The 70,951-nt window shown below is 37.0% G+C and overlaps 7 protein-coding genes across 14 annotated transcripts; 3 read left to right on the top strand and 4 right to left on the bottom strand.

Moving 5' to 3' along the window:
* Nucleotides 1-11,961: 11,961 nt before the first annotated feature.
* On the bottom strand, nucleotides 11,962-15,987 carry LOC126784929 (uncharacterized). Of its 7 annotated transcripts, none has more exons than XM_050510487.1 (5): nucleotides 15,847-15,987; nucleotides 13,871-14,132; nucleotides 12,996-13,483; nucleotides 12,666-12,897; nucleotides 11,962-12,576 (listed from the first exon to the last, which is right to left on the bottom strand). In XM_050510487.1, exons 2-5 carry the CDS (start codon nucleotides 14,070-14,072, stop codon nucleotides 12,110-12,112), a joined length of 1,389 nt encoding a protein of 462 aa, XP_050366444.1. In that variant the 5' UTR covers nucleotides 14,073-14,132; nucleotides 15,847-15,987; the 3' UTR covers nucleotides 11,962-12,109. The 7 variants fall into 7 exon arrangements, with proteins under 7 accessions (XP_050366444.1, XP_050366438.1, XP_050366468.1 ...); XM_050510481.1 differs by having other exon boundaries at nucleotides 13,871-15,484; nucleotides 15,847-15,973; XM_050510511.1 differs by having other exon boundaries at nucleotides 12,666-12,867; nucleotides 13,871-15,484; nucleotides 15,847-15,973.
* A 1,488-nt stretch (nucleotides 15,988-17,475) lies between these two features.
* On the top strand, nucleotides 17,476-24,892 carry LOC126782518 (glyoxylate/succinic semialdehyde reductase 1). Its single transcript, XM_050507777.1, has 9 exons — nucleotides 17,476-17,594; nucleotides 17,676-17,793; nucleotides 18,133-18,243; nucleotides 18,317-18,418; nucleotides 21,048-21,149; nucleotides 22,275-22,390; nucleotides 23,317-23,395; nucleotides 23,508-23,678; nucleotides 24,640-24,892. Exons 2-9 carry the CDS (start codon nucleotides 17,689-17,691, stop codon nucleotides 24,736-24,738), a joined length of 885 nt encoding a protein of 294 aa, XP_050363734.1. The 5' UTR covers nucleotides 17,476-17,594; nucleotides 17,676-17,688; the 3' UTR covers nucleotides 24,739-24,892.
* A 1,643-nt stretch (nucleotides 24,893-26,535) lies between these two features.
* LOC126804804 (uncharacterized) lies at nucleotides 26,536-27,753 on the bottom strand. Its single transcript, XM_050532010.1, has 4 exons — nucleotides 27,618-27,753; nucleotides 27,031-27,395; nucleotides 26,878-26,884; nucleotides 26,536-26,777 (listed from the first exon to the last, which is right to left on the bottom strand). Exons 1-4 carry the CDS (start codon nucleotides 27,751-27,753, stop codon nucleotides 26,536-26,538), a joined length of 750 nt encoding a protein of 249 aa, XP_050387967.1.
* Nucleotides 27,754-34,787: 7,034 nt separating this feature from the next.
* LOC126804791 (uncharacterized) lies at nucleotides 34,788-35,494 on the bottom strand. Its single transcript, XM_050532008.1, has 2 exons — nucleotides 35,418-35,494; nucleotides 34,788-35,322 (listed from the first exon to the last, which is right to left on the bottom strand). The coding sequence occupies exons 1-2, from the start codon at nucleotides 35,492-35,494 to the stop codon at nucleotides 34,854-34,856; spliced, it is 546 nt and encodes a 181-aa protein (XP_050387965.1). The 3' UTR covers nucleotides 34,788-34,853.
* A 5,053-nt stretch (nucleotides 35,495-40,547) lies between these two features.
* LOC126793645 (aquaporin SIP1-2) lies at nucleotides 40,548-46,773 on the top strand. The gene is made up of 3 exons (XM_050520239.1): nucleotides 40,548-40,853; nucleotides 40,925-41,197; nucleotides 46,693-46,773. Exons 1-3 carry the CDS (start codon nucleotides 40,548-40,550, stop codon nucleotides 46,771-46,773), a joined length of 660 nt encoding a protein of 219 aa, XP_050376196.1.
* A 6,552-nt stretch (nucleotides 46,774-53,325) lies between these two features.
* Nucleotides 53,326-57,764, top strand: LOC126798982 (TATA-box-binding protein 2). Of its 2 annotated transcripts, none has more exons than XM_050527176.1 (9): nucleotides 53,326-53,615; nucleotides 53,909-53,996; nucleotides 54,328-54,399; nucleotides 55,161-55,211; nucleotides 55,480-55,524; nucleotides 55,637-55,729; nucleotides 57,181-57,282; nucleotides 57,369-57,442; nucleotides 57,528-57,764. In XM_050527176.1, coding segments are annotated over exons 1-9 (606 nt in total). In that variant the 5' UTR covers nucleotides 53,326-53,535; the 3' UTR covers nucleotides 57,529-57,764. The 2 variants fall into 2 exon arrangements, with proteins under 2 accessions (XP_050383133.1, XP_050382414.1); XM_050526457.1 differs by having other exon boundaries at nucleotides 53,327-53,615; nucleotides 57,559-57,764.
* Nucleotides 57,765-58,845: 1,081 nt separating this feature from the next.
* LOC126783194 (glucan endo-1,3-beta-glucosidase 8-like) lies at nucleotides 58,846-61,267 on the bottom strand. The gene is made up of 3 exons (XM_050508619.1): nucleotides 60,997-61,267; nucleotides 60,505-60,861; nucleotides 58,846-60,087 (listed from the first exon to the last, which is right to left on the bottom strand). Exons 2-3 carry the CDS (start codon nucleotides 60,840-60,842, stop codon nucleotides 58,974-58,976), a joined length of 1,452 nt encoding a protein of 483 aa, XP_050364576.1. The 5' UTR covers nucleotides 60,843-60,861; nucleotides 60,997-61,267; the 3' UTR covers nucleotides 58,846-58,973.
* Nucleotides 61,268-70,951: the final 9,684 nt, after the last annotated feature.

Here is a 70,951-nt window from a genome sequence, read left to right as displayed (position 1 = left end):
GGATGATTTATGAAGTAGAGGATGGAGGTCTTGACAAATTTGTTGGGCTATATGCAGAACAAGTAGGAACAATGATTGTTGCTGCTACCGACAAGGCTGGGACTCACGGTAGTCTATTCGTTGAGTCATTATCCTCATTTGAGATTTCTATAGCAGTAGTGGAAAGTCTTTGTAAACACTTTGCTGAGGAATTCAAGTATGCTACTCTAGATATTTTGGTGAAGTGTTTTTGCTTGCACAAACATGATAAACTCTGTAAGCTTGGCAATGACATGTCAGAATATGATACTCTCCAATTGTTGGATAAAAGGTTGCAATTAGAGGGATTATTTGGTGATACCAGGGTAGTGATGCTAAGTTCGGGTGGCTACTTGAATCAATGATGGTACCCACTGCTGACAAGTATTCTATGGATTATATTCTTGAGGCATTGCATTCTGTACCTTAATAGTTATCAAGATTGGCGAGCTATACTCATTTGGTTCTGGGCAGCTGTGATCCAATGTAGCATAATCCCAATTTGTTTATTCACAGTATCTCACTGGGTGAGGTAGATGGACTAGTGAGTTTATATTTTGTTAGTAACATGAAGACAACATGAAATATTTTGGCAGCGGAATTCTCAAATCTCTTCGAGAGCTTCCGTAGGATGCAGTTGTGACCATTAGTTTAATGTGAATGTCCTGGGATGTTATATGGTGCTAGAAGACAAATGTTTAAGAGATGCAATTTTATATCTCCACTATTACATTTCATATGTGAACTTTAAAATCACTGCGAGTTTCAATTCATCCAAATAACATAGGCTTCACATATGACTTACATCTTGAAGGCATGGTTGAGAGCATAGCTAGAAATACATAGAAGTTATGTGGTGGGGAAAATTCTGAACCAATGGGCAACTTCTACATTTGGTATGTACTCTTGCAATGATTTTCACAAAAGGATATATACCAAATAACTTTAGCAGAGCTCCTATATTCTTGTGAGAACACTAAGCCAAAATATGGATTAGACAATACCGAAGAGACAATACTTACTAAAATAACCATTGTCTGAAAGTATCAGACAATTGTACCAAAATAACCATTGTCTGAACTTTCCGAAATAACAATGGTTTTATAGTGACCATTGTTTGGCAATAATATATACAATGGTTCAAATTGTAAATGAATACCATTGTTATAGATTCCACTTCCAACAATGGTGTTTTGTTTACTATTGTTTGTATGTTATGCATAGACAATGCTTTTCCATATACATGTAGCATTGTCTGAATGATTTTAAGACAATATATCATAGACGTTGGTCTTTATATTTACTTAGATTACATTGTCTTAGGTGGAAAGAGACAATATTTTTCAAAATGTTAAGCAATACTATCGAGAGAACTAAAATGAAACCCATAACTAAAAGAACAAAAACCTAGAGCTCGTACCCAATTTCTCTCGTTTTTTCAGAAACCCACCCAGACCGTGCTCCCCTTTTCTCTCGTTCGAATTCAATCCCGTATTCACTCTATCACGTTAAACCCAGAGCTAAACCCTTTTCTCTATGTCTCTGTCTCGTAATCCTCCTTTCTCTCATTCGAATTCAATCCCCTTTTCTCTGAGCTATGGCATGTCTCAACAGCTTCGAAGTTGTTGCAGAAATGTAAGAATTCTTCAAGTTGAGATTAGGGCTTTCTGTTTTCAATTGGGGATTAGGATTTTCGATTTCTAGGCATAATTTTGGTTTATGAGGTTGTAGGTACAGCTAAGAAGCATACGTTGTGGAGTACAAAGCTAAGGAGCATACATTTTGGAGCATGGGTACGAAATCTGACTCTTTATTGATGGAATTGTTGTGTTTAATGGAGTTTAGATGAAATTTCATGGAATTTGCTGTGTGGAAATTTTGTAGTGTTGACATTGATAGATGTTTGTGTAGTGATTGTTGATGAAATTTTGATGGAATTTGTTGTGTTTAATGGAATTTTGATGAAATTTGATGGAATTTGCTGTGTGGAAATTGATCGAAATTGTTGTGTTAAAATTGATAGGTGTCTGTGTAGTGATCGTTGAAATTGATAGATGTATGTGTAATTATTTATTAATATTTTGAATGGTAGATGGATAAGTCTTGGATGCATGCCGATAGAAGATCAAAAGAGTTTGGTTAGGAGTTGATGAATTGCTTATGTTTGCCTTAGAGAGTGGTTATGATGTTAATATTGTGTCGTGTCCGTGTTTGAGATGCGCACATGGTAAGAGTTGGAAAGCAAGTGTAGTGAAGGATCATCTAACTGAGTTTGGGATAGATAAGACTTATAAAGAATGGATATAGCATGGGGAAGGTAATTCAAAGGGGATGGGATGATTGTACCTGACCAATAGTCTGAAACAGTGGACCAAGATTCTACTGGTATAGGGCAGAATCCATATGATATAGGAGGGTCTGATGATGAAGAGTTTTCCGATGACTCGAACGAGTTTTTAAGGTTTGTTGAGGATGGTGAAAAACCTCTCTATCCTGGTTGTACACATTTTACTAAGTTGATTACTCTTGTAAAAATGTACAATCTAAAAGCAAAGCATGCTATGACTGATGCTTGTTATGAGGACATGTTGTTACTCATGCAATTATTGCTTCCCGAAGGTAATGAAGTCCCTAGTTCTGTCTATAGTGCCAAAAAGACATTAGGTGCCTTAGGAATGGAGTATGAAAAGATACATGCATGTCCTAATGATTGTATCTTATATAGGGGTGATGATATTGATGCCCTTAGTTGCCCTACTTGTGGTTAGTCTAGGTGGAAGTTGAATGATGATGGAGTAGAGAGGGTCAATGTTCCTGCGAAGGTTTTGTGGTATTTTCCACTTATACTGAGATTTAAGAAGATGTTTCAGTCGGCTAGTACATCAAAAAACTTGATGTGGCATGCTGATGAGCGAGTAAAAGATGACAAACTGAGGCATCCGGCTAATTCCCCTACTTGGAAATTGGCCGACACTCCATGGCCGTCTTTTGGTGCAGACCCTAGAAACCTAAGGCTAGTGCTGTCATCTGATGGTTTTAATCCCCATAGTACTCAATCAACTAGATATTCTTGTTGGCCTGTTATAATTGTGACCTATAATCTTCCTCCATGGATGTGTTTTAAGAGGAAGCATATGATGCTCAACTTGTTAAATTATGGGCCTAAACAACCTACAAATGACATTGACGTCTACCTCCAGCATTTGATAGATGATTTGAAGGCTTTGTGGAAGGGGGTTGAAGGGGTATATGACTGTTATAGAAAAGAGTACTTCACTCTTAAAGCAGTACTGTTGTGGACAATTAATGATTTCCCTACCTATGGGAATTTGTCTTGCAATGTTATACATGGATACAATGCATGCCCGATTTGTTTAGATAATACAAAACCAGAGAGGTTGTTCCATGGAAAGAAGATGTCTTATCAGCGACACCGAAGATTTTTGCCGTGTTACCATCCATATAGAAAAGAGGCAGCTGCTTTTGATACAACTGAAGAAATTGAAATTGCTCCTATTCCATTAAGTGGAGAGGAGATCTTGGAGAGAGTACAATCTTTGAAGGTGAAATTTGGGAAACCTCCTGCTAAAAGGCTGAAGAACTATGGCGAAGTAGGATGGAAGGTGAAGAAGGGTAAAACTCGGCGTAAAAAAGGTGGTGAAGGTCTGAAGGTGAAGAAGAAGAATACTCCACAGAAAAAGGGTAATAAAGATGCTCCTAGAATTATCTGGAAGAAGCTATCTGTTTTCTTTGAACTTGAATATTGGAAGTATCTCCCTATTAGTCATATTTTGGACCTCATACACATTGAGAAGAATATTCGTGAAGCTATAATTGGTACATTGTTGAATATTAAGGGGAAGAAAAAAGATGGTGTCTCAGTTCGATTGGATATGGCTCGCATGGGTATAAGATTGGGTTTGTAGCCTCCTACCACAAGTAGAAAAAATGTTAAGTTGCCTTTAGCTAGTTCGAATTTAAACTTGGCCGAAAAACAGATTGTTTGTAGTTCTCTTTTCGGTATGAAGCTAGCTGATCAATTTTGTTCTAATGTAAGAAGTTTAGTGTACATGGACACTTTTCAAGTTGTTGGGATGAAATCCCACGATTTCCATACAATTCTGCATCACTTACTTCCCATTGCAATTCCTTCGGTATTAGCGAAACCAGTAAGATACACAATCATTAGATCATGTCACTTCTTCAAAGCCATTTCCAGTAAAGTCATAGATGTCAGCAAACTAAAAAAAATGCAAGCTGACCTTGTTGTTATAGTCTGTGACCTTGAGAAATTCTTCCCTCCTTTCTTCGACATCATGATACATCTTTCTGTGCATCTTGTAAGAGAAGTAGAGCTATGTGGCCCCATTTTTTTAAGATGGATGTATCCCTTTGAAAGATACATGAAGACCTTAAACGAGTATGTAAAGAACCATAATTATCCGGAAGTATGCATTGCTGAGAAGTACATTGCTGAAGAAGCAGTAGAGTTGTTAGCCGAATTGCATCATGCTAATGATATTACTGTCGGAGTTCCATATGTTGAAAATGAATCTAGACCTTTATCTGGTGCATTTATGATTAATCCGGCATCGAAGCGGTTGCAATTGGCACATTTGTGTGTGTTACAAAATACAGAAGAAGCGAGACCCTACTTTGAGTAAGTATTTTTATGTTTCAATTTGAATAGTTTTGTTTTAGTAGTTTTGTTTTAATAGTTTTGTTTATCTAATAAGTTACTAAGGGATTGCATTTTAATGTGTCATTTGCAGGGAACACATGGTGCTTTTAAAGCGCCGCTTTCCAGACTTTGAAGATGATGAGAGAAGTGGTTGAAGGAGAAGCAGAATGCAACATTTGTTGAATGGATAAAACACGAGGTAATTAAGGGAAATGTAAATGGTTTATTTAATTATATTTGGGACATTTAACTTCATATGAAAACTTATTGTGTTTGTAATTGTTTGTATGCAGGTTGCAGCTGAACTTGTGGATGATGATCATAATGTGTCAGAACATATGAGGTGGCTTGCTGATGGTCCTAATCCTGAAGTACCTTCATTTGATGGATACAAAATTGATGGAGTTAACTTCAGCACAAAAGATTGGGACAGTAATCGCCAAGTTCAATGTAGTGGTATTTCGTTGTTGGCTAATACAATGTTGATCTCTAGTTCGAAGGATAAAAACCATGTTTGCAATGATACGACTTTTTATGGAGTAATTATAGAGATATGGGAGTTAGATTACCATAGCTTTATGATACCGGTATTTCTGTGTCATTGGGTAGATCTTGATAAGGGTATTAAGATAGATGACCTGGGCTATACACTTGTGAATTAAACAAGTTAGGTCACTTCAATGACCCTTCGTGTTAGGTACTGATGTGAAGCAAGTTTACTATATATATGATCCTTTAAATACACATTGGTCAGTGGTTATACGATGTCCAGAAAGGGATTACCATCTTGATATTCATGAGGAAGGAGAGATCGAGCTTGAGCAGGATATGGGTACATGAGTGTTGCCATCCATCAATGCTATGGATATTGGTGGCCAAAGCACAAGTTATATGCGAGATGATGATGAAGGCATACTCTTCGATTAATTGTGGTGTTCACAATGTTGAAATGAACCATGATGTTTTTTTATGTTGAAGCCATTTGAGCTAGGAGTTATGTAATATTTCAATATTGTTTTATGAGACTGTTGAATATTTGGTTTAAGTATAATTACATTTGGATTTTACCTTGTTTACTTGTGTGCTTTCTGATTGAGTCCCTTATTGCATTTGTGTGTAGTTTTTTTATTCAATTCTTAAATGCTAAGTTTTGCTGCAATATATATATTTCCTACTTGATTCATGATTAACTAACCGCCTTTTTTTGTTGATGCAGATTATGGTTGTCCAGCGTGCATTGGAAAAGAAGGTGACCAGAACAAGGGAGAGAATTGCTAGGGCAATTAGAGCGGTGCAAGATAGATCTGCACCAGATGTAGCACCAACTAACTCTGTTGGATCCGTCCACACAAGTCCAAAGAGAGCAATGTATGTACCTATGAGAAGGTCATTGCCCAAGAAAAGGAAGAGACCATATAGGGAATGCACTGAGGAATTGATGGGCTTGAAGCTACTAAAGCATGGCACTGTTACGATTCACATGATTGTACGAAGGAAAATCCTTGGAATCAAGCTGAAGGTCTTGTTTAACAAGAGTGGAACTCCTTATGGCAAGGCATCAAAGGAGATGCAATCATATATCGGAGTGCTAGCAAGGACAAAGGCACCCATTTGGAGACCTACTTGGAAGCAAGTGCCAAACGAACGAAAGAACAAGATTTGGCAATGTGTTAGGGTAAGCTTCTGACCCTATAACAATGGTATTCCTTTAGTGTAAGAACTTTGAAAATTTCATGAGCTCAGCTGAGGAATGATTTTCTTGTGTTAGATGGCATTTATAGTACCCCAAGCTGCAAGAAGAGTGGTACTAGCTTCAGCTTGCCAAATGTGGAGATAATTTAAGAGCAAACTGACTAGAAACTATTTCCTCCCATATATGGATGAACCAGAACTGATAATGAATCCCCCAGCAGATTACAGTTTCATCGAGAGGTCATATTGGCGCATGTTTGTGGCTGATCGCCTGTCAGATGAATTTTTGGTATATCACTTGCACATTTTGCTGTATTATTTCAATTATTGTTTCTGTTAAATTTGGTCAGGCTGGCCTTGTTTTGAGACTTATCATAATTTTATGTTTCACATGAGAAGCGCAAGGAGCTAATGAGTAAGCTGAAACTGAATCATTACCCTCATCACATGTCACAATTGGGGTATGCAAATATGTTTGCTGAGATGGTAAGGAGTGTTCTCATCAAATATTTTTAACCATTTTTGGAATATTTTTATCTCTTACTTAACCTTATGTTCTGTTCTAGGCTGAAAAGATGGATGAAGAGTTGTTGACACGTTGGTTTTTGTGGAAAAAAGCGCGACATGACCGACATGGTAATTATAAACGATCATGCAACAGAGAAGAAGGCATTAGAAATTGTAAGTTGACCATATTGTTATTTTTTAGATTAGAGGCACTTTTTTGCAATGTGTGCTTGTTAATATCTCCAAATACTGTAAACATAAATATAAAACTTATTTATATCTACCAATGTTTAATTGTTTTTCAGGATGAATTGGAAAACAAGGAGAATGAGACTGATCCTGCCTATTGTGGTCGTGATGATGCATTGACCAAGGCTCCGGGTAACCCTGAACATCGAGGGAGAGTACGTGGTGTTGGAGGCCATATTACTCCTTCGACTTATTTCCACCAACCTAAGCTGAAAAGGAAGTCTTTTGACCAAAAGATTGAAGCACGTTGCAGGGAATTAATTGCCGAGAAGACAAAAAAAAGCTGTGGCAAAAGAGAGAGAATATTGGATGGAGAAGTTAAGAGAGGAGTTTGGTGTAGGGGCTGTTGGGAAAACTATGGCTGAGTCCCCTGTGGCAGGCCCCAACCCTGAGGTTAGTTCTAATTGTGGAAGTCATGTCAATATGAGGAAGGAGGATGATGTTATTCCTGCAAAGAAGTGATTCCGATTGTCAAGCAATGTTGTAAAAGATATTGGAACCAAGACCGCTGTGGAAGAACCAGTTCAACTGTCTATCACGCCAACAAAGGTAAATGGTACTGAACCAGACTTAAAGGCACCAGAACTTAAGTGTAAAACTTCTAAGAAAGTAGATGATGTTCCAGTTGTTTCATTGGAAGGTATGCAACCAGTAAGGGTTTTCACTACTTTATATAGATTTATTGTTGTATTGTTACACTAATGCAGATTTATTTTACACTAAGTCTTGATATACATTTGCATTGCCTTGTTTTGTTGGCCCGTGTATCAGCTACTTCAATTATCATGGTGCAAATTGGCATTAGGATCAGTGGACAATCTTGTTGCAATTGGGAGTGTGCCTAGATTGCAAGACAACTACATTAATAAAGAAGTAATTGATGGTGCTGCAGTGCCGGAAGGGAACATGCGAGTGACTATTATTCGTGCACTTGTTCCTGAAGCCAAACTTCCATTCCCAATTGGAGATGAAATAACCATTGTGCATGAAGCAATCAGGACTTTCATTTGTTGACCAAAGGATATGATAGTTAAATCTCCACATGTGCAACAGATTAAGAAAGGTCAAAAGATTGACAAGAGGCTTGTAGCATCAAGAAAAAAGGTCAGAAGATTGACAATAGGCCTGTAGCAAATGTTGAAGATAAGAACCTCACACTTGATCTAGAGAAGATGCCACAAAGCTACCTTGGATCTTTAAAATGCTTGTGGATATGTGTGACAGAAGAACTAGATGGTAAAGCTGTGGAATTTAAGCTGACACCTCAGGTTTTTGGGGTTGACAGGAAGCAATATTTGTACAAGAGCGATATGCATGCTGTGTGCAGCATGGGATTGGTTTCAAGTGGCATACTGATCATGTATATGTGGTAAGTGTCCTAACTCAAATGTTTATTAATTCGAGTGTCATTGTTATCTTTTGTTTTGTTTCGATTGTAGCTTAAAACGCTGAATATTATTGTTGTTTGCTATTCAGCTACTTGTATGAAGTTTTGAAGAGAACAAAGATGTTGGACATGGTCACCTTTGTAGACCCTTATCAGATTGCTTCAGTTGGTTGTGGAGATACTGAAGAAAGGTCACACCATCTTTCAAAAAGGTTCAGCACAGCAAAGGGTCGACTTTTTATAGTGTCGTACAACACTTGGTGAGTGTCTTAAATTAGCTTTGTCTAATTATACTTGAGTTATGAGTTGATGCAAGTATTTTTTGAAAAAATTGCAGCAAACATTGGGTGTTGTGATCAACCCTGATGAAGAAGTTGTCTACTTCTTTAATCCACTAACACGTCGACTACCTATAATTGGAGATGAATGGTACACTGTTGTAGATAGGTAAGTGTATGAATTTAAAGACTGTATGTTTGTAGAAGTGACACGAGAATATGTCAAACTTATTGCTTCTTTGTTTGTTGTTCAAGTGGTATCAAGATTTACAAGTCTCAGACTGATAAGCCCGAAAGGAAAAAAATAACTTGGGTGCCATTGCTAGTACGTGATGTCGATCTATTCCATTTAAGTATACTGTGTTATACTTTGAACTGCACTATTGTAGATTGTTGATATGTTGGGTATTGTTCTTAGGGTATTCCCCAGCAATTTGGCACTAGAGACTGGCTTTTTCATCATGCGCTATATGAAGGACATTATTGAAGATAAGAATCTGGAATTTGCATCAAAGGTGTGTAAACTCTAATTTAGATAGAGTACAAGTGGTAGAGGTATATTGGCATGTTATGTACTGTTATAACATCATTATTTTTGTCATGAATCAGTGGAAGCTGCGAGAAACCCCTCCCCTTGAGTACACCTCTCAACACATTGATGAAGTTAGATCTGAGTGGGCTAGGTTTGTGATGAAGTTTCATATCAAGTAGCTTTGTTAATGGAGTTCAGGGCTTTTGTTGATAATTTGTTGCATTTTGGGTTTGCACATATGTCTGACCATAAATTGGAAGTACTAGCTAGTTATGTGGTCTTTTTGCAGTAATCTCTTAGGCATGTGCAGATTTAGCTAGGCTAATGTTATTGATGGCCAAGTACATTATATTATTGGTCTTTTTGATGTAGCTAGGCAAGGCATTTGATTATAATGTAGCAACAAATGATGGAGATCTTGTTCTCATTATATATATCATGAATTGGTAGTAGTTTGCAATTATTGGATTTATTTTATGGAACATGTCTGAATTGATTTTGATTGTGTCAAAATGGCAAACAAGAACTGTTGTCTGTCACTTCCATTTTGCTCAAGAAAACCATTGTTTGTGTCTAAGGAGAAACAATAGATTTCCCAAACTTGTAAACCAAAAAACATTGTATGATTAAAACTGAGACAATGTGAAAGAAACAAAAACTATTGTTTGATACAAATACAGACAATGGGAAATGAATGCAGAAACAATTGTCTAGACTTATAATGTGAACTTTTCCAGCAATGCACTATGGTATAAGGAAATTACGTACAATACTTACTGGAGAAATACGTTGTGCATACGATTCAATCAATGTTTGAAATGTAAAACCATTGTTATATCCATTGTCAGAAAATGCATTATACAATGGTTTCTTCAAAGTAGACATTGTCTGTCTTGGATATCAGACAATAGTTGTTTTATAGCCGGGCATTGTTTATAAACTTTATAGACAATGGTTTCCAACCATTGTCTGAGGCATGTATTAGACAATTGTTGAATAGACAATGGGCAAAGGCAATATCAGACAATGATCAAAAACCGTTGTTAACTTTGATTTTTGGCCTAGTGGAAGATGTTAATGCTCATTTCTGAGTATATGCTAACTTGCAAGTGGTTGTTTGAGCTCCAAGTGTCCAGAATTGCACTACTCATATACAAGTACGATTACTTCAAACTCATGATATACAATGGAACTATATCTGTAGCATCCTTGAGCTTTTACCTGGTTTGTGCTATACCAGAGATCGACGTGGCCACTCAAAATACAAGGTTGATTCATAATTGTATGTGTTTACTGATTGAGTCCAAGTTGCATGAAATGAGTGTGCTTCTTGATGTCATGATGAAGAGCCAGTCAAGAAATGCTAGGAATGTGTTCATGCTCATCTATCATCTACATGTGAGGCTTCACGTTAACGATGTTGAAGTGGTATACAAAGGAATTAAGCCATTTCTATTGAAATACTCTAATAGGAGGAGTTTGAATCTAATGACATCACATGTATCAATTTGCTTGCAACATCTACGAAGTCTGATGAAAAAATTCAATTGAAAGTTAAGAAATCATGCACTTGAGAAGGAGAGGGACAAAATAGGTAAAGCTTGTATTACTGCTCAAATTCTTGTTGTGTCAATTAAAGTTGGGATGCACCAGATTGGTGGAGGGAAAAATGTTGAAGCAGCTCTATGTGCTACTACTCTCAACATAATAGTTTACCCTTCAGGCTGTCTTCTTAAACGCATGGATGAGGCATCAAATTCTAGATGCTCACAGCCACAGGTTCTGTTTTAAGGAGCGTGAGCTTGACTTTAATATCCTAGTTGACTTAGGAATAGTTGTTAAGTCGTAGTTGGTATTTCCCTAAAACGTTTAGTTTTAGTTCAAAACACAGCATTTGGCTATCTGAGCAATGATCTGTTTGGACCAGTATCTGCCTGACATCCTTGTATTTAACCTCATTGGAGGTTGTAAGAACCCTATCGATGAACTGAAGCCATATTTTCCATTTCTAGTTCTTGCATTTACTTCTCTTTTCATTACTGTTCGTAATTTTGAGTTCTTTAAATTCAACTAAACCCAGTAGTTACGGCTCAAACCCTAACATAAATTGAGAGAGCGAGAAAGAGAAATTACCGTCGGTGGTGTTATAAATCTAAAGGAGGAAGTTATGGGTGGCCATCAGTCTTTACTGGAGAGAGTAGCACCATAACGGCATATCTGAGTGCGAGAGAGACTGAGAGAGTGTTGTGTGTGCGCGCATGTCTTGTACTCCGCGTATTCGTACACATTCTCAACCAAAATAAGAACTTATACGTATTAAGTTGCTAAAAAATGGGGACACTTAAGAGTTATATGTGTCTTTACTCTCTTAATAGGAACACATGTTAAGATATGTCCCTAAATCAATGAATTTAGAGACACTAGTACATATGTCCCCAAAACAAATGTCCCCTTAGGCCTCTTTTCTAGTAGTGCAGTAGTCTAATTGATGGGCTACACAGAAGTTTATCATTTCCCCTGAAGACAAGGAAAAAAAAAGAAGAGAGCCAGACAACATACTGGAATCTGACAGCAGCCTTAAGACTACATTTATGATCAAGATGTAAGATCTTCACAATATATGCAAACACCAATTGCCTGGTCGTGCTAATGTTAACATTAAAAATTGTAATAAGTATGATCAAAACAATTATGACTTGACCAAAGAAAATGATAAAATCTCAGATTTTATAATTGATATGATACAGTAGAGGTGTTACGAGCGGTCACCACTGATCCCATCCATGCATAAAGTGATACCACATTTCTGAAGAAATTGATTCTCTCATAGAAAACGCAACCTGCTCTTGTACCAAAGAAGCCAACCCGGTATCAGGATGTTCATCGACATCATCATCCACCGTTAAACATTCCATGCTGGAAAACAGCCAATCATTTTTCAACTCACGTCGAATGTAATTATGTAGAACACAAGCAGCTATAACTATATCCCTTTGGGTATGAAAAGCATACTGAGGAGCAACTTGGAGGATAGGAAACCTAGTTCTCAACAAATGGAAAGATCTCCGGATGACATTACTAAGAGACGAGTGTCTGTGGTTAAATAGCTCCCTTGCATCTCTAGGTAACTGATTAGCACCTCTATATTCATGGATATGATACCTGACCCCTTGAAATGGCGCAATAAATCCTTTCATATTTGCATATCCAGTGCCAACAAGGTAATATTTACCTGCAGATAAGTTTATGATATTACCTTAGTCACAAGTAAAATTTATAATTAAATAAAGTATATATCTACACATCATATCTGTGGCCAACCTTCAGGAATATGTGGAAAATTCTGATGTGGATCGTCAAGAACTGCTCTCAATACACGTGAACCTGCAGCAGAGCCTTCCCAACCAGGATAAATGAATATAAACTGAAGGTCAAATGTGCAAGCTGCCACCACATTTTGTGAACAAACACCTTTCTTATTACGAAAGCGGGATTGATCTTTGGCCGGTACCTGGGCAGGAATCTGCATTCCACCAATGACTCCGATACAGTCCTAATTAGATAGCAAGTTAAAGTGAATGGAAAAAAATCAATACATTTTAAAATATAAAAAACAAGTGTCTTGATCTGAGTACATAACAGAATACAAACCTTGAAATAAGGATGAAATCTGTGATTTCCAAGGATTTCTGGAGGAGTGCTGGGCTTTGGAGTCTGTAAAAATTCACGTGAAAGTGACTTGACTGCCTTCAACACATTGTTGAAATGACGGCTGATGGTTTCACCTGAGTGATGAAACCTCTCTTGGATTACTCTGTTCCGCTCATTATGGCCAACAATATTCAGAAATATTCCAAGTTGCTCCTCTATCATAACACCCGCGGTATCACGCAACAAGCTTCTTTGACGAAGAATGTCACACAATTTGTGAAATACATTTTTATCCATTCGAAACATTTCCTGGAACACAACATCATGACCATTTAGCACCTCTGTCATAAATCCACATCCTTTACTTGGTGACAAACTATGGCAAGGTTGCCTGGAAATACTGCTATAATAATGGTACCCAGCAGCTGCTGCAGTTAATTCCATCTCATCCAGTTCTAAGTCGAAATCATCCATTTCAGCAGATGTATCTGCAAAATAACAATTAAGATACTACAAAAGACAAATCACATGGGTAATGAATATTCAAACACAACCAAAAGTAAACCAACAAAAGGAACCTAGAGCTGCAAAATATCAAATTACTGTAATTATAAAATGAAATTACTCCAAATCAAAGTGATACTAGTTACAATATTCAAGGTTTCATAGCGAGCTTAATACAATCCTTTAATAATTTTCCACCTACACAGCAAGAGAGAGAAAAACTCGGCTCACACTATACAATTAGAGGAAGCATTAAACTTGCACTGCAACCACAGTAATTGCTTCTCACTTTTCAGAGAGATTAAAGTTTCCCTCACATTAGCATTCTCGAAATAGATCCAATGCAAGAAAGTAGATCTGCTCATCAATACCTATCATCTCATCCAAGATCTTTATGCACTTGCTTATAGAAAACCGATCCTCGTTCTTCATAATTGCAGTTGTCCTCATTTTGGAAGCAGCAGCTAAATCTAGCATAGCATCCACTATAGCATCACATGTAGCCTTGCGACTTCTCTTTCTACGCCCTAAATTTGATGGCATCCCAGACTGATGCTTGTTTCCATCTAGCATATTTGCATCACATCCCCAGAGCCCGAAGAAGCATCCTCATCCATGAAATTCATTTTTCCACTACCAAGACACATGCGTCAAACACTCAATAAGTCCAACTCAGAATTCTGACTCAAGCTTTATCTTCTCCAAAATGAAATACAACCCATACTCGTTCCATCTATCTCTAATGGTTATAGTCCTCAGCCATGAAAAAATTGGTGAGATTAACAGATATAGGGAACGTGAAGGAGGATACTCCACACATCATCATTGCAATTTCACTACATAAAGAACACAGTTTCACATAATGTGGATGAATGATATAACTGAATATGCATGACAAGTGAAAAGAAAAACAAACTATATTCGGACATGAAAGAAAGACTCTTTTAAAAAAATCAGCTTTTGGTCTGCCCTTTAAGAATTGGTCAACCTGGAGGCTTAAAATTATTACCTATCTTATTTCGTAGATTGGAATTGGAAAGTCTAACTGTCTTGATAAGCTCAGTTTAACTCAACTTTATGGTATTCCTCTTTGTTTTTAAGTTAACTTGTGAGATGAAGCACCTTGACACTGAAACAAATGCCTAACACCACTTTATACGGCACACCAATAGCCTTTCATCAATTAGAAACCGCAATATTATACATATATATAGACACAAAACAAAGACTCTCATCCATAAAACAATTGAAATAAGTAGCTGCATTATTCCTATTGGCACTAATCTGATCTTATCTTCCAAATTTATTACTAATCATTGACACTAGGCAGTGTTGCATCTAACACCTCCCGTGTGCTAAACTTCCACTTATGAAATCAAATCCTTCTATGACCAACTTGAGGACAATCATAAACAGGGGAAGAACAAGATGTTTGTGCATAAAAGATAAAATTGCATTGTACAAAATATTGACAATCATCATCTTCATTATAAGAGCTTCATGCGTGCAATATAAGAGGCATTGTCCCTTAAGCTTTCCTTCAATCACCAAATGCGACAGCTCCACTCACACATTTGGTAGAAAATGTGGTGAACCTGCTTTTGTCACTGTAACGTGCTTAAGCAACCACATTCAAAGTTACCAAGTTTCTGACTTGCATGGACAGCGAAGTACGACAAACCAAACACCGCCTGAAAAAAGATATGTTGGAACAGTTGGGTAAACAGTACATATGACTTCCCAGGCAAACTCGACGAGGAGGTTTCTTTTGTAGAGCTTTCGATGTCCTTAATTTGCAATGTTCTTTCTCACATCAGTTTCACATGCAAGTCATCTTTACACTACAAATGACAATAATCGCCTCTTTCATTCTTCCGTTTCTTCTTAGCCTTTGGCACATTTTGAAGCAATGTGACCAAATCCTTGACACTCAAAGCACCTAGCTTGCTCTATCGAGTACATCTTTTTCATATACTATGGATAACCTAGAGGATTTGTCAAACAAATAGGCGCAGTAAGAGGGGGAGGGGTAAGTCTGGACCATAGGCAGAGGAGGGAGTTGGCCTTGACAAGGCATTATACAGTGAACCAGAGGCTAACGTCTAAATTGAATATGATTAAAGTTATGCTAAAACGAAATTGGCAAAGAAAAAGCTTCACCTAATGAATATGGTTTCTTGTATCAGATACAGAAAACAATTTGAAATATTTAGTAAACAGGAAAGGGAAAATGCGTTGAGTACATGATTGGATCAACAGAGACGGAAGAAAGAAAAGCAACTAAACAATTACTCAAAACGCATCGAAAATTGAAAGAAAAACAAAGGACGGAATGATGGATTCATACCTAGCAACTGTTTGGGCGGGGCGGAGCAGAGAAGAAGTGAGTTCCAACTTGAGGTGGATCGACGGCACAGACCAAACAGCAGGACACCGACCTCACTCATACAGGGAAGAACAAAGCGGTCGCTGGGCTGGGCTGCACAAATCAGTCAGCCCACAGTGGTCTACTTTTACTTTTTATAATCTCCCAAAAAATAAATAACGAGAGCTTATGAGATTTTCATTTATTTTTGACAAAATTTTAAAAATAGTACATGAAATTTAGTCCACTAATAATTATAGTTACTTAATTTTCAAAACTATCACATTAGTACATAAATTATCGAATTTGATACACTTTTGATACATTCTGTTATCTAATCCATTAGTTTGTATATTTTTCATCATATTATTAAGGGTAATTTCGTCACTTCAGTGATAAAGAGAAGAAGAAAAAAAAAAGTTTTTAAGACCCATATCAATTTTACTCGTTGTAGATCGACGCCAAACTCACAAAAGAGATGGTTGGTGGAGATACCCACTAACTAGATATAATTATATTTAGTTGTCACAGTCCACCTCTTTCTCTCTCATTGGAGTACTTGTGAATCGGTGACAAGGGCCGCAAGAATTTGGGCCATTGATGTGAGAGAGCCGTTGTGAATCACACTCTCCTACTATCTTTTATCGAGTCGAACCCAGATCTAGTCGAAAATCGGGATCATTGCTACCACCGACCCTGTATTGATTGAGATGTTGACTTTTTCTCTTTTCTTCTTATCTTCTCTTTCAACTAATTTCTACTAGTTAAATTGTAGGTTGTCAACTATGGCAGATAGAGTGGAAGAGTTATGGATAAAAAAAAGAGGGAGAGAAGATCAAAAGAGCGCAGATTTGGAAAAGGTGATGAAAAATGAGACGGGATGAGTTTATACATTTGTACCTAGGAAGCACGGAAACGCGGGGGAATGTGTCTTTCCCGCTTCCGAAGCGGAACCATACGGAACCGCCCGAAAACGCGAGTTTTCCGAAAAAGGTGTTTTTGGAAACGCGAATTTCTAATAAAATAAGGTTTTTTATGTTTTTTTTTCTAAAAAATGAAAGGTTAGACCTACTTTCGTCGAGTGAAATGACTCATTTTAACATATTTTCGACTCCCGCTGAGTCGCCGACCCTCCCTCCCTCTTATTGATACTTAGATCTCTCATTATATTTGTGTTTTTTTGAATGTAGAACACTAAGTTATTTGAGACTCTAAGTTACTTAAATTAAAAATTTGTTATTATGTTTATTTTTTGTATAATATATATATATTTATATATAATTTTTATTTCGATGTTTTCAAAACGTACCCGTTTCTTAAAAAATGTGAAAAAAACGTTTTCGCATTTCCAAACATTTCACTTCCATGTATCCGTACCCGATTCTGTGCAACCTAGATTTGTACTCTTCATAAATTTGATAATGACATACTGTTATTAAGTGGTTGACGGCGTGTATTGAAGTTAGGTCAGATTCAATAATTCATGTAAAAAGTTAAATAATTATAATTATTAATGGACTAAAGTTCTTATACTGTTTTTAAAAGTTACCTTTATTTTTTTGTTTAGATTTGAAAACAAAAATCACGTGGAGGAATGCCAGTGGGCCGGGCTCCAAATGGGTAGGATGTGAGGAGGAGGACAAATGTCTGAGAATAATTGAAGTAGAAGGCATCAATCCTCTCAGAAAACGACAGCCCCAGAAGTGTCCCCGGCGTCAACCAACTAATCGGTAGCAAATTCTTTTCTGGTAACTAAATCTGGGGTTATCGTTGTATGGGCTAAAATTTCGTATATAAGTTTGTGGTTGTAGAATTTGGTGGAAGATGGAGGTAGGGTTCCTGGGGCTGGGAATAATGGGAAAAGCCATTGCCGTGAATCTTCTCCGCCATGGCTTCAAGGTTACTGTTTGGAACAGAACTCTCTCTAAGGTAATATCAACTACTGTTAGCCCTTCAATCTCAGTCCACTTCTACTTGTGCTGATTATGATATTTTCTAGTTTACTAGTTCTGCCACTTCTACTTGAGTTGGCAATGATATTCCTTGTTTCTGGGTTTCAAACACATTTGATCACAATCTTAAGCTCGTTTCATATATATTTGAAACTAATGTACCTACAATAGTTGAGTAGTACCTCGTTACAAAATCTGTAATCTAGTTGAGAGCTCGATGTAGATCTGTTTCTTAATCAAAATCCTCTATATGGTCAGTACAGTGAACTAAGACTAACGTCTGACACATGTTCCAACTTGAACACTTCAACTGCAGTGCGATGAACTCGTGGAGCATGGTGCTTCTGTTGCAGAAACTCCTGCAGCAGTAGTTAACAAGTGCAAGTACACCTTTGCAATGTTATCTGATCCTTCGGCTGCTCTTGCGGTTTGTATCTTTCACTTTGTTATTTTGAAACTTCATTTACTTAATTTTACTAATCATAGTGCAAAATCCTTAGGTTGTGTTTGGCAAGAATGGCATTATTGAGCATATGTCTGGTGGAAAATGTTACATCGACATGTCTACAGTCGATGCTGGTACTTCTTCACAGATTAGTGAGGTTTGAGTTGCATACTAATCCTATTTCTTCCTCTCTTTCTTTTCTGCTGCAGATATTGCATGTATCACACTTCAATTTAAGGGACTTTAGTATTGGTTAGCATATGCATTATTATCCTGCCTATATTTGGCTAGCGAACAGTGCCTACCTAACCATCTTCTATGTCTCTTTTCAGCCTACATTGCTTTTTCTGTCAAAGTGTAAATTTTCCGAAAATTATATAGATTACATTTTAGTCACAATTAGATACCATTATTGGGACTGAACATTAAAACAGAGACTAACTTTTGTTTTTTCTATGTTGTAAGAATTTTTTACGATGCTTATATGATCTTTAGAGAAAAGAATATATTAGATATAGGTACTACATTAGAATTACTGCCAAGATATGAAACAAAATAGATTTTCTATATTCTTGTAAAGAAAAGATAGACAAAATAGTATTCTACTTCACTCTGGTACCGCTCTTATCTATGTAATTTGTGAAGCCAATAAAAAAATAGAGCCAGAACTGTTAAAAACTGTAGTCCCATTAGTTTGGAAGAAAATGAATGTAGAATAAGAAAATTAAGAATAAGAGATAGAATTAGCATCTGACCAATAAGATTCGAGGACAAACCTGGTAACATCACACCAGTAGCTATTTGTTTGCATATCATACTGAGAGGATTTAGGTGTCAAACCTAGGGCTCATTTGCATCATACAAATTTGAAGTGAACCAAAAGCCTTCAGTTTTTATTAGCTCAAATCTGCCCATCAAAGACTACAAAGGCCTCTATATATAGAGGCTAAGACATTTTTTGAATAACTAGAACTAACTAGTCCTAATATCCCTATGCTTAAAAATTCTAATAATAAAAGCCTAGCTTTATTTGAACTTTCCAGTCCAGTTATCAATGAGTTCCATTTGTAATTTCATCATTGTTAGCCGTATCATTCATGTTGAAGTTTAAAGTTGTATGAAGTGATAATCCACCTTCAGAAAATTGTGTGTGGAATCATAAAATCCCTATAGAAAATTGCTCGTTTACAATGCTGAATCTTCGTAAGAAATGAATATCATATCACATGGATAAATGTTTTTTGTAATCTGTAGTTGTTGACTGATGCTGGATTAGTTTGAATTAGCAACTATATGATATTCTTGTATCTGATGATTTGTGTAGGACGCTAGTGTGTGTTTCTGAATAAGAGTTGTGCAAGGTCATGAAGTTGTTGGGGAATAAGAATATGCTACCAAGTTTTATAGGAAACTGTTTAAATCAAATTGAAATGGCTAAATGAAGTTAAAACTGACCAAGTAAATGTTCTACGATGACAAAAACCAAGGCTTACTAATTTGGTTTTGACAAAGAATTGAAGAACAAGAAAGATGTCTCTCAAATATTTTTGAAGTTCAAAAGAGAATGTGATGTGCTCTATAAGTTTTATAACAAGTTTTCATAACGAACTTGGGTAACTGAGTTCTGACATTAGAGTAATCATTAGGATTTGAGTGTCCGCATGCCAGAAAGAATGGTTAGATTTGTTAACTGCATATGTTTTCATCTCATTTAATAATTTTCCAGTTATGGATTGTTGTTTGCATGTACTGAAATCGAAAAAGAAAAAAACGATTAAAGTACTTAATGCTGTGGCACTTGAAAAGACAACACACTCTCTCAAGCTTTATCAATATAATGATACTGTAAATATGATTGTAGTGTTCCATTGAGTTTGATTGTATATACCATCTTGAATTATGCTGTGACTTGTTAACCGAATAACTTAATAGGAAGGTATGATCAGAGAAGTTTTACATATCAGTTGGGTTGTTACCTATAATGTTCAGGCGATTACAAAGGAAGCTAGTGTGTGTTTCTGAATAAGAGTTGTGCAAGGTCATGAAGTTGTTGGGGAATAAGAATATGCTACCAAGTTTTATAGGCAACTGTTTAAATCAAATTGAAATGGCTAAATGAAGTTAAAACTGACCAAGTAAATGTTCTACGATGACAAAAACCAAGACTTTCTAATTTGGTTTTGACAAAGAATTGAAGAACAAGAAAGATGTCTCTCAAATATTTTTGAAGTTCAAAAGAGAATGTGGTGTGCTCTATAAGTTTTATAACAAGTTTTCATAACATACTTGGGTAACTGAGTTCTGACATTAGAGTAATCATTAGGATTTGAGTGTCCGCATGCCAGAAAGAATGGTTAGATTTGTTAACTGCATATGTTTTCATCTCATTTAATAATTTTCCAGTTATGGATTGTTGTTTGCATGTACTGAAATCGAAAAAAAAAACGATTAAAGTACTTAATGCTGTGGCACTTGAAAAGACAACACAGTCTCTCAAGCTTTATCAATATAATGATACTGTAAATATGATTGTAGTGTTCCATTGAGTTTGATTGTATATACCATCTTGAATTATGCTGACTTGTTGAGTAGCACTTGAAAAGACAACACACTCTCTCAAGCTTTATCAATATAATGATACTGTAAATATGATTGTAGTGTTCCATTGAGTTTGATTGTATATACCATCTTGAATTATGCTGTGACTTGTTAACCGAATAACTTAATAGGAAGGTATGATCAGAGAAGTTTTACATATCAGTTGGGTTGTTACCTATAATGTTCAGGCGATTACAAAGAAAGGTGGTTACTTCCTTGAGGCGCCTGTTTCAGGAAGCAAAAAGCCTGCAGAAGATGGTCAGCTAGTTATACTTGCAGCTGGGGAGCAGGTAACTGTCATTCATATTGTCAACTTGTAGTTTGTATCATTACATTACAATGATTATATGGTTTCAGCTCCGTTGCATCATATAGGGAACCCCTTTATACTTCCAACTACATGTAACTGGACCATAAGTGTATGTTCCTTTTTTTTTTGGGTTCTGTTATCTTTTCATGGGAAATTATTTTTTTCGGGTACAAGTATGACAACATAGATTTGATGTTCTTGTATAAACATTTTTTGACACACACACACACATGCACAAAGATGTTACCATTTTTTGGGAGTTTTAAACTGTATGTGAAATGTGCTTAATCGGCACTTTGGTTCCAACATTGACAAATTACCATTAGTACTGAAATGACCACTGTCTGTTTGGGAAGCTGCTGGGAGCGACGTGTCTGAAGCTGGTGATATGTGCTGCATATTGTTTCCCTTCTTTCTTTTGCTTCGTGAATGTGTGTGTGCCCGTTCCCCCGTGTGCCTAATTTAATTTTATTATTATTGTATCAATGCAAGATATTCTTTGATTTCCTCAACAACAAAAAAAATAATTTCTGCTTGAATATATAGCTTTCCGAATTGTCCATAGGAAACTATGTTGAAGATCTACTTAAGAGTCCTGGAACGTATAAGTTACTACTTACTACTTGTATCAGTTCAGGACATGAGCTTTTTGTATGTGATTTAAGCCTCCCTCCCCCACCTTCAAAATACAAATAAGCTTGCAACCCTGGCAATATGATTAAATTGGCACGGAAGAAACAACTTGTGGTATTTTGGCTTTCTTCACCTATAAAATAGAGAGAAAATCAAGCATAAAAGATAATGACGGGAGCAGGAAGAAAAAAATGTAAAAGATCATTCCCTGAAGACTATCACAGTTCCGTTTCCTGTGGGAAGAGCTGCTAGATTTGATAATTTCTATGATTACTTGAACTTTATTCCTTTTCATAAAGTTAAAAGCTTTTTGAGACTGCAAATAATTATATCATCTGTTCTTTGCTGAACCTGTATGTTGATAACTATACTTTAGTTTGAGTATATGCCTACTTTGTATGCCACTTCTTGGTGTGAGTTATGAATTTGCTTCTGTATATAGCTTCATCATCTTACTCATCTATAAATGTAGGCATTGTACAATGAAGTGATTCCAGCTTTTGATGTCATTGGAAAGAAGTCTTTCTACTTGGGCCAGGTTGGAAATGGAGCAAAAATGAAACTCGTCGTGAATATGATAATGGGCAGGTAATTATTCCTTTCTGCAAAAAAAAAAATGATGCATAATAATATAATGGAAAATATTTGCAGCTCTCTTTTGTAGAAATTTGCAACTACATGAGAAGCATATTTTTAGTAGGGATAAGCTATATGCTTATGTATTAGCGAGTGAAGCTCAAAAGCAGTGTCCCCTGTTGCATTGAACTCTGTAGACTATGAGCGATGAAAGGAACAGGAACAAAGCAGGACAGAAACTAAGTTCTCTTCACCTGAACATTATATATGTGCATACCATTGAAGCATATTTTTAGTAGGGATAAGCTATATGCTTATGTATTAGCGAGTGAAGCTCAAAAGCAGTGTCCCCTGTTGCATTGAACTCTGTAGACTAGGAGTGACGAAAGGAACAGGAACAAAGCAGGACAGAAAATAAGTTCTCTTCACCTGAACATTATATATTTTTAAGAATATTAGGCCTGTTGGCCAACTTGTCATAGGTTGAAGGCCTTTGATTGTTGTTGTTATATTTATTTTGTAATAACCATGTGAGTTTGAAGTAATTCTGGAGGATTATGATTCAGTTTTACGTATTATGTTATCATATAGTTTGTAGTCTTAATGGTTTGCCAAATTGCATGTAATATTTCTTTGATGGATAAGCTCTCATTTGACAATGTCAGGACATTTATTTGTTTCCCATAAGAAAACCACCAATAAGTTACCAAAATAATTTTGTAATGACGTAGTGCATCAGTTTTTAATGTTTGAAGAACAAAACAAATATAACACAGGCCAAAGACCATAATCCCCTGCAAGTTGACATAACAACCCAACTTGACCCTTGTATTGTAATATGTACATTTGTATGAATTAATTTCTTTTGTGAATCTCAACATTATTAATCATAGCTGAAGCAATTTCTGTTATATATAATGCTATTCTCTCCACTGCAGTATGATGAATGCATTTTCTGAGGGACTTGTTCTTGCTGGTAGAAGTGGACTGGATCCTTCTGTTCTTCTTGACGTTTTGGTGAGTGAAAATTGAAACTTCCGTTTACCACTATCAGATCCTTCATTTTAGCAGAGTTATAATTTTGTTCCTCCAGGTCTGCCCCTTGTGTTGATAAGTTAATATCTGGCAGGATCTGGGTGCTATTGCAAATCCAATGTTTAGGTTGAAAGGACCTACTATGATTCAGAGCAGCCATTCACCTGCATTTCCTTTGAAACACCAGCAGAAGGACATGAGATTAGCTCTTTCCCTTGCCGATGAGACTGCTGTATCAATGCCAGTAGCTGCCGCAGCTAATGAGGTTATACATGCTCTCCATTCTTTTTAAGAGTAGCTTAACCAGTCACAATTTTACTATATCTGAACATCATCTATGCACGTTCCTTGTACATACTTGGTGAATACGTGTCTCCAGGTGCTCATAATTTAAATATGCGGAGAGGCTGAGAATGATCCTTAAATTTCGACCACAACTTTTAAAAAATTGAAAACCTACAACCGAGTTGTTACATGTCATCTCACATTATCCCGGATGTGATTATCTTCTGTGAGCCTAAAGGATAGTCCTTAGTGTGTCAGTGCTCACCGTTATATGTTTAAATTCAGTCATGTGTGTATTTTTCTCAGTCCAATTATTTCTTTGGTGAATCAAAAATTTAAGATCCAAACTTTTTGACGGAGAAATTGTGTAGTAATATTAGCATAGTAATTAGCAGCCTGCCCATTTTATTTGAAGCTATTGCTTTCTGTAGAATTGAGATGTTATGATGGTGACATTATTACAATGGAAGGGAGCTTCTCCGTTTTGGACTGTTGGAACTCATGCCGACACGCCCAAATTCCATATCAAAGGTTTCTAATTTAGCCTACGAATCCCTGTCCATTTCAGGATTTTCAGCTAAATTTACTTGACCTCCTTCAATTTCACACTTCAAAAGGTCTTGTGCCCCTGAATTTTTAATTTGAGTTCATGGCCCTTCTACTCTCTGATCTGATCAATCATAACCATATCTTTTCATGAATTGTTGTGTGCCAATTCCATTTGAACTAGTGTTTGGCCTTGTATCATCCAAGAAAACACACTATTTACCTCATCAAGGATAAAAATTAGCCCGATCGACTGGTCAAGCTAGCATTTTATGGACAGAAAAACTAATTTAGTGGCTACTTTTTGTTGGAATTTGGTCAATACTATTTCATTTTATTTGCTGCTTTTCGCTTTTGTTGGACATGGGAACTAAATCTTATGCGCATCTTTTTAGGCGTTCAAAAAGGCTAGAAGCATGGGGCTAGGGGAACTTGACTTCTCAGCTGTGTATGAGATTGTCAAGGCTGTTGAACCTCCCTCTCAGATCAGCTAGGCGAGCTCTCTGTCTTATAATGCATGGTTTTGTAAGCATACACTATTGTTCTTCTGTATCATAACCATTAAATTTCCTCATAGACAAATGATTGTCACATATAATTTAGATGCAAATAATAGCCTTGCAGCTACCCACCACACTATTCACTTTATCGTTTTCTTTTAGGGTAAATTTAGTCTGGTACAACATACAAGTATCGTATGACCAATTGGACAACTTGGTACGTGGTCTTCAGAAAGATATTGTTTGATACATGAACTAGGAACTAGTTTTGTTATGAGCCAAATTCACGGCCTGCCACTTATAATAGGAGATTGGCGAAACTAGACCAAATGGTACTGAGCAATATAGTTTCTAGATCTAAGTATTAATGTTCATTTTTTAATTAAATTAAGTATTAATCTAACATCTACGTGAAATAGTAAAGAGCAAAATGGTAAATTAGTACCAAGTGACAACTCCAATAATAAAAAAGTCAACAAAATGTATTTCAATTATAAACTAATCATCCCAATTAAATGGAAATTAGAAAATACTTAACTAGTTTTAAACAAAATTAGAAAACAGTTACTTTTAATTTTAATCTGACTGTTTTGTCCCTTCTCACGCTCCTCCTAGCCTCCTCCTCCTCTTTAGTGGCAACTCCAATTATAAAAAGGTCAACAAATTTATTTCAATTATAAAATTGTCATCTCATTTAAATGGAAATTAGATTATGGTCAACAAACTTTAAACAAAATTATAAAACAGTCACTTTTAATTTTGTTGTGACTGTTCTGCCCCTCCTCAGACTCCTCTTCTACAAGCAATGATTTGGTCATCCGGCGACGGATTTGAGTGTGGTTAGTAGCATTGGAAAGATCTCTCTCCTCCATTTCATTTGATACCAAATCCACTCCAAACCGACCACCATATAAGACGCAGCAACCCTCGTAAGGGGCTGTAGTTGTCCATGATGGTTCTCCAAGCTATTCCAGCGAAACTAGAGCTCAATATTATCTTCATTTTGAGCATATTTATACTAATCTCCTTTGAATTTTAACATAATTTCACAGATTTTAAACATTTCTTTCAGCATGTCACACTTGTAATCACACTACATGTCACATAGCATGTCACCTTGCAGCTACAATATGGACATTGTGACTATCATTGTATCTGGTAGTGTGACAACACTTGTGACTATTTTCTGTGACTATGTTGTGACAAGAGGAAAATGTGAAAGAAAAAGGAAGAAGAAAATAATGACTAGAAATATCGAACATTATGTGATTTTTTAATACTAGTTAGCTGCACTACTAGTCACACTAATGTCTAAATAATGATATCCAAACACCAACCCTGATGTTAGCAAACAGAATACTAGTTAGTTACATTACTAGTCACACACAAAATTCGTCAATTATACTACCAGTCACACTTCTTATCACACAAGTCACACTAACATTGTTATGTGATGGGTAATGTAATCAGGTAGTCACACTACCATTGAAAATGTATAGCTGTGATGGGTAGTCAAATTAGCAGTCACATGCTAGCAGGGCCGGCCCTGTGGAGAAATAGGCTCAAGGCGGAAAAACCGAAAAACATTTAAGGCCCCAAACATAACTTTAAATTGAAAAGGTCAAAATATTATTGAATAAATTTTATGTATCACTTAAATATGACTCGTCTTGCATTTTTAAATGCAAAAGTACTAATTAAATCTGAATAATCAAGTTGTTCAACAATATCCTTTTCAATGGATATCATAGCTAAACCACTCAATCTTTCTTGTGACATAGTAGACCGAAGTTAAGTCTTGATCAACTTCAGTTTTGAAAAACTTCTTTCAGTAGAGGCAACTGTAACTGGTAAGGTTAGCATAATCATGTAAGCAATCCAATCATGTGGATAACAACCTTCCACTTCTTTTATAAAATTCAACACATCAATAGCTCTTTTTGCTTCATTGGGTAAATCCTGACTCAACATTTGCAAGTCATGATATAAAGCATCCTTATTAAGATCAGAATCCTCATCATCCTTCAGTATATCTGCAAGGTTTTTACAAAATTCTTCAAAGTGTCTCTATCCTCCGACCTCAACTATGTTATGTATATAGTTAATTATTATATTAAATAATTATGCAAATACTCCTAACCTGGTGATGAATGAAGAAATAGCTTGATCAACTATGTATAGAAAATAGTTGACTTTGAAGGATTCTGCAGCTGATTGTATTATCGCTTCGCTAGAACTTTCATCAAATTGTCTCGTTATGTGAACTATCCTTTTCTCAATGAATACCGGTTCAATCCCCATTTCATTTGCAATCTCTTTTGCTTCAATCAAGGACTCCGCAAACCCAGTTTCTCTGAACTTGTTAAGAAAAGAAAGAAGACATTTCAATTCTTTGATGGCAGTATCAACATGCATATCTTCAGTTTGTAGAACTTTACTGACATTGTTAACAACATATAACAACTCATACCATATAACCATACCTAATAAGAACTCAAAGCTCTTAAGATTATAGTTTGCTAGAGTGTCAGCATCACTTTTGGTCTTGATATCTTCTTTACCATTTACTATGTGAAGAAATGTCTGTCTTATTTGTGCAGCTTGATACCTTACTGCTTTAACACTTTCAACACGACTTTCCCAACGAGTTCCTGATAATGGTTTCACAGTAACTCATGTTACATACTCTGTAAAAACTTGCCACCTCTTTGTAGAAGTTGAAAACAAACAATATATTTATTGTATAACACCAAAAAAAGACTCAGCTTGGCGGCAACAATGAGCCATATCAGAAATCACAAGATTCAAAGAATGACAAGCACAAGGTGTGTAAAATGCTCTTGGATTTATTTCAAGTAGTCTACTTTGCACACCTTTATTTTTCCCCTTCATGTTGGATCCATTGTCATATCCCTGGCCTTTTACGTCATATACATTAAGTCCAAGATTCTTCAATGTAGTTAGAAGTTCAATCAATAGCCCGAGCCCTGATGTGTCACATACCTTCATCACCAAGCTGCCCCACAAGATTTTTTTTGCAAATAATTTACAACAAAAGCAAAAAACTTTATCCAAAGAAATTGAATATATCAGCCACTTTCTATCTCGTTTCTCTCTATTTGGTAACTCTTTAGATTTATCTTTTGGAAAGATCATACTACTATCTCTTTTTGGGCCTCTTTCCACCAAAAAAAATATAATATTATGGTGTGTTCTATTCCATTTTCCTAGATCATCCATGTCAAAATGAATTTCCTCTATTGAACTTATAGTGTGCACATCTTCATTCTCGGGCTGATTTGACTATGTAATGTGTGCATCTTCATTCTCGGATTGATTTGGTATTGTAATGTGCGCGTCTTCATTCTCAAACTGATTTAGCTCTGTAGTGTGTGCATATTCATTCTCAGGCTGATTTGACTCTGTTGTCTGAACATCTTCATTGAGAATTTCATCGTTTTCCTCATTGTCTGATTGATTTAGCTGTACCGCATCCTCAATATGATGACCATTCACCACATGCTCTAGTTCCTCATTTATATTCTCATTCACAACTTTACTTGCTTCTCCTTTGTCAATGCTAAAAAAATTCTTAATAGAATCAACTTGAGGCTTATGTAAAGTTTGTCTTCTATCTCTCTCTCTCTCTTCTCTTTTGAGACCCTGGTTTGCTCTTTTTAACAGTAATAGGAGCCATGGAACAACTTCAAAGCCAATCACAATCCAATAATTTCAATAGATAAATCTTAAATAATATCATATACAAAGTCTCAGACAAATAATTTAATGAAAACAAATAAAATAGAAACACTGAGAAACCTAAACAGTTAAACCCTAAAACCAAACATGGAAACAATTCAGAAAAAAAAAAGCTAATAGATAAAAATTAAAGAGAAGTTTTAAATACACACCTATAAACTCTCGATACACACCCCTATCATTCAATAATTTAAATAACATTTTGCACGTATGTAGAATGACCAAAATAGGTACATGTAATAATTCAGAAAATTAAAAACAAATTAAATGATCAAAACTAAGAATTTATTTTTAGAAACAATTAAAATAAGAAAATTTACAGGGAAATTTAAATTAGTATATATTTTGATAGAAAATTATGTGGGAGATTCAAACAATCAATTCATTCCATAATTTTCACCGAAAAAGATCACTTCTATTTTTAGAGTTCCAAACAAGGTAATTCATGAAAAAGAATTATGATTTTTCATCTTTCATTAAATTTCATCTTCATACATTCTTAACAAAGAAAATGTTAATCTTCTTCAAACAATCAATTCATCCCTTTCTCTTATATATATATATATATATATTCTTCATGTTGCTTATCATTTTATGGTTAAAGAATTTGAAAAAAAAACAATTGCAATCTATAATGATTCGTAAGAACAAACAAGAATCGATATGAACATCTATACGATGTTAATATATATATATATATATATTAATATACTAATCACTGTAAAAAGTAGCCTTATATATCTAATAATGACATATTTTGTGATTTTTTAATTCAAGTGTATTTTAGGTTTTTGATGTGGTGTATTTAGTAAAAATATTGTAATGAGAATTGAAATATGTGGTGTATTAAGTATGGATGTGTATATAGAGATTTGAGGTGTGTATTTAAAATCTCTCAAAATTAAAAGATTATATGATACATACATGTGATGAAAATTGCAGACTTGTATAGGTTTGAATTAATGAAAAGAAAGTGAAGAACTGTAGAAAAAATGAGGGGCCGAGAGAGATAGGCCGAGAAAGAAAAGAAGAGCAGAAGACGATGGAGTCATGGAGAAAAATAAACAAATTTGACTTGATTAGGAACAAGCTTGCTCACGTGCAATCTCCTTATATAGGTTTTAATTTTTTTTTGGTAAGCAGTTTTTTTTAGGCCCCCCAAAAATTTGGGCCCTAGGCTTGGGCCTAATGGCTCTCGGCCTAGGGCCGGCACTGAATACCAGTCATACACTATGACTAGTAATGTGATTGGTGTTGTGACTATCATTATGACTCGGCATGGTAATTTGCCAAACCCGTAATTCTAACTCTACATCCAAAATCTTGCTTTTCTATAACCAAAGACGGACCCATCGCAACTCCACTTGCTTGTCCAATCGCACTGCCAGAAAGTCAACCACACAACCATGGAAACAAAGGTAGAAGAAGACATAGATATGAGGTTTTCAATTATAGAAAAATCGGTAAGTAATGAGAGAAGAAGCCCAGAAAATGGAGCCCAAGTGGCAACTCAAAGTAGTCACATATTAACGAGCCCAAGCAAGAATGATGACCTTATCCTCTCCACGCACCTCCAATGTCATCCCCGCGCATGCGACATCACAAGTCGTCTAATCTGCTCCTCTGATGTTGTTCACGCGCCTCATTCCGACATCATGTCCGCGCGCCTTTGAAGTCATCCAGTCTTACACCTTCGACGTTGTCCTCGTGCCTCCCACGCCATCCCCGCTCCTATGTCGTTTCCCCTTCACCTCCTTCGCCGTACATGCCCCTCCGAAGTCATTAGGTCTCTTCGCCTCGAGAGATAGAAGAGTTTCGGTTACCTTTTTCTTGGAAAGTAGTTGGGTTGCAAATCTGGTTTAAGAGATTAAATTAGAGTAGTGGCAATTCGTAAATATCATGAAATTCAAGGGCAACACTTTATGAGTTCTTTTAAAATGACTTTTTTATAATTTTGAAATATTGTTCGAATTTTTAATAATAACCTGATTCAAATGTGACTATTTTTTAAGAACCCTAAATAGAAAAACTTAAGTTTGCTTGATGAGCGTTCACTATGTGTCGTCATCATTCAATGGGCATAGATTATATTTGAGTTATATAGAACACATAATTACAATTTATGGGTACTAAGGCTCTCTTTTATTCTCCTTCTCTCTTGGTGTTCTATGCTCTAGGATTAGAGATTTTGTCTTTTTCATGTGCGTTGTGAAGTTTTCTATTGGCATTTTCTACTTCAATGGCACCATGCCTGGCTACCAAGTAATTCTCACCAATTAATCTCAATAGCCTCAAGTGCCCTGCAAAAGGATCTGTAGCGTCGCGCTTTGACCTAGTCAACAAACTGAATACAGTCTGTGTGTGGTTTTTGATTCCTTTTGATCTTAGGCTAGTACTTGTGATATCTTAGCACGCTAGTAGAGGTGATATCTTGCAAAGATAGGTTTCTCTTAACCTTCGCAACTAAGAGGGATGTGACTTGTGTTAAAAATGCAGTCCATGAGGTTTTCAAGAATGATCGGCGAGTCTCAGAAGAGATTATCAATTAACCATGTCTAATAATCCTTAGTAGTATAGGATAAACAAGGATCGCTCTTAAAAACTGGGAAACCAAGGCAACGGATTTTAGATTACGATAAAATAAAATTAAGCAAACTAAAGATCAATAGCTAAAATAATTGGGAATTTAGAGTTATGAAAATTGAAAGTAAAAGAAGGGAAAATCATAATACAAACAAGTTAAAGACGAGGATATCCACAACCAAACATGGATCAATCAATCAAGTGTACACATTTTAACTATCATATCATAATAACATGAACAACAATGAGTACACATTCTTCCAAATAATTTCGGTGAAGATTTGCTTGAAATTTAAAAGCACGTGCAACCTAGAGGATATGATGATGCTTGCATTCTACTACCCCATTTGGTCGAGGCGTATAAACACAAGAACTTATGAGAGAAAGAAACTCAGCCCCATTGTCACTGCGTGAGACGACCCACCCAAAGTTTCACCTTGAAACTTGAGGTAAATCGTGAAACAAAATGGAAATAAGCCTGATTCAAAGTTAGCCAGTGAATTTAAACAAGCTTCTTCTTCTCTTCAATTCACCTTTTCCAGAACTTCTATGATGGAGCTGACACGACAAGAAAACGACGACGTCATAATGAAGCCCTCACCATCCGCTCCATGTTGAAAGATAGCCTGGAAGAAGGAGAAGCACAGGACACAGCTTCGTCACACAGAACGAGGCCTAGCCCTAGTCGGTCTTCATTGTAGTTATCCCCCCTTCAAAGTTCAAACTGATCTAAGACATATATATACCTTAATTCCAACAGCCTAGATTTTGCAGATTAAAAGATTTAACTGTTTAGATAACACTAAATTTCTAAACTCTCCAAGTCAAGTGTAAAAATTAAATACCGCAACTAGTTACCAAAAACAACATATAACTTTTGGGTCGGGGCGTTTCATTGTGAATATTTTTAATCCGAGATGAAAATTGAATGGATGCAGAAGAATAATAATATTTCACCAAAGTTTGAGCTTCATATGTCGCATTAGAAAAACCCAAGTAAAAAACGAGAGTAGTCATCCACAATATTGAAAAGAAAGGGGCCACAAAGAGAAGAATGTTTCTAGGGACCCTAAATATCACAGTGAATCAGATCAAAATGTATACGTAACGAGATAGAACTACTACCAAAAGAGAGACGACTCTGCTTCGCTAATGGACATATATCGCAAACATGATTGGTATCGGAAGTGAAAGAATCATTTAAAAATTACTTAGCAATATAATCTAGAGGTAGAGACTAAATATGACCCAAACAATGATGTCATAGATTGGAAGATTACATTGTGAGGTGATCGACATGCAGGCTGAATGGTTGATCAATTATAAGGTTTAAGATTGATTTTCTATGCCATTAAATAGTAAAGACCGTTGTGTTACTTACCCAAACAGTCGTCTTCCCCAAAACTAAATCCTGCAAAATACACCAATTGAATTTAACTATACTAATCCCATAGAACATAAGTTTGGTTTTTCTTTGGTTGGCAACAAGATAGGAAGAAAGATATGAGTTTTCTTCTTATGAGCTTATAGAACGAGAATCTGAAAACAAATGAGAGTACATACACGTGTACAAATAAAATGTAATTTATTGATAATTAAGCGCGAGGTTACAATCTTTGTGAACTCCTCTGATTCTATCTCCGTATATAACTTGGCTCAAGGGTGACGTGCATTTGATCTTGAGAATTTCAGTTTGGATTTGATTTGATGAAGAACGAGCAATTTGATAGCTCGATGATTCTTCGTGGATTTGAGTTTGGATTTGGATTTGATGAAGAACGAGCGATTTGGTAGCTTGATGATTCTTCGTGGACTTGAGTTTGGATTTGGATTTGATGAACAACGAGCGATTTGGTAGCTTGATGATTCTTCGTGGACTTGAGTTTGGATTTGGATTTGATGAAGAACGAGCGATTTGGTAGCTTGATAATTCTTCATGGACTTGAGTTTGGATTTGGATTTGATGAAGAACGATTGATTTGGTAGCTTGACGATTCTTCGTGGACTTGGGAGACTTCGGGATTTCTCGAGAGTGATCTTGCTCAAGTGATTTTCTCTCTTCTTCTCAAGTCTCATTCTCTTCATGTTGAAATGGGTATTTATAGTGTCAAGACTTCTATTTTATAGAATATTTTAATGACACTATAATAATAAATTTCTTTAATTGTATATTAAATCAATATTTATTTTCTAATTAATTTAAAATTAGTTATTCTCATTATAAATTAAACAGAAAATAATTGATTTAACTATAACCGTTAAGGAATTTATTAATTTAATCAAATTTCCGATTACCATTTCGAATCGTCAATGACATTTAATTTTCCGATTTACATCGGGATCACGTAGCTTCGATTACAATCAACCATTTATGTGCTGACACGAGTTTTATTCGGATCTGCATCAACTTTGTTGACTTTTGGGCCACATGTGCAATTTTATCAGGTTTTTTGTCGATTTAATCATTTAATGAAGATGATTTACTTCATTAAATTTCATGTGTCTACAAATGCCCCCACTTCAAGTCGTGTTATAGACATGTCGTCATCACGTGCCAAAAACGCAGCTTGAAGTATGCACTTTGATTTGGAGAATTTGTAGAGCTAGCTTTCGAGGCTCTGCAAATTTTGTAGTAATCTTTCTTTATGACTTCCGAGATTTAGTTCGACACGAAGAGAAATTATTGACCCCTTCGTTGATTTATTTTATTTGTGAAATAAATGTTTCCATCCTATCATGATCTTCCCACATGTCATGAGCTTTGGTTCTGTAATTGATGGATTCATATGTACTGAACTCTGTCCAGCATATAACACATGAAAAGTCCTACAAAGGACCTTTGGTGGCATGCTCTCTTTCCAACCCGATTTCGAATTTCTTTTATGCTTCCAACTAATCTCATGTCACGGCATCATAAAAGTTTGTCAAAAAAATTCTGCTACCCCTCTTGCCTTTCTTTCTTTTTAAATTCCCTTTCTTTTTTTCTTCTGGACTCATTAGTTGGTCTTGCGATTCTTTTATGACTTCACTTCGTGTCAGACACCTTGCCTCCAGTTCTGCATTTTCTGATGTGAGGTTACCCACTCATAACAAGACTTTTCGGTGGACTCTTTATACTCAATAAATTCAGCACTTCAAACCTTGAAATTGCAGTTGATGTCGATCATAATCATCTCTTGCTTGTTGCGGGTCCGTTTTAAGGCTTGCAATTTTCAGTGGCCAAAGTATCTCTATGCTTTTTCGTCCACCATGATTAGACTCACAGGCTTTTGTATTGCCACCCTTTTTACACGGACCTCCATCTCCACACTCATATATGCTACCCCATTGTTGACCACCAATAGCAACACCAGTTTTTTTAAGTATCTCACAAACCATCTTTTCATTAAAAATCTGTTCAGCCGAGACTGGCCATGTGTTTTGAGACAATTGTGGGCGAGAATGTTTTAACATGGCCACATGTGGTTAAGCACGTGGAGGCATCATGAAGTTGAGTTCCTTTTCTCTTTGATACAACACATCAACCTCAATAATCTAGTAACATGATTACATGATGGAACCTGAAAAGCTATATTGTCTATTAGTATAAACCAGAAATTGAAGAGAAAGCTAAGAAAAAGTAGAAAAACACTACATCCTTAAGAACCGGAAACTAGGCTTGCTAGAATTACAATTCATGGGACTCATCTCCACCATTTTTTCCCGGGACTTCACTCAGCTTCCACACCAGTCAAGCTCAACCTTGCCAAAGTACTCAATCTCCCTCCTCACAACAGATCCCACGGTTCAACATCAATTAGCTCCTTAGCTGCAAGTTTCGCGAGCTTTGCATCACCGTGAGTAGAGCAAGCATAGCAAGAAACAACAAAGAAAAACAGAGTCACAAAGTCCCTAGCAGACCACTTATTGACCACTTTGGCCTCCACCCTCATACTCTTGGCCCTCCTCAGCGCATCCACCTCCTTCAACAGATCAAACTCCAGCCCCTTCTTCTTTAACTCCTCGATACATTTCCCGAGAAGCTTCTTGTCCTCCTTCTCCCTCTCCATCAACTTCTCCAGGTGGCCCTCCGTGTTGGTCTTGTACCGTATCGCCCAAAATGATCCCGAAAGAGAACAGAGAGAAGGGATCCATGACCGGCAGCAAGCGAGGGTGTGGCGATCGGAGGAGGAGGAGGAGGAGTTGAAGAGGAGGATGAGGGAGATGGAGTGGAAGAGGAAGAAGAAGATGAAAAGCCTGAAACAAGAGAAATAGGTGCAAGTCAAGTGTTAAAGAAAAATGAGGTGTTGAAACAATTGGAAAGTCTACCTTTCCAACTTAGCATCTCTAACTTGATGCAATTGCCAATATCAACAAGATGCGCACTTGTGAAGTTGCTTATCGACGTAGGAAAACACTCCACAATCATGAAGGAATTTGGCGCATGTGATGCATATTGTAATACCATTCACTTCACAACTAATGATCTCCAATTGGGCTCTAAGCCACATAATCAGCTTCTTTTTGTGACAGGGTACATGCGAGAGCGGAAGTTGAATTGCATGCCCACATAACTTGCTTAATGATGAAATTATATAATTTGTATGCCACTATTGAGTATCCAACCTTGAGATCACACTTTCAACAAACCAAGATTGTTTTCTGAGTGATTTGGATGAAGATGCTTTGATGATTCCATTGACGAAACCCAATTCTTGGGATACATAAAGATAACATGTATGTTGCCTTTTCGAAGAATACTAAGATGCTCATACAAGAAGTAGAGTGTTGAGACTGATTGAATTGATACTTCCACTAGAAGTATAGTGCAGAGGCTTATGAGAAATAATTCGGCTATAATGATAGCTGTGATGCAGGATGAAATAATTGTATCTTTATTGAATGATATGGGGGCCTATATATAGGCATTACAAAATCACAATCTCATAGGATACGGAGTCCTAATCTATTACAGAGATGATAATCTATCACCTAACATGAAACCTATTAGGACACACAAGGGTAGAATAGTAATTTTCCCTGAACACTCCCCCTTGTGTCGCATGCCTAGGTTGCACGGCGCACAACGTTGCCTCGGTAAAAACCTTGTTAGGCAAAACAAAAACCATTTGGGTAAAACAAAAGCTTGATCGAAGGGAAAAAGAGCACAATGCACCAACTACTTAAAGATCTTAACATGTGATGTACACTCCCCCTGAAGTCTACCAAACTCTAAAGTTCCGATAAATGACACATGCCAATGTTCTTCACATCTTTCACAAAAGTAGATTTAGGCAAAGACTTAGTGAATAAATCCGCAACATTGGATTCTGAACTCACTTGATTGATCTGAACATTCAAGAACTTTTGTTGTTGAACATTGTAGAAGAACTTGGGCAAAATATGCTTGGTGTTGTATCCCTTGTTGAAACCTAACTTTGTCTGCTCTATGCAAGCAGCAGTATCTTCATAAATGCACGTAGGTTGATCAGTTGTAAACTAATCCACAAGAATCACGAATATGACGAAATGAGTGATCGTAGCCAAACACATTCTTTAACTGTTTCATGGTGAGCGATGATCTCCGCGTGATTCGAAGAAGTATCAACAAGAGTTTGCTTCGTGGATCTCTAAGATATCGTCGTATTCCCAATGGTATACACATAACCGGTTTGAGAACGAGCTTTGTGAGGGTCAGAGAGGTACCATGTGTTGGCATAACCAACTAACAAGTTGTTTAGAGTCTTTGCATCGGGGGAAGGAGCTACACGGGACCGGTTGCTGCTCTTGGCACCGTGCATGGTCTCCACGCCATGGAGGCCGGCGGCGTCGCTGCAGCGTACGGCGGCAAGGCCGGGGTCGACGGTGGTGGTGTGGGGAGATATCGTGGCGGTGTTCTCTCTGCAATAGGGGTAGAACAATCCCATGTCAAGGGAACCTTTCAAGTATCGAAACAAATGCTTGATTCCATTCCAATGACGTAGCATAGGCGCGGAGTTAAATCTAGCTAATAAGTTCACTGCGGAAGATATGTCTGGTCTAGTGCATTGAGCAAGATACAATAGTGCCCCAATTGCAATAAGGTATGGAACTTCAGGACCAAGAACTTCTTCATCATCCTCTTTAGGACGGAATTGATTTTTCTTGATATCTAGACTTCTGACGACCATGGGAGTAGACAATGGACTTCATAGATCCATATTGAAATGTTGAAACATCTTCTGCGTGTAAATCGACTAGTGGACTAAGATACTATCAGCCCTATGCACAAGCTCATGGACGAGACAAAATTTTGTTCTCCCTAGGTCCTTCATCTCAAATTCCGACTTCAAATAAGACACGGTCTCTTCACTCTCATCAAGAGTACCAATTATAATCATGTCATCAATGTAGACCGCACCAATGATGATGGTGATTCATGGACATAGCTGTAATAAGAGACAACTTCATACGATGAGACGGACAAACGCCGTTTTCCAAATTTTGAAGTTCCAAATTCACAATGTAGTGCAAGTGGGGTCTCATGTAACCTAAAAACGTTCAATTTAAAAACCACGTGAGTTGCACACATTGATCATCATGCTAAGTGTAAGGTAAATAAAATTCCCAAAGAGATCATCTTGTAAACAAGAAATTGAGAAATTTTATTGAATGTCAATCTTTAATACATCACACATGAACTTCTAATTCTAAAATCAAAAGATTGTTACAAAGTTAATGAAAATAACAATGGCGGTCGGCCATAACAATACTTGAAATCATAAAGCTAGAAGAAGCTAAAAATGACTAATCAAAGTCTCGAGTATCCATGGTAGTGGCCGGAGGCTTAGCCTTGGAAGCAAGGGTCTCGGGCTTCATGGAGATGTGGTAAGTCTCGATCTCAGGGTCCTCATTCACATGATTTGATTCGGGTTGTAGAAACTTCTTGTAGGCGGAGTGTGTCTTGATCATCTCTTTGCTAGCATGACAATTGGGATTAAAGTGCTTGAAGAAGCCACATTTGAAACATGGAGACTTGCCATTACCGGAAGTGGAGGCATGAGGAGGCACACGGCCTCCTTGAGGTTTGGGACGGGGACGGCCTCCCCCGAAGGGTGCGGCGCGGCTACCATCTCGAGTCCAGTATTGGACTTGAGCCGAGACCGGCCTTGTTGCCTCCCACCACAAGAGTTGTTGTTTTGGTGATGGTATAGAGCGTTTCTTGATTGATTTTGTTGCTTAGGAGCTTTCTCATAGTTAAACTGTGGTGTAGAAATATTTTTAGTGTCAACATGTCTATTTTGTTGTTGAGGAGGATCTCATAATGCCTCTCATTCTTTGCCAAGAGTGTCATTAAGTCGGCGAAAGACCGGATCTTCCCTTCCTTTACATGAGTGCGGTATGTATAAGCTTTAACCTCATAGTTGATTGGAAACGTGTCCAATGTTTTATTGAGAAGATCTAGGTCGGTCTTGATGACACCAACGGTGCCAAGATCGGATTGCAGACATAACATATCCTGATTGAAGTCATCCACTCTCTTATAGTCTAATAGACGGATGTTATCCCATCTAACGGTCAATTCAGGGAGAAGCTTATCATGAACGTTGTTGTAACGCAATTGTAGTTTGTCCCATAATTCTTTAGGATCTTTTACGTTCAAGTATTCCCTCTTAAGAGTGGCATGGATGTGACGTCTCATGAAGATGAGAGCTTGAGTCTTGGCCATAGGTGGGAAACTAGCAGGAGGGTCGGCAAACATGCCTTCGATCCCTCGGCTCTAGAAAGCGAGCTCCATGTCAGAAACCCTGCGGTGGTATTCCTTGCCTTCTAGATCAAGAAGGCCAAATTCTGGTTAAGATGGCGATGACATCTACAAAAACGAATACGGAATCGATTAGATTCAAGTATAATAGGAATTAGAATGGGCGACGTATATGGTCACAAGAAAAATCGATGCAAACGGTGATACTCACGATCGCACCCAAAACAGCGGTGCATTCAGGCGACTACACAAAAATCGATTAACTTCCCTTTCAAAACAATCGTGACTCTCCCAGGACCATTACACAAAAAACATCGACCAAGAGGGGAAACCCATCCATCTTTAGTCTCATCGGCGTTATTAGAAAGGCCGGAATGAAGACAAGAAGAAGGCTAATAGTGCCCGATATAATATATCTATACATTCAAAAGCGGGACCGTTAATGGAAAAATTACCTTTGAAGGTGTGGAGAAGACGAGAGTAGCTTCTCTTGAGTGAAGACTTTGCTTGTGAAGTTCGCGTTGCTTGCGTGAATATGCGGGGGGGGGAGCAATCTTGAATGCTTTGATGCGGGGTCTTGCGAAGCAAAAAGATGATTTTGCGGGGGGAATGTGGAGGAGACCCTGCGGAGCTGTGGGGCTGCGTGCAGGGGTTGCAGGCAGAGGCTGTAGGGGGTTTGCAGGGGCTACGGGCAGGGGTTGCAGGGGTCGGCGGCGGGCTGCAGCGGCGGCAGGCAGGAGCTGTCGCCAACGAGGAGCGCCGATGGGAAGGTTGCCGGAGGCCGGAGACAAGGGCAGTTGGCGTGAGAAAAAAGATTTCTAGGGTTCTAAAAGTTCAGGGTTTTAGGGCAAAGTGCGTAATAACGTGATGCATGATGAAATAATTGTATCTTTATTGAATGATATGGGGGCCTATATATAAGCATTACAAAACCACAATCCCGTAGGATTTCGAAGTCCTAATCTATTACAGAGATGTTAATCTATCTCCTAACATGAAACCTATTAGGCAAGACACACATAAAAGTAGAATAATAATTCTCCCGGAATAAGCTGATAATATAGACACATACCTTTTCCTAAAAGGTAACAAATTCCCGCAATCATACTAGAATCAAATAATGCAATAGGAAACAAACAACTACGGATCACATTCCTAATACAATTATCACTTTTGGACTTTTCTAGCATTTATATCATCTCAAGGCTGGTATAAGCCTAAGAAATTGATGCTAACAAATGTCGGCGAGATCATGGCTGAAATTGGCTGAATATGGGCATGGCCTTAAAATCAATTTTGATAACAAGACTAAGTTAAAGTGTCTGAGTCAATTTTGCTAGAAAAGTGAATGGAATAATTTTTACAGACCACCCATTCTGGTGTAGCTGCTCTCAATTCTTCATTGATGAATCTGTCTTTTTTTCTTTCACCACAATGTTTCAATTTTTGGTGAAAACTTGACAAAAGTTTCATACTCATAGTTTTAATACTCAGCTATATTGACATCAATTTTGACTATTAAATTATTATTTTTAATAATAGCCAACTATCTTTATGTTGTGAACACATCAAAGTACTTTTTTTTTAAAGAAAAATACCGATACACTAGTACTCTGTGTTGTTAACGGACTAGTGGCCCACCATTAGGAGATTAGAATTACTCAAAAGAAAAACAAAGGTGGTGTTTGATTCGAACTCTTATGTTGAATCTTGAATCTTGAATTTTGAGGACAAGTCGATGATGGGTGCGATGAAGGCCGCTCTGGGAGATGCGGTGGTGACGTTTATGTGGGTTTTCTGCGCATCGACGCTGGGACTGATGACGAGTCTGATCGCAAATGCAATCGGGGTTCAAGCCTCCCACCTCTTCTGGGCTTCTTTCGGCATCACCACTGCCCTCGTCTTCCTCCTCGTCCTCATCTTCAACTTCATCGGAGACGCCTTGGGTGGTGACAGCTTCAACCCCACCGGCACTGCCTCTTTCTACGCCGCTGGTGTTGGTGCCGACACCCTCTTCTCCATGGCCCTCCGCTTCCCTGCTCAGGTTAGCCCTTTATTACATCATCTCTTTGGTTGATGTTCTTTGCTTGATGATATTACCCTACATGCATACAGACTCTGGGTGCTGTGGGTGGCGCTCTGGCCATCAAGGAAGTCATTCCCGCTCAGTACAAGCACTTGATTGGAGGCCCTTCTCTCAAAGTTGACTTACACACCGGAGCTATTGCCGAGGGGGTCTTGACTTTCCTCATCACCTTCATTGTGCTTGTCATCATCCTCAGGGGTCCTCGTAGCTCACTGATCAAGACATTGCTTCTTGTTGTGGTCACTGTCGTTTTGGTTGTTGCTGGTTCTGTCTATACTGGCCCTTCAATGAATCCTGCTAATGTAAGTATACCTTTTTTTACCTTTACAGTCGCAGTGGTTTAATTTCAAATCATATAAGAACTACCTGCTTCTGGTTAAGGTTTTATGAAGTATTCTTTGATCCAATATGGAAATTTCTTGGCTTCGCTCCTAGTTAGCCCGACATTGTGTCATTGAAATGCCTTAAACTAAAGGACTTTTGAATGATATAGCTGACGACTTGTACTACATTAAAAATGCAGTAGCCTAATAATGCATTTGTGTATTGCATTTAAGACATAATCAAATCAATTTAGTTTAAACTTGGCTACAGTGAGATCAATACTAATCAACTTCAATACAATTCCAAAATTCTTTAACCACTTCTACTCTTTTTTTCCAAATGGTTCTATTGTCATTCTGCTATGTATACTGCTCTGCTTCCACCAAGCTTTTTGGTTGCTACTTGTTGGTGCATCAGTTGAGAATTTACATATGGAACTTAAGAATGATATACTTGTATATGTAGATGAATTTTTGTATGTGGTTTGTCGTATCAGCTTTATCCATTGGTGGTACTTCTCATGATACCAAATGCGTTTGGCTACCTTTGTCTTTGTGTCACATCTGGCATCTCTGTTTTTTATCTCTTTGACATTGCTATTTTGTCTGTTACTCTGCTTGTACTGTAGTTCTCAATGTATGATTTATGCGAGATCTGGACAAGGTGAATAATGATACTTTTCTCGTTTGTAAAACGGGGTTATGAACCCAATTAAGCTAACCTTTTATAGAAGATAATGGTAAGAAAATAAGTGTGAAGATATGGACCCTGCTTTGCTTCCAGTGACAGATCATTTCACTTCTTGAAGTCTTCCTGCATTTTGTGGTTGTATGTGACTTTTGGAAATTGATGAAGAAGATAATTCAAAGTGTTGAGATATAAATCCCACTTTAGAAATATTAGAAGTGACGCAGCACAGTAGCTGCTTAGGAACCTGGATCACAAGCTCTAAGAACTGTAAGTTAAGCACATACTGATTTAGGATTCACTCCCAGGTTTCACACCCTCGTCTAGGCTTCACACCCAAAACACTATAATTTGGGAATCTCTCCCAGGTTTCTCACCTTAATCCTATCACATGAAAATTCAGTAAACACTGATATTCTTATTCAACATAGCATATCTCAGCCCATTGGCTTTTACAGTTATTTATACTAGGTTCTATAACTGATACTAACTAGTTTTTAAGACTCTTTAGGACTCTTGAAATTCAGAAACTGAAACATAAAAGACCTAATAAATAAAAACTTAATACTTCTAAACTGAACAGAAACAAAAGGACACAAGTAAACTCTTGAAATAACACTAAGCCTAAAAACTCTTTGGATCAGACTTCTTCTCAGCTGCTAATTAAAATCCTGAGATCAATTAATCAACCATAAAGAAAGGTAATGATCAGCTACTCTATTTTTTCATCTCTTCCATTCATAAACCTTGAAAGAGTTGGTATGATGTCCTCATCATACTCCCCGGCTGAAAAGAGCTCGTCTCCGGCGAGATAAAGTTGCAGTATCTCTTGAAGATATTGAGCTCTTCCTTACCTATCCAGATGTTGTTAGAGTCTGATTTGTCCCTCCACTTCATTAGATATTCTGGGTAACAATCTTCTTTCATTGAATCCACAACGTTTTCAGCTACATCTTTTGGATTGATGATGTTTAAGGATTTGGACTGATGCCCCCCATTACTGAGTGATTCAAGTACCGGTTTGGGCTCGATTGGGGTCAGCTTGATGTGCTTCCCTTCATAATAAAAAGAACATGTGTTGGCACGACCTGAGGTGGTTAAAGATCATACAACCATGGTATGCCTAAAAGAATATGTCCCACATCCATTGGCACCACATCACACCAAACATTGTCCTTGTAGGATGAAAATTGAATAGGTACCTGACACTGCTGTTTTACAGGAATGGAAGACTTATCAATCGATGCTACATGGTAGGGCTGAGGATGATTGGCAGGGGTCAAACCCAATTTAGAGATGGTTTGAGGGGAAACCACATTGATGCATCTCCCATTGTCAATGATGACCATATAACTTTTGTCTCCCCTTTTAACATAAGTGTGAAAAAGGGATGTTCTCCGCCAATCTTCAGCCCCCTTAGGTTGAGTCAAGGTGCATCTTCCTCTAAATCATCTTCAACTGGGATTTTAGGGTCATGAACTTCTTCCTCCAGTTCTTTATGAACATTAGCCTCATCTTCTTTAGTAGCTGCAAACAGACTTCGAGCTTGCTCTTTGGTTGGGCATTGTCCAGCATAGTGACCATAGCCTTGATACCTATAGCACCTTGTAGATATCCTTCCTTGATTACCGGATTATACTCCCTTTTCTTTATCTGTTTTCACCAAAGGATTGGCAGTACTAGAGTTGGAAAATGGAGATGGTGTTGTTCTAGATGAGCTGGGAGACAAGTCAGGACTTGGTTCGTCCAACTGCCTATGCACAATGGTTGTGGGGGTCTTCAAGTAACGCTCCAACTCCAGAACAATTTGATAGGCTCGCTCCAACGAATACACCTCATGAGGAATCAACTCCCTTTGAAGTTCTGGACGAAGGCCGGTTCTGAAACGGGCAAGGGTTACAGATGGATCTTCAATTATGTTACATCTGATCATAAATTCTTCGAACTTATCGATATACTCCACAGCTGGCATGCCTCCTTGACGAAGAGATTGCCACTGGTTCAGCAAACGTTGTTGGTAAGCCAACGGTACATACTTCTCCTTCAGCCTTTCTTTCATCTCATCTCATTCTGTAACAGGTTCTTCACCTGCCCTTGCAAGTCGCCTTTCCAAACCAGTCCACCATTCCCTCCTCGCTTTGCCCACCAACTTCATCTTTGCAAAGCGCACCTTTCGAGCTTCTGACAATTTATACCAATCAAAATAATGGTCCATGTCTGATCCAATCCAAACATACCTTTGCATTCAGTTGGCCATCAAAGTTTGGAGCTTCAACTTTAATAGACCTCAAAGCTTTCTCTTCAAGATCATATCCATCTTGCCCATTAATATTCCAGAGAGGCTGCTGCCTGCGAGCAATCCTTCTAGGCTGCAGTCTCCGTCCTCCACCTACACTCTCTTCTTCATTGAGAATGGATGCTTCAAGTTCTGCCAAAGCCGGTCAGAGGCTGCTGCATGGTCTTGCATTCTTGTCTCAATCTGTCCAAGTTGAGCGAGTATGGCTTCCAAGGTTTTAGCCACAGTTTCAGCATCCATGGTTGAATGGGATTTCTATGGGCTGGAGCTAGCAATACTAGAGCTTGTCCAGCTCTGATACCAAAGCTGACGCAGCACAGTAGCTGCTTAGGAACCTGGATCACAAGCTTTAAGAACTGTAAGTTAAGCACATACTGATTTAGGATTCACTCCCAGGTTTCACACCCTCGTCTAGGCTTCACACCCAAAACACTATAATTTGGGAATCTCTCCCAGGTTTCTCACTTTAATCCTATTACAGGAAAATTCAGTAAACACTGATATTCTTATTCAACATAGTATATCTCAGCCCATTGGCTTTTACAGTTATTTATACTAGGTTCTATAACTGATACTAACTAGCTTTTAAGACTCTTTAGGACTCTTGAAATTCAGAAACTGAAACATAAAAAACCTAATAAATAAAAACTTAATACTCCTAAACTGAACATAAACAAAAAGACACAAGTAAACTCTTGAATTAACACTAAGCCTAAAAACTCTTTGAATCAGACTTCTTCTCAGCTGCTAATTAAAATCCTAAGATCAATTAATCAACCATAAAGAAAGGTAATGATCAGCTGCTCTATTTTTTCATCTCTTTCATTCATAAACCTTGAAAGGGTTGGTATGATGTCCTCATCAAGAAGGCTGTATTGTATCTGTATCCAATACTGAAACGTGTCAAATATGCCTTGGATACATATCCAAACCATTTCTGACGTATCTTTGGCTTTAGATAAGTGTTTCACCGATTGGATACGCTTCATATACGTTTTGTATTCGGATTGGGGGCAATTTTGTAATTTAATTGGTTGATTGTTTTTGTTGGATTAACTTGTTTTTCTTTTTATTGAACTTACGTTAAAAATTTTAATAATCTCTTTTTATTGCTTATCTCATTGAATATCCATAATCCTATGTCAAATAAAACTTATCAACACAAAATTTATTAAAAAATCTTAAACGTATCTTGTATCCTATTTTTATTCAATATTCACGTGTCCCATATCTCCATACCCTATATCCCATATTTTTACTCATGCAACATAGATTATATTCTTCCTAAATACTTTAAGTAATGGAACTATTTTCCAGTTGAAAAGTCATGTTTTTATAAAATGTTGTTTACATTATATTGCTACAGTTAGTAAAGGAGAGCTTCTAATGAGAGCCTTAGAATGAGGACTTAGTGAGGACTTTGAAATGAACGGTTGAAAGAGTGTTTTTAAGTTTAATTGATATTTTCAAATTCCAATGTGCATGTCATATAACGGTTCATTTAAAAGTCCTCAGTTGGTCCTCATTGGAAGCTTCTCCCAGTTGGTCATTGGACGCTTCTCCCTGTTGGTAATGGTCTTCCCAAAAAATAAAAGCAATAAAATTTATGGGTGCGTGCTACAGTGTCAGTAAGAGAGAGCTTCTAATGAGGACCTTAGAATGAGGACTAGTGTTCTTAACTTTAATTGATATTTTCAAATTCAATGTGTGTGTCATCTTACCGTTCAATTAAAAGTCCTCACGTCGTCCTTTGTTATAAGGTCTTCATTGGAAGCTCCACCCATTTAGTAGTGGTCTTCCCAAAAAATAAAAACAAAAATAAATAAATTTATGTGTGTCTTGGCGGTATCATAGGTGTAGGCTTTTTCTTTTGAAGAACACTTGTGCGTGCAAACGTGTAAACCTCAGCTTTTAGAGGCTCAAGGATACCTTTCCTAGTGTTTTATAGATTCTACAAAATAGCGTGTTGCTTTGGTGTATTATCTTAAAGAAAGACTAGACATATTCTTTTGAGCTGATATTTAGCACTATTTGGAATGTGAGAACTAAATGGATTCAGAAGATGGATTTAAGTGCAAATTGCTAGATAAATCAATGCGGATTAAATTTGTCCAACCAAAATCATCACTTTCATAATGGTGAAAAACGATGATGAAATGTCTAAACAATTACTAATTCAGCATTGGCAATGAGGTGTGTCTGTGTGTGTATGTGTGTGACATTGCTCATGTATTTTTTCATATTTTTGTGGATAGAAAAAATGTGTGAATTGCCTTTTGCTCGTGCATTTTCCTAATTTTTTTGGATATGCTATGCCGTCTTTGTATGTATTTATTTTAATTTTATTATGGAGTTAGAAGTTTAAAATTTTAGTACGGTACTGTGATTTCCCCCGCTTGTTTAATGGACTGCATGCCCTTTTTCTTAGCATAATATGATCAATTATTTTGAGGCTTTGCTTACATTATATATCATTGGTCTTCTTTGTAGGCATTTGGTTGGGCATATGTAGACAATCGACACAACACATGGGAGCAGTTTTATGTTTATTGGATTTGCCCCTTCATATGAGCAATATCGGCTGCTTGGGTCTTTCGTGCTCTCTACCCCCCGCCAACCAAACAGAAGAAAGCTTGAATAAACTTCAGATGTTTTAAGGTCATTTATATCCGTAAATAAAGCTGTAATGAGGAACATTTTTTTTTAAATTCTACTATTGCTACCTCACCTAGTGGCTAGTCTAAAACTATCTTCAAAGTTGGGACGAATAAGAAATTGACCTGCCTAGTTAAGGTGTTGTATATTGGGAATGGATGAATTGGACGCAAATATTGGGCGATATTGTATCCAAGTCAAGTTGGAGGTTTGCACTGCATTCTATAACATTCATTTAATAGGCCATATTGTGGTTTTATTATCCATTAGGGAAGGATCAGAGCCAGGCCATGATCACATAACATCTACCATGATAATGTGAAGCGCAGAGGCGGAACCCACCCGTCCACCATTTTTAATACCAAAAAAATATATATGGAAAGGAAATGCATGCAGATATTGCATTCCCTTCTTTCTGTCCTGTCATCATAACATAAAGATGATAAAAGGAAAGAGCTAAGTATAATCGATAAAGTACTTATTTCATCTTCTTTTTTGTTTACCTTCGGATCTCCCCGTTGGGGAGCAGCACGTTTGTTGCTCATGAGTTTTGATTTTCAGGCCACATCTCGTTCCACTTTTCTGTTGCTGGTTGATTGGTTTTCTGGTGCTGGATTCAACTTTTGTGTCAGATTTTGAATCAGACACAAAATTTGGTCCATATCATTCAACTGAGTTGTGCCTTACTGCAAAGCTGTTCCAAGATTACTCACTCGCCCAGACAATACAGTAGCCTCTGCTCTCCAATCCTCCCCACCAGTTGTAGCTGATCTGATACGCCAGTGGGCTTTTGCAATTTTATAGTTGTAACCATCATTCCACCACGGGTCGTCTCTCTAATTGTTGATCTTATTTGCTTCTTTCTTAACCCCAAGCTTCAACTGGGTACAATGACTTGTCCACATAGGTCACATCCGTATAACAATCATAGTGGAAGAGTTGAAGAAAGATGCAACAACCGCTAAAGTACTTCAGCTCATTATCTTTGCAAGTTTTGATTCTCTTCATCAAGAAGTCGAATGAGTACGTACTTAACCCAGTTAAGGGTTTTAACTTTTGGGTCACAGCGTTTCACAATTCACATAAGATCTTATGATTTTATGTAGTCTTAGCCATGACTCATCAAGCAAACACCTATTGATGCAGAACCAAGCCGCATTCATGCATCGTTGGGGCTTGTAGTAGTGGTATGGTGTGGAAGGTTACGGAAGCACATGAACACTTCTTTATCGATTTATCATCGTTGATAGTTTCGGTCTTAGGCCCAAAATTCAAGCCCGATGATGGTGAAGTTATGGCGGCAATAAGAGAATTAGACCTCATCCTTTTAGATATAAACATTGAAGCTAAGACTAAAGCAAACATCATTATCCTCTAAAAAATGACCCAGACGATTTCTTCTAAGCTCCGTTCCAATTTGCATGCACTCTCAGTCTGCTTTCCCCGCACCTTTCAAATATCCAATATTTGCTTCCCTGTAGCAACCACTTACCTAGTATAAACATTAAATTCCTCATGGTTATCACTTTGTCTGTGTTGCAACAAGCTTTTAAACTAGTCCAAAATACCATCTCTTCCTTTGAAATAATGAATCCCCAACTTCATATCTTCTTCCAATCTTCCATTCCAAATTTCCTGACGTTGAGTTTAGTGCCATCGCCACCCCACAACAACCACTATAGCAAATCTCGATTTCCTAGAGGAACCATCGTAAGTAAGCTTGAAGAACCACCCTAAGAAAACCATCTTTTCTCTGTTTCAGTGTATATATTAGGAGTAGATTGAAGAAATATTGTTTTCTATCCAGAAGATTAGAAAGTTTTCAATCACCTAGCCCCTCAATTATGAGCTTATAAAAAGGGGGAGTTCGGGGTTGGAACGATCATCAAATTTCATCAAGCAAAACCTAGCCTAAGTATTCATTTCTTCATGTTGTAAGCTTTCTTAGCCATTTCCTTTCAAGAACCTCATCCTGAAACGTAGCCTTACTTCCAGAAACCAATCCTTCAAAATTCACCCAATTCTTCCACCGCCGTGCATTTTCAGCTCCCACGCCAAGTTTATTTTGCAAAGCTCCGTTAGAATATGAATTATGCACAAAATTTATTAAATTATCTAAGTCATTGGGTTAATTTTGGCCTAGTTACCTCCTAAATCAAAAGAATCCCTCACAGATTGTAACTTCCTTTAATCTGTGAGAGCATCTATAAGAATGTTTAACTACCTGTAAAATCGACTCTTTAGCAGATCTTTTGATTTCTTGATCATGTTATGTTAGTTTGATCAACATATATAATTTTCCATAATCTTTCAAATAAAAAAAATCTATTTGATTGGATTAGGCCCTTTTTTTTTGTACAATTAAGTTAATATTGAATATAGAAAATTAGATGTATGATAAATAGTGTACAACGAATGACCGTACGTACTTTAAGTATTCCATTAAAATAAAAAGTTATAAAGTGATGTATTTTAATAAGGGATATGTATTTGGTATTTTGCAATGTGTGTGTTGTGTGAATAGGATGCGTATTTTTAATTAGGGTGTGGGAAGTTTGGGGGTTATGAATTAATAATGGAGTGTGTATTTAGTAGCTATGTGTGAATAATTTTTTTAAAATGAAAATTGACGTTAATGTCATATATTAGAAAGCAGGAAAGTCTACATGAATATGGACGCTCTCTATAGGACTTCGAGACATTAAAATCATGTTAAACAACTAAAACTTTGAAACTAAACTCTAACTGTCCCTATGTCGACAAACCATGGCATGTCCAAGAGAACCCAAGTGACCAAAGTGTCTTAGAACTGCACGACTACGCTCATTTATTAAATCATTTTCAAGACCACTATTAACACCTCCCTTGGACGAGGTAATTCCCGGCAAGATTCTCCCTTATTCCGGCCGCCAGATCGGTAGGAGTAAGCCCAACACGATAGGGCACTGAGCCGGTAGGGTAGGTCACGCCACCTCTAATTCAGGTGCCTTTGCCGGCGCTGCCAAAGTAGCAAAAACATATTGTACAAAATGTAACAACCCTAAATTTAGAATAATGAAATTTTGAATTTAAGGATGTTATCACTCTAAAATAACTTCAATAATTGAAATTACATTACAATAGCTGAATATCTCAACCAAGTTTAACCATAACTCGGTTTACAAACTGTAATATATAAACATAATTACACGTTGTAAAGATGTACAGTTTAACATCTCTCACAAACACCTCAGAACTAAAAAAGAATCTGAATCAAAAGCAACTCTCAGCTGTCAAGCAATGCACCCCTCCTATCACAGCTACTAAGAAGTACCTGGAACACTACCCCTTGCACCAATAATTGGTACACCGGGATTGTAAACACATCTTAGTCAGCTTCACCGCTGGTATGAGTAAATGAAAAGAAATACTCAACAAACATGCATCTATGACAACTTCTAAGATATTATCATAATCACCACATTTTCACAATAATGACCACAATATAATCATTAACACACTCATTTACTATCATCACCACAATAACGCTAGCGTCATCATAGATGACGCACACAACAATAGTGTCATTCATGAGTCGGTCAGCACTTTGCTCCCATGCATCACAGGTACAAACTCGAGCTCTAGATTAATCTTCTTCAACCCGGCCAATGTATGGTTCTGACACTGCCTATCGCCACTTTGGCGTAACAGTTAAAATAACACATTGTCGCCTCTTTGGAAACAACTGTTTAAACGACTCACCCACCCTACCCCACAACACCACAACAATAACATCAATAATACCGGAAGGTACATTTTATTCCCTTTCGGTCAATGACACACAAATAATCATACCAGAATGTACATTTTCTTCCCTTTCGATAACCACATAACAACAATATAACTCAATAATGCCGAAAAGTACAATGTCTTCCCTTCTGGAAACACAACATATAAGCACTTCGACTATACAAATATTCCATCCAAAATCCTACAATTTACCGAGAGGGACATTTTATTCCCCCTCGATCCCATCCTCCACCATTCAATGAAAACCAACTAAAAATATACAATATATTTCACAAATATAGTAGCTTTATATACTTGGTGATAAATATATGCATATCCTATTACCATTGAGAAACACATATATAAATCACCAAATATACACATTTATATTTCAATCACAAAGTAAGTAAATATATATAAAATGTAAGTTCACACGTCTAGTTACCGCCAAGGGTAACTAGACAAATGTGAGGTTTACTCACCTTTATGCTTGCTCTAACTTCGAGTTCACCGAGTATGAAAACTCGATTCCTCCTCAAGCACCTAAGTGACAACAAAAATCACTTAGTAAGGAAAGTAGCCCAAAAGGACAAGCTTCTAATTTACTAAGGCCACCCTCTCGGCCTAACCCATCGATCGTAACAAACTGAAACCTCACTGCCTCACTGTCCAACCATAACCAAACCAATCACAAAACTAAATTAAAACTTCCAAAAACATATCTAACTCAGCTCCTTACACCCCAAACTGTCCAAACTTGATAAACTTAAAGCCTAGACTCCAACAATGAAAACTAACAAAACAACCATTTCCACTTCTCAATCCAACACATTGACAACCCAACCGGCCAAACACCAACAACTAGTTACTCTCACCACCACCGCACCAGTTGTTGGCCTCCCAACCTTACACATCCACACACTGCCCTTTCCTACTCAAAACACAACCAAACTTTTTAACTTACAAAAAGAAACTTCCCACACAAAACTCCAATACCCTAAGCAGTAAGAAAAATAGTTCCTTACCCAAAGATGATTGCCAAGGTCATAGAGGACTTCTAGAATGGTTTCTGAAACCTCCCCAACTGAAACTACTGCAGCTGTGGTATGATTTGCTGCACTACTCCTCACCGAAGCTTGAGCAACGTCAGAACCCTCCCAAAAATCACCCTACTGGTGGCACAACAGCTCACAGTGCCGATGTCTAAGGCTGCCGAACATACTGATCGTGGTATCTCCCTGAACAGGGACCAGAGTGACAAATTTTCTGGGTTGAAAGGGAGGTGAGGTTGGCGTGGCTCTAGGGTGCTCGATAGTGACTGATTGATGGCTGAATGGTGTGATCGGAGGAAAATAAGATTGTGGAAGAAGGAAGAAGATAAGAAGAAAAAGAAATTAGTGGGAGGGCTCGGTGGAGTGAATGAGATGAAGATAGGAGGAACATATGTAGATATTTGTTTCCAATCTCTCTCTCCCCAAAATACCCTTACATAAACTATCTTCCGTAAATAAATTCTCACTCCTCTGACTTCCGATTAAAACAGTCACATATCTACGAACCCGTTTTGACGAGCTCTACGACTTTTGCGAAGGAAGTTTTCGGAAACGAGTGACGGATCACAAGTCGACTCTTGAGTCGAATGAATTAATCGTAAAACGACTTAATGGTTCTCGAACTGATTTCTGCTTCGAATGAAGGCTAATTAAAAGTCGTAGAATATTGATATAACCAAAATATCATTTCATTAATCTCCATGAAATTATAAAATAATAATAATGAATTTCGGGTTATTACACAAAAACTCTCCCACATCGAGAAATAGAAGTAACACTTCCCCCATTACGTCTATAAAAACAGCCAGAAACTTCCTAAAAAAGGTAACGCATACGAGCTTAGGTTTTGACTCGGATTCTAACTTAAGTTTCAGAGAGTCATAGGCCGCACCGCTGACCCTTGACCTTAACCCCAGTTTTATGCAGGTTAATCGGATCAAAGTTTGAATACAAGCTACGTGAATAAAACCCCTAGATTTTGTACTCATAACAACCACTCTACTGAGAAGGTCCAAATGCTAAGGCCCAAGGGAGGGAAACCCTAGCAGAACCAACCCAGGCCCACAAAAACTCAAATCCAAAGGGATTCAACAGAAGTGAAAACCTAGCAATTTTCACTATACTTGCCGCCGTTGCCATATCCACCTCTTGGAGCATGACCTCGATAGCATGAGGCAACCAATCACCACCACTGAGATGTGCTGGGCCGACAATCACGTCAACCCTCTTAAGATTCTGGGAGGGATCGCCGCCATGCACCCGTTAGCCATTCTTCCATGACATCACCACCGTTGCTCACCGTTGCATAGATGCTGACGAATGATCGAAGATTCAAATCCCGCCATGAATCTCCCATCACCCCTTCAACCAAAAACTTAAGAGGAGATGAAGGTGCCAGATTCCGGCCAAAGCTTTCGTCACCTGAAACGCCGCCGCCGCTAACCCAAGGCCCACCATCGGGTTCATGATGTATGAGAGAAATAATTGTATTTTTGTTTTACTCTTATTTTTACTTATCGGGAAAAGGAAAGGAAAAAGAGAAATAAACCGGTAACCCATAACTGGTAACCGGCTACGTAGTTGTCTGTCGGTGAACCCTGGAAATTATATAAAGGCGAAACCAGAAATAAGGGGACTTCTCGGCGTTCGTATATATACAGAGAGACCCCCAAAAAAACCCGCATTCAAACCTTCGAATTTCTTCCCTCACAATTAAACCAAAACGGAGAGGTCTCCTTCTCTCTTATATATATATATACACATATAAAACCAATCCTGATTTCAAAAGTTCTCTCCTCAAACTCGTTTGATTTTGGAAACCCTAGATTTAGACGAGAGAGGGATCTGATCTTCGGGAATGGGGGAACAGTGTGGATTGGAAGAGAGCCAACCCGTCGATCTCTCCAGGCATCCTTCTGGAATTGTTCCCACTCTTCAGTAAGTCCCCCCATCATCCCTTTTCTCCGATTCTCGTAAATACAAAGCCTTAATTTTGTGCCTAACACTTTACCCATTTCGCTTCGTTTCCAATTGATCCAGTTCTGCCTGCTGCCTCAAATTTTGCTACTTTATATCTAAATTTTAACAAATTTATCCAAAAACATAATTTTACTGGTATTCTATTAATCAACTTGAGATATAATTTTTGTAATGTTAAAGTACGGCTAGTGATGTCAAATTATGTTGAACTTGATCGTTCTTTATGGATAATATGTTATTTTGTTTTGTAGGAATATTGTATCTACAGTTAATTTGGATTGCAAGTTGGATCTTAAGCAAATTGCTTTGCAAGCTCGAAATGCAGAATACAATCCCAAGGTATATCATTGCTGCACAATTCATTCCAGAACTGTGTTGGTATTTGAGTGGTGCTGATGCACTTTTAAGAAAATATCTTTCAAGGGCTCTCTTTACGCTGTGGTGAACTAGGATTGTCTTAGTCTTTGATCAGTAAGTAAAGTCGGTCTGTCTTTTTTGCTGAGTCCAGCATTCTTTGAAAAATTGAAACATAAATTAGTAAACGAATGGAAAAGGTGATTTGCAGCCCAAATAATTGTAATCAATCTAAGCAGACCATTAATTGCGCTATGGTGATTGAGTTATATATGGGAGCTAATACTTGCTTCTTTACATTGGAATGGCTTTGCAGCGTTTTGCTGCTGTCATAATGAGGATTAGGGAACCAAAAACAACAGCTTTGATCTTTGCCTCTGGGAAGATGGTGAGCTCTTCTAAATGTTAATGATACTCTACTTGCTCAAAACTATATGATTTCATCCCGGATGTTCTTTTTAATTTAGTAACAATTTCGGAAAATTCCATACCCATATTAATTCATATATCATTGGTTGACATTGCTATTTTATGCAGTATATGCTCATTTCTGTGTGTGCGCGCACATCTTTATATATCCGGAACACACACACAAAAAAGTCAAATCTCAACTTCAGTCTGAGTTATGTGGAACATTCATTCTCTGATTCTTAATTCACAAATTTTGGTACTTTTGTTTTTTTCGGGGGGGGGGGGGGGGGGGGGGGGGGGCGAATGTGTTCAAACAAAATGTCTATTAGTTTTTAACTTTAAGAGAGAGGAAATGATAGAAACCAAAGAGGGGAAGGGTAATTTCAGGGAATTGAAGGTTAGGTTTGTTATTTTAAGGATTGCCTTCTATTTTTATCTGTAAAAAAAAAGAAAAAAAGTTGAACTTAAGAAGAGGTAGATTATCCTTTTACAAGCATTACCTTTAATCGTGGTGCTGAGTGGTTTGTCAACCAGCACAGAATTCTGGTTTTGCACCCTGCATTGTTTCAAACTCCGGCTTCCAAATTGTGACTTATACAACATGTACGTTACTGCAATACTGCAATGTATGTTTGATGCTTGGACGTTGATACACCTTGATATAAGATGCTGCTCATAGTTTAAAGCTGAGGTATGAGCTTTTCATGTCTTTCTTTCCTAATATATCTGCTACTTCAGGTATGCACAGGTGCCAAAAGTGAACATCAATCAAAGCTGGCAGCAAGGAAGGTAGATGTTGCATGCTTACATATTGGTTGTTCTTTACATGGGAGGTCTCTTTTGTTCTATGTGATTGCTTTATGTGGCAATATGGGTGTGAACTTTAAGCGTTGTTTTGGAGTTTTATAGACCAGCTTTTATGGCATTCAAATCCAAATAATTCTGTCTTTCACCTGCCATAATTATTGATTCTATTAGTTAGAGAACTAATCTTAAGCAGGTTGCGGGGACATACTTCTGGAGTTCTTTTCTCTGATTTAACACTTTTTGTTCCCAGTATGCCCGAATTATCCAGAAGCTTGGTTTTCCTGCAAAGTTCAAGGTCTCTCTCTCTCTCTCTCTCTCTCTCTCTCTCTCTCTCTCTCTCTCTCTCTCTCGATCTCTTTCTCTCTTTATAGTTTTATATCTTTAACACTTGATTTTATGAGTTTCAGGATTTTAAAATTCAAAACATTGTTGCCTCGTGTGATGTTAAATTCCCAATCAGACTTGAAGGCCTGGCATACTCCCATGGTGCCTTTTCAAGTGTAAGTGAGAACTGGTATTTAATATAGTCATGCTTCCAATTTTCAAATGTGATGTATAAGCTCTTTCATTTCTTTTACTTTTTTCTCTGTCATGTTTAAATATTTTTGTCTACATTCCAATTTTCAAATGTGATGTATAAGCTCTTTCATTTCTTTTACTTTTTTCTTTGTCATGTTTAAATATTTTTGTCTACATACTTCCCTGATTCCATGATAGTATAAGTCTTGGGTAAATTCAAATATTATCGGTGTCTTTGGTGATAATATGAGATTAGCGTCTGTATTTTGGATCTAACATCTTAGGTGCGTATAGTTAATAGAATTGGCCAATCTTAGTGTTGGTCTCCTGCATTTTGGTTATATGGGTTAGTTATATATCTTGATTGTGAGCGTGTTGATGTTTTTCTGTTTGTATTGGTTGCACGATCTGTGTATGTAGACTAAAGTGAAATATGTTTAAGGAAGAGTATAGTTTTTTTATGAGGCTTGTGGATCAGAGTTGTTGATTACATAGCCAAAAGGTAAGAGATCTGTGGGACTTTCAAGTTGTGATGCTTTAAATTTTTATCAAGTAAAGACAAATAGAGAACTCCAATGATGAAAAGAGAAGGTTATGATGAAAAGGACTAGAGATATTTTTTATGTCTAGGACTATTGATATTATTACTGGAGATCTTATGTCTCACACCTTAGATGGCCGCACTTTCTTATAGATAAGGAAATGTTTGTTGGATATTGTGTAATGTACTTTACAACCCCATTTAAAAGAAGAAAAGGAAACCCACAAACACACATTGACCAGACATAGACATGGATCGCCTTGTTTTGATCCCACATCATCTGTAAAAAATAAACCCTAGCCGTTGGCGACCCTTGAACCGAATGTAAAGCTCACAGCAAAGCCTGTAATGACTATATTTATACAACATCGAATAACAACATCATACCATACGTGCTGATAGTTGAGAACAAAATTATGTTACGCCTATGGTTTGAACCACACTTTCCATGTCCAATGTGAACTTCACCTTCACATTTATTTCCTCCATCCACAAGTGAAGACTGATTCCTAAATTTCAAATTCTTAAATTGAGTTATGGTTGTGTTGAATTACAGTAATGGATTGAAAATGGATGTGGTAGGTAGTCTTGATGCTTTTATATAATGATAATAATGTAATCTTGTTGATGCAATACTTCTTGTTTATCCAATTCTTCCTCGATAGTGTGTCAATTGGACTTCGATTAGTATTGTTGTTGGATTATCTGTGGTGGTCCTTTCAAAGACTAGAATGGTAGCACCTCTTCAATATCTTGTTTATGCAGTATGAGCCAGAACTTTTTCCTGGGCTTATATATCGCATGAAGCAGCCAAAGCTTGTTCTTCTAATATTTGTGTCAGGAAAAATTGTTATAACGGGTAGCACCTCTTACAATATCTTGTTTATGCAGTATGAGCCAGAACTTTTTCCTGGGCTTATATATCGCATGAAGCAGCCAAAGATTGTTCTTCTAATATTTGTGTCAGGAAAAATTGTTATAACGGGTGCAAAGGTGATTTGATGCTTTACTTGTGCATTTCCTCTTCTACCGTTTATTGGATATGAGGATTTGTTAAGATGTTTAATTTGATGTCGTAGGTGAGAGATGACACATACAAGGCATTTGAGCTGATATACCCTGTCCTCACAGAGTTCAGGAAGGTCCAGCAATGGTACTAATCTCCCCTTCTCAATTGTTGCTAATTTCATTTGTCTTATTATTATTTTTTTATCTCATTCCTCTGTTGTTTTCGTCAGATTTATCTAAGATATCTTATGTTGGTGGCAGACACACATTTCAACATAGCTCAAGGCTGTTGTGGGCAATGCTTGCTGCGACATTTTTGCTTTTTTCTTGCATGGTGTTGAAGGCAGTAGATTTAGTTGTGAATACATAATATAACGGGATATGTTCAGTGTGGCAGATAAGCTACAATTCAATTCTCTGATCCTTTGAGAACTTTATTAATAAAATTTTCCAATTTTGATAGTGCATGCAATCTTTGCGTCTGCTCAATGACATTTGCTTTGCCAGTTTTGACGGAAGGTTATATAGGAGAACTTCAGTATTATGTTGTAGAGATTGCTCATTATATTGGTACCAGTATGGCTCATTATATTGGTACCAGTATGGCCAAGAACAGTATGCATGCCATTTGCAGTTGTCTCTAGAAATGCAACTATTCCGCTTAATTGGCCATGTGAGTGATTTGCATCTAAAGATGCCTGGATGGGTCACATGAATTTGTTAATTACAATCTGTTTTTAAAACTACCGAACCAACACTCATTTCTTTGCTCTCTCAGCCAACTGGTCAAGGGTTTAGGGTTTAAGTTTTTGAGTATACTATGGGGTGTCTGGGGCTCTAATGATCAGATAATAGCCATCTCCATATTTGCTTTTTGCTTCCCTTTTCTTGTTGACTGCATATGAAGGGATCCTTCTCAACAGAGGTTGTGGCTGAAGTTTGTAAGAGAGATGGTTTTGCCAACAATGAATTGATGTTGTGAACGTGACTGGACTCCATCTGTCAAAAATCAAATCTAAAGTTTCTCTTTTCTGTATTTCTTTCAAAACAGCTGAAGATCTCTGGATTTGTCTATGGTGCAGCGCTGCATACCATACATACCGAATCAGACGGTAGATAGAGGGTGTCTTGAAATACACGTGGAGTGTGTGGGGTGTATGGACGGTGGATTAAAAGCGTTACACGCATGCAGCGCTACACCATAGAATTTTCCAAAATTTCTCTATGGAATTATATAGAAAGTTGAGAGGTCGATCTCATGCTTAAATCATTGCCTATGTCTACGAATCCAGAAAGTCTAACTAGTAATCCATTTATCACATGGTATTGAAACGCTAACCTTGAGTTGCGTTTTGACTTTTCAGTCTTGCCAGGAAATGGAGGAGAGAACCATGAAGGTGTAAAGCAAGCAATTCAAATTTAATAGCACATGATCAGAGGAAGCTTTGATTCTGGAAAAAAAAAATCTTACATTTCGTGATGGTTAAAATTAGCTTCAAACCGGAAAAAAAAAATCATCATAAAGATAAGTACAGAACGCAAGCCATGTATGCATCAGTCCCGAAATATACTTCTAAGAAATAAGCATACAAAGTCAGAAAACCGCTTATTTCTTGCAAAAGGCAATAAATATCAATGTATCATTTAACACAAAATTGGACTATAGCAACAGAAATTTATAGCAACAGTATTGAGAAGAGTACACTGAGTACTAAACCTAACAGCGGGGAGGATCTTAAAGAAAACGTGGATGAAGAAGCTATCTGAATAATGAAATTGCAAGTCCCTTGTGAGATGTTCTGTGTTGTCACCGTCGCCAAACCTTGAAAGTTGCAGGATAGATCATCCTGATTCTGAACCTGATAGTACATATTAAATGCATATGAAGCATTCCCATTAGCATCCAAAATGTTGCAAGAAGACCCGTATTCAAGTGCAGTGCAATCTGCAAAAGTGCAAGCGTAATTTATGTTGTCTGCAAGCTTGCTCAGATCTTTGGCATTTGGATTGAACATGCACCATTTCTTTTCAAGATACTGCACATTCTTTGCACCCATTAGTAACTTGTTTTGACCCTGACCAGAAACATCAACTGCAAACTTTGGTTGTCCATCATAACTGAAAATTCCCCAATGACGCTCAAAGCTTCCAGGGGCAATGCTCTTTGCATCCTCATCGATGAGACCAAACAGGTAGACTTCTATATATCCAGGTCGCAGAGGGGTGCCTTTATTGGATCCAAGTCTTGCTAGAAGCCCATTATAAAATCTGTAAGCATTACCGACATTGGCATTCTTGTCCCCGTCTGTTGGCCATCCCACCTCCCCTACTACTATAGGCATATCCCCAAATCCAACAGCTTTCAATGAAGAAACCAAGGTATCAAAATTAGCATCAAAAACATTGGTGTATTGAATCCCAGTGGTGGCGTCAACCACAGGAGCTGCATCCCCATCAAAAAAGGCAAAATTGAAAGGGAAGCCATCATTTCCATATAGACTTAGGAAAGGGTAAATATTTATGGTGAATGGCGCCTTATTTTTATCAAGGAACTGGACAATAGCCGTCATCAGTTGACTGATATCACTCCGGAACGTTCCTGCAGATGGGTAAGGATTGGCTTCTGGTGAGTTGTAGACATCTGCATTCAAGGGCACAGTAGCCTTTATAGTATCTCCAACCCCAGCTTCATTAAGGGCGTTTTGAATGTTCTGGAGAGCTGGGAAGGTGATATTCAGGAAAGAACCATTGTACGATGTGAGGAAAGGCTCATTCCCAACAGCAACATACCTTTGCAAAGACAGAAAAAAGTAAAATTAGCTGCTATTCATTTGCAGGACACTGGTTTAGTCACATGTGGGAGAAATAGATGTTCCCCATCAAAATTATGTTAACTTACCCCCAGAAAGAACATAGCTTATTTAACATTAAGTCATTCTGAAACAAAAATCAAAATGACATTTCCTATGTGGAGCTCTTGTTAAAAAGAGGAAACAGAGATAAGAACCAAAATGGTGGTCCAGATACAAAAAAAAAACAACGAGATCTATCTGTACAAAGGCAACAAATCCAAAGTAAAGAAATGAAAAGTGCACCTGAACAATAATACAGAAGCGTTTTCTTAGTAGGAATTGCAGGAAGCTATGAATAACTAAGCACAAATCAAGAGCAGGGAATTGAAAAAAAGAAAAGAAAAAAGGAACATACTTGATGTTAACTCCTCCATTGAAATTGTAACGAGTAACGTTGCGTCGGACCCATTCTTTGGCACGCGGATAGTTAGTCATAGCCTGAAGTTGATCATTAGGAATGGCAACCATGACCTCAATGGAAGTGCCAGCCAGAGCACTCATGGTAGACTGCTCGGCGTCAAAGAGCTTGACCTTCTGAATGCCATTGTCTTTGAGCATCTGCACCACTTTCTCCGGCGGCAACTTATGCGTCGCCATGGTTCCCCAGTTCACACCAAGCCCTTCAACACTCCAACAACCCAACACCACCACCACAACCGCTGTAACCAACATCATCAAACAACCCCTCTCCATTCTCCCAACTTGTTCGATCCTAATGAAACGAACAAACAAAACAACAACCAAGTTGAGTTATGATCCTAATGAAACGAACAAACAAACAAACCAACAATCAAGTTGAGTTATGGATCTCTAAAACCAACAAGTTGATACAAGCAAGGAAACCCACCTTGAGTAAAGTTTAGGGGCCGCAGCAACAGCAACACGCCGACCTGATCCAAACTACGACCATCAAAGTGAGGAAGACAAAGTGAGCAAGGAAGGAAGAAAAATAGAAAATGGCAAAGTGCGGATTTGGGTTTGATTATGATGGCTGGTATAACGGCTACATTTGAAGAAGATATGTTGAGAATTTCGGAAAAATAAATAAAGAGGCGAATTGCAGCTTTTCTTATATTATTCGATGGATTAGAGAATCACTCCAAAGTAGGATCGCTTTCTTTCTTTCTCAACCAAGTGAGAACTGAGAAGTATACCTTTTCTCTTTCAATACGTTTTAATTTATTATGTGATTATTATTACAGGAAAGAATATAATTAATAATATATTAATAAACTGTGTGGTGTGGTTCGGAAATCTAAGAATATAAAAGGAAGATTAGACCTGACAGTCGGTGCTGTGTGGCCCACTCAACGTGTGACTGCTGTTCCCACGTTTCCCCCCACTTTCCTGTTTCCACGCGGCAACTAACAATACCGACATCATGTGTTTTCGGTTTGGGCCCCTCCATCTTTACTTCAGTTTTCAGTTGGGCTCTTCGGGCATCTGCAACAATCTTATTCAAAATACAGACCCGAAAACGAATTCGGTCACCTAAACTCATTACTATTTATTGTAGGGTGGGCACATGACCGGATGTAATGGGACGGGGTTCATCCCACTCTTTTGAATCGAGACGGGATTAGGATGTGACGAGGGTTTTTAAGAATGCATTTCACTCAGGATTAATCTCAGTTGGGACGGGACGGAATCAGGACGGGACGGGACAAATCCCACCTTCATATGAAGTTAAATAAAAACCTATATTTTTACTTTTTCATTAACAAAGTAACATTCAATAATGAAATTTTAACAAAAAATACATATTATGTTCAAAATATTATAATTTACCATTATTATTTGAGTTGATATAATTTTGGAGTTATTAAAAACATAAATTAGTTTCATTTTGATACAAATATATAAGAATTTTTAAGTTTTCATTAAACGTGAGACGAGACGGGACGAAGCGGAATATAAATTATTCGTCCTACGTCTCATCCCACTATTATGAAATGAGACGGGATCGGAACGAGACAAACGTTTTTAGACCTTTGTCCCGTCCCGTCCCCATGAATTTCAAGACGGGATCGGGATTTCCATTTTTTATGCCCACCCCTAATTTATTGGGCCTTTTGGTCTCCAACAAGACTTTTTGACTCACTCATTCTAATTAGGGTGGGCATGGGACGAGATGGGACGGGATGAGCCTAATCTCACGCTTCATCCCGTCTCACTCATTAAGTTTGGGACGGGATCAGGATGGAATTTGTGTTTTTTAAATTTCGTCCCACCCGGGATCAATCTTGTCGGGATCGGGACGGGATCGGGATGGGACCGGGCCTATCCCACATTCTCTGACTTTAAATAATAAATACTTAATTTACTATTAATAAATTTTTAGTACCAATTATTGCAATAGAAGAAACATATAGATTGTTCCAAATATCATTCATCATTTACTTCGATACCATGAGTTTAATTATTATAAAATTAAATTAATCATTCAAATTATAGCGTTATAGAGATATTGTACATAAAAAATTCTAATGGTATCATACAAGAGAAACATATATAATTATATATTGTATATAAGATTATATAGGTTTCGATTGCTAAGTTCATAGAAATTTGCAATATACAAATCGTCTTTATTTATACCATATAACTCGAGCCATATATTAATGAGAAAATTAACCGGTACTTTTTTATCTTTTGGAAATGAACCAAGGTCCATGATTCATTCTTTGAAGTTAGTCATTTCTTTATCAAATGCATCTAAGATGTTCTCATAAATTATAAATGTATGATGATGATGATGAAATATTTGATGGTTAAAATTCAAATGAATTTTAAAGCGGGACGAGACGTGAAGAAGCAAGATAGAAATTATTCGTCCCACGTCCCGTCCCACTATTATGAAACGAGACGGGACATACGTTTTAGACTTCCGTCCCGTCTCATCCTTATGAATTCGGGACGTGATCGAGATTTCGGCTTTTTATGCCCACCTCTAATTCTAACCGTTTTCTAATTCTACCATTGTAATTGTGCAATGCCCATGTGGTTCATTTCACGGGGTTATAACTTTTGTTTTAAGTATTTTCTTAAAAAGTAACCATTTTTAAGTAATTAATGTTAACAAAAAAGGGTAGTTATGGCAAAAGACACCAATGTCATTTGAGTTTTTACATAATCGTCCATTTATCTATTTGTGAGTGTTAGAAAATAGAAGTGCATATTTGTTAATTTTTAATTTGGTGGTATTTATGGGCTGCTTGCTTTATAACTGGAAACTGCCCACACCCTCTGGGTGTGCAAAAAGTTTTTCTTTTTGCATTTCAGTTGGCATTAGCACTTGATAATGCTGATATTTTGTAGAAAATCACTTAGAGGCATTAGGTGTATACAATACATTTTGCAGCATAACACGCAACAACAGTAACTAGTAAACTCTGAGATACTAAGGTTGACCTCAAAGCTGATTATGTTATTTTTCTACATTGTTTATCCTAATTAATCATGTTTGTATGAAATGAATGGCAAAGAGTTCCCTAATTTCAGAATGATATAGCTACTCATTTTCGTGAATTCTTTGTTTTCTTATGTAGTAAAAAAAAGGTACATAGGAAGCTAGTTGATTGAAACTCGGAGTTACTTGATAGGAGCACTTTGTGCGACGTTCTTAACATGTGTTTATCTCAAGTTGAACTTTGCTTAGCTCTTATTGTTGTAATATTGAGTCATTTCGTCGAGTTAGGAGTGCAGGTTGAAAAACAGGTTGAAAAACACAGAATTTGTCGAGAGTTCTATTTAGAGTAGGATTCCTTGTGTAACTAGGAAACCTAGTTAAATTAGGAGTCTTCATTAATCGACATTTCTATAACATTTGTGATAATTTGAGAATCCTATTTGTATTAGGAGTCCTTTTAGACTAGGAAACGTACTATCTAGGAAAGTCATACTTGAACTGAAACGCTTATTCCGTAACTTTCCTAATCTTACTCTTCTATTCTAGTAACTTACTTGATATTTTTATATGAATTATCTAGTTTTTATTCTTTTCTTTTATTATTTCAGATTTTAAAAGATGAAATTGTGTAGCTACAATGAAGGAAAAAAATAGAGGAAAAGTCAAGCTAAGGAGGAAAATAAAGAAAGAAGGAGACACCTTAAAAGGAGAAAAAGAAGGAATTTATCAAATGAGATTGCACCCACCAATGACAAAAATAAGTGAAAGAAAAAGAGAGAAAGAAAAAGAGATAATGTAAGAGAGAAAGAAGGATACACCTAAAAATGAGAAAAAAATAATGAATTTATCAAATGAGATTGCACCTACCAATGACAAAAGTAAGTGAAAGAAAAAGAGAAAGAAAAAAGGAAGAGAATAAAAAGAGATAATGCAAGAGAGAAAGAAGGAGACACCTAAAAAGGAGAAAAAGAATGAATTTATCAAAGGAGATTGTACCCACCAATGACAAAAATAAGTGAAATAAATTGAGGAGAAAAAGTCCACACTATAATATTTAAGGAGCCAAAACTCTTCTATAAATAACACATCATTCAAAAAGAAAAATCATCACTTCTCCTTAGCATTCAAGAGCCAAAACTCTACCAAAACACCACCATAAACTTCCCTCACAAATCAGCCAAGCCATCCACCCCAAAACCATCATCATCTCCACCGAGTTTCACCTATTACAACCGTACCTCTAAAGTTCATACAACGTGTGATTCTCGCAACTCATCTCCATGGCTTTATTTATCTGTGTTAAACTACAATTCTTTATTTATGTTGTAAGTTGTTGTTTATGTGGAAGTATTGGTTTTGTATTTGTTTTAGAATTTTTAAATTGTATTTGATATGTTTTTGAGACTATGTCGAATATATGTTCTTATAATTATTAAAGTTTGTATTTCTATTGTTGTGTTCTACTATTCTTTTACTTGCTCTTAGATAATTTTCAGATATGTGCATACGAATTTAGTGCTTGATTGCAGTCCCTAAGATTGTATTTGAGTGCTATCTTCATCATCCATATTGACACAAATCGAATCATGCCCTAAGTAGGTTTGGTTTGTGTTAATTAAATTAGGAAATTCTAGAATTTACATGTACCCCATGGTGAATGACGTCACCGTGAAGCATATCTCCAACAAAGATTTGATGCTTAAATGTAATTTTGTTTGATTTATACCCTAAGTGTTGTTAAACTTGATTGCATGCAATTTAGGTGAGGCTCTAAGTCAACCTAAACGTTAATAAAAATCTTGCATGATTAGATGTTCCCCTAAGACTCTAATTGTATTGGTGTCTAAAAGTATGTAATCAGATGAATTAGAATGCATGATAGAACCAAACTTGTAATTATGTGGTGCATTGGTAAATTTAGTTTAGTTTGGTAAAGAGAAGTCGATCATGTAAATAATAATTTAGGTTTTATTTTATTAGTTAATAATCAATCTCAAACCCCCAATTATTTGTTAACACTAAAAGTTTAGGGTTCCCTCAATTCCCCGGACTGAACGATCCCTGCTTATTCTATACTAACGATGACATTTTACAGGGTTAATTGTGTGACGCTCGCGCGTCCCATCATTACTCTTAAAAATGGTTGCAGCTTTGGCTTCAAAGTGTTCTCACGGTACGCTTCCAATTATATTAAAAAAATGGTTATGGCGAATTGTGGAATTAATTGGTTCAAATAAATTAATTTTGTAAGACAATGATATATGTACTAATGAACAAGGCATACAATCTCACATATTCATTATTATACTTACATTCCAATAGGACCGAAAAGACGGATTTAGTTAGTGATATAGCGTTAATTAAAACGTCTATAATAAACCTTGTAACATGTCATCGTTAGTATAGAATAAGCAGAGATCGTTCAGTCCGGAGAATTGAAGGGAACTCTAAACTTTTAGTATTAACAAATAATGGGGGGTTTGAGATTAATTATTAACTACTAAAATAAAACCTAAATTACTATTTACATGATCGACTTCTCTTTAACAAACTTAAACCAAATTCACTACTACACCACATAATTACAAATTCGAACCTATCATGCATTCTAATTCGACCAATTACATACTTTTTAGACACCAATACAATTAGAGTCTTAGGGGATTATCTAATCATGCAAGATTTAATTAACATTTAGATTGACTTAGGGCCTAATCTAAATTTGCATGCAATCGAATTCAATAACACTTAGAGTAAAAATCAAACAAGATTACATTTAAGCACCAAATCTTTGTTGGAGACATGTTTCATGTGTGACGTCACCCACCATGGTTTCACATGTAAATTTCAAGAATTTTTACCACTTTTAATCAACACAAACAGAACCTATTTAGGGCATGATTCGATTTGTGTCAATATGGTTGATGAATCTAGCACTCAAACATAATCTTAGGGACTGCATCCCAGGATTCCCAGCACTAAATCCATATGCACATATTTGAAAATTATCTAAAAGTATGAGAAAGATGGTTAGAACACAACAATAGAAAATACAAACTCATTAATTATAGGAAACCATCAATTCAACAAAAAACCAATAAAACAATCTGAAAATTTTGATTCTTAATACAGAACAATAATCCCACACAAACATCATACTACAATCTTCATAGACAAAGTATTGTAGAAAATCAAAAATGAACAAACCCATAGAGATGAGTTGTGAGAATCACACGTTGTAGGAACCTTGGAGGTGTGTCTTCAATGGTGATTTCGGTGGAGATGAAATTAATATATGGGGGAGAACAGTTTGCTGTTTTGGTGAAGGATGTTTGAGTTAGTATTTTGGTAGAGTGTTGGCTCTTGAATGTAAATGAGAAGTTGTATTATTTTAGAGGTGAAGTCATGTATATATAGATGAAAGAGAGATGGTTTGAACTTACCTCTTTCTTCCTATAATAATGTCATGTTTTATTCCCTAAATCATGACATGTTTTATTCCTTAAATCATGTCATTTTTATTCTTTTAATGATCATTTTCTATTTAATTGTTGCATGACTTGACTCCATCTCTTTTTCTTTAATTATCTTTTCTATTTAATTGTTGCATGACTTGTTGATGATAAGACTTCATCTGCATGGCTTCTCCTTGTTTTCCTCTAGTATTATCTCTTAAATCCAATCTGAAAATAAGAAAATAAAATTATAAGTAAGAGATAATTAGTTTCGAAACCTAACAAGGATTCCTAGTGCAAGAATGACTCTCAAAATATCGCCAATGCGACCAAAACGTAGAAAGATGAAGACTCCTAATCCAACTAGATTTCCTAGTCCTACAAGGATTCATACTCAAACTAGGACTCTAGACAAATTATGCGTTTTAAACTCATGTAAGCACAAAAATGCATCTAATAACGCCTAAAACTCTTACTACGACTCAATGACTCAATAGTACAACAATAAGGGCTAAACAAAATACAAATTGAGATAAAAACATGTTAAGAACGTCGCACAAAATACTCGTATCACTTAGATTTCATGGATTCAAGAAAATACGACACATTTTTATATTTCTTAGCAATAAGATCGTCCCGTGTATTTATACAAAATAATGTCAGAGGGTCGACCAAATCAAATTGATGAGTTATCGCGAATAAAAGACGCAAAATTCTCAATCCGTGTGTAAATTAGACAACACAATTCAAACAAACAAGAAAAACAATGATTTTATAGCAAGAGATCAGATGGTAGTGCCTGTAAATTTTCACTGATTTCAATCCAACCAAGGTTAACATAGTAAAAAAAGAGAGTTAACAATTGACTTAAGATTTAAAAGAGAGAAACGTGTTGAAATTTCATTGGCCAGAGAGAGACTTGAACGAAGCTTCTAGGAGTCGTGGTTAGCCGTTGCATTCAGGTTTGAAATTAAATAAAGGAAGCAAATTGCTCCAATTACAGAAACGAGACTCCTTTTAATTTTGAATTCCAAGCTTTGCCTCTCTCTCTCTTTCTCTCTCTCTCTCTCTCTCTCCAAATTTGAATTCAAAATTGTTAAGGGTTTCCTTCCGCCGCTCACCACCGCCGTGGTCTGCCTCACCGCCACCACAAGGTAAAATCATCAAAAGCTCTCCCCTTTCCTTCTCTTATGGTTTTGATTCAATTGAAGCCCACACGATTTTTGTTTAATCTTCTTCGGTTCATATCTATGATTTTGATTATGCTTTTCATTTCAATTTCAGATTCATATATTGGCGGCGACAGGTCTCGAGTGTTCAATTGGTCTGCGGTTTGATGATTATTCTGTGTGATATGATCTTTATTGGGCTTTTCGGTTTGGTTTCGGGGAATTAAGGTGCGTTGAAAACCCTAGAGTTATGAGTGAAATTTTGATCATTGTTCTGTGCTATTGATACTGAAATTGTTGCCATTTGATCCTGTCGGTTGATTGTGAAATTTTGAACATTGTTCTATGCCATTCCATATCCTGATGGAATTGATCCCTAAAAGGTTTGCCTATAAGATTTAATAAACCTTATTGTGGAAACATGTTGCCAGTGAATTTTGATTACAGAAATTGCTGCCTTATCCGGTTTACTTTAAAGAAACTGTTGATATGTGGGATGCGCAATGGTCCCCGTAAATACCATGAATTGTGTCAAGGTTGTTGCCTGATTGTATTCTAATGAGGGTATCTAAATGTCCCCAAAGAAATTGTTGTTGTGTGTGGGATGCGCAATGGTCCCGGTAAATACTTTGACACATGGAATCAATATGAGGGTATCTAAATGTGCCGAAAGAAATTGTTGATGTGTGTGGGATGCACAATGATCCCAGTAAATACCATGAATTGTTTCAAGGTTGTTGCCTGATCGAATCCTAATGAGGGTATCTAAATGTCTCGAAAGAAATTGTCCTCGTGTGTGGGATGCATAATGGTTCCGGTAAATACCATGAATTGTGTCAAGGTTGTTGCCTAATCGAGAATCCTAATGAGGGTATCCGAATGTCTGGAAAGAAATTGTTGTTGTGTGTGGAATGCGCAATGGTCCTAGTAAATAATATGAATTGTGTCAAGGTTGTTGCTCGATCGAATCCGAATGAGGGTATTTGAAAGTCTCAAAAAGACTATAATCAGAATTGGTCCCTGAAAGTTGTCTATGTGATTTAAAGCATTTTGCAAACTTGCCCAAGTGATTTTTATGCCCAACTTGATGCACTACTGTTGCCATTTGATCCCATCGGAATGAGGGCATTTGAAAGTTTTGAAAATGGTTCCTAAAGGTTGCCTATGAGATATAAAACATTCTGGAAAGTGGAAAGATGTTGCCATATTAATTTTTTAGTCCTGTGGATTATATTGTTTATAAATTAAGGCTTATGGGTCTCTTAGATATTAATTCTTGGCTTGGTGCATATCCGTTGAATTCAGTTAGAAACGCTATTTGTTGGATCTCTTTTGCTCGGTAATTCAGTGCTTTCATTGGAATGAGGGTATATGAATGTCTCAAAAAGACTAGTCAGAATCGGTTCTTGAAAGATTGCCTATGTGATTTTTTGCGCAATTTGAGCACTAATGTTGCTATATGATCCCATTGGGATGACTGCATTTGAAAGTTTCAAAATTGGTTCCTATGAGATATATAGATTCTAGAAAGTGGAAACATGTTGTCTACAATTTTTTAGCCATGTGGATTGTATTGTTTCTGAATTTTAAGGCTTCTGGTCAATTAGATGTTCAACTTTCTTGGTTTGGTTGCTGGGATGATTAAAAACTAAAACCGAGTTTGCTTTGTTGGTTTTTGTTTGTAAATAGGTGCATCTCGGTTGAATTAAGTTAATAGTGCTACCTGTTGTATCTCGTTTGCTTGATGACTCCGATAGATGTGCAGGTCAAGGTAGATGTGCTGAAACTCTTGCAGGCATACGTTTCTTCTGCATAAATTCGACATGGAGTTTTTACTGTTTGACATTGCAATTAAGTATGTGCTGTCAGATTTTACCTTTATATTTTACAATATTGAGCTGGCTAAGATCTATTGCAGGCTTTGTTAAATTCAACTGGTCTATCACAAGAAACTAAACCACCAAGTACAAAAGAAGGTGAACCTGCAACGACAAGAGCTGAACAAGTTCCTGTGGGACATCCAGTTGCTGGTGATCAGATGGCCAACAACCTTGCTTCTGAGAATGAGAAGCTGAAGGTAAATGTCCTTAATCTGTTGCAACTTTTTCTCAAGAATGCTTTCTGATATATATCTATATAAGTAAAATTCTATGGTTGCATTCCTGAGTATTCTCTGTTAGTTTTTCCTCCATATCTTTGAGTTGGCTTTGATCCCTGCAGGCTTTGGAAAATTCACTGGAAAAGAAGATTAAGGAAACAAGCAGGCTTAGTGAAGAAAGATTGAAGCAGGCTACAGTGGCCGAGTCTAAGATAATTGAATTGAAGACTACCATGCAGAGTTCCTTAATTAAATCTTCGCTTCTGTCATATAGACTAGGAGGCATATAATCAGACTAGCCTATATGACTCAACGAGAAACTCTCTGACATTCAAACTGAGGACCGAGTTTTATGGCAGAATTCGTTGCGCATGTCACCTTCTCAAAAGACATCTCTGAACATTTAGCAGCTGCAACAGCTCAGGTAGATATGGCATAGAGTTTCTTTCACACATTGGTCATTTCAAGAACATTCATTTGAGATTTAATTCCACCCCCTCCCCCTTATAATGCAGGTCGATGGTCATCATGTAAGTTAATTATAGAAAGCAAGAGTGGTTTACAATATTTAAATCCACTGTTCTATCTTTGATCATAAAGTGAGGGTTTTACATTATATTGGAACCTCAAAAAAAATTGGGACTTAAATTAGCTTTCATTCTTAATATTAT

The sequence above is a fragment of the Argentina anserina genome, chromosome 1 (genome assembly GCF_933775445.1).
Source record: "Argentina anserina chromosome 1, drPotAnse1.1, whole genome shotgun sequence".
NCBI lineage: Eukaryota > Viridiplantae > Streptophyta > Magnoliopsida > Rosales > Rosaceae > Argentina > Argentina anserina.
Note: the sequence above shows the minus strand (reverse complement) of the source record. Positions and strands in the feature narration are given on the sequence as shown.

Coding starts and splice junctions, on each gene's coding strand:
- LOC126793645 (XM_050520239.1), top strand. CDS start 40,548: ATGATGGGTGCGATGAAGGCCGCTCTGGGAGATGCGGTGGTGACGTTT. Junction 40,854..40,924: donor CCCTCCGCTTCCCTGCTCAG/GTTAGCCCTTTA, acceptor ACATGCATACAG/ACTCTGGGTGCTGTGGGTGG. Junction 41,198..46,692: donor CTTCAATGAATCCTGCTAAT/GTAAGTATACCT, acceptor TCTTCTTTGTAG/GCATTTGGTTGGGCATATGT.
- LOC126783194 (XM_050508619.1), bottom strand. CDS start 60,842: ATGGAGAGGGGTTGTTTGATGATGTTGGTTACAGCGGTTGTGGTGGTG. Junction 60,088..60,504: donor AATGGAGGAGTTAACATCAA/GTATGTTCCTTT, acceptor GTCTTTGCAAAG/GTATGTTGCTGTTGGGAATG.
- LOC126784929 (XM_050510487.1), bottom strand. CDS start 14,072: ATGCTAGATGGAAACAAGCATCAGTCTGGGATGCCATCAAATTTAGGG. Junction 13,484..13,870: donor GATCTTGGATGAGATGATAG/GTATTGATGAGC, acceptor GTTATTTTGCAG/ATACATCTGCTGAAATGGAT. Junction 12,898..12,995: donor GATTTCATCCTTATTTCAAG/GTTTGTATTCTG, acceptor CTATCTAATTAG/GACTGTATCGGAGTCATTGG.
- LOC126798982 (XM_050527176.1), top strand. CDS start 53,536: ATGGGGGAACAGTGTGGATTGGAAGAGAGCCAACCCGTCGATCTCTCC. Junction 54,400..55,160: donor TCTTTGCCTCTGGGAAGATG/GTGAGCTCTTCT, acceptor CTGCTACTTCAG/GTATGCACAGGTGCCAAAAG. Junction 55,525..55,636: donor GTTTTCCTGCAAAGTTCAAG/GTCTCTCTCTCT, acceptor TATGAGTTTCAG/GATTTTAAAATTCAAAACAT.
- LOC126804791 (XM_050532008.1), bottom strand. CDS start 35,494: ATGATTGTGGAGTGTTTTCCTACGTCGATAAGCAACTTCACAAGTGCG. Junction 35,323..35,417: donor GATATTGGCAATTGCATCAA/GTTAGAGATGCT, acceptor CTCTTGTTTCAG/GCTTTTCATCTTCTTCTTCC.
- LOC126804804 (XM_050532010.1), bottom strand. CDS start 27,753: ATGAAGGTATGTGACACATCAGGGCTCGGGCTATTGATTGAACTTCTA. Junction 27,396..27,617: donor CATGAAGGGGAAAAATAAAG/GTGTGCAAAGTA, acceptor AACCATTATCAG/GAACTCGTTGGGAAAGTCGT.
- LOC126782518 (XM_050507777.1), top strand. CDS start 17,689: ATGGAGGTAGGGTTCCTGGGGCTGGGAATAATGGGAAAAGCCATTGCC. Junction 21,150..22,274: donor TACTTGCAGCTGGGGAGCAG/GTAACTGTCATT, acceptor CTATAAATGTAG/GCATTGTACAATGAAGTGAT. Junction 22,391..23,316: donor GTGAATATGATAATGGGCAG/GTAATTATTCCT, acceptor TCTCCACTGCAG/TATGATGAATGCATTTTCTG.